General features: G+C 56.6%; 4 protein-coding genes across 11 annotated transcripts in view; 2 read left to right on the forward strand and 2 right to left on the reverse strand.

Moving 5' to 3' along the window:
* The first annotated feature begins 788 nt into the window (after positions 1-788).
* Positions 789-26,969, forward strand: FBXO10 (F-box protein 10). 2 transcript variants are annotated; one of them, XM_075931238.2, is made up of 11 exons: positions 789-952; positions 6,479-7,069; positions 10,052-10,780; positions 12,791-12,940; positions 14,116-14,252; positions 19,156-19,226; positions 20,370-20,522; positions 21,700-21,975; positions 23,091-23,401; positions 23,829-24,010; positions 25,250-26,969. In XM_075931238.2, exons 1-11 carry the CDS (start codon positions 851-853, stop codon positions 25,425-25,427), a joined length of 2,880 nt encoding a protein of 959 aa, XP_075787353.2. In that variant the 5' UTR covers positions 789-850; the 3' UTR covers positions 25,428-26,969. The 2 variants fall into 2 exon arrangements, with proteins under 2 accessions (XP_075787353.2, XP_075787355.2); XM_075931240.2 differs by having other exon boundaries at positions 10,052-10,132.
* Positions 26,970-27,105: 136 nt separating this feature from the next.
* On the reverse strand, positions 27,106-46,078 carry POLR1E (RNA polymerase I subunit E). Of its 2 annotated transcripts, XM_075931241.2 has the most exons (12): positions 45,910-46,078; positions 44,119-44,222; positions 40,001-40,077; positions 36,434-36,519; positions 35,414-35,469; positions 33,101-33,245; positions 32,197-32,304; positions 31,548-31,644; positions 30,534-30,667; positions 30,046-30,127; positions 28,554-28,685; positions 27,106-27,427 (listed from the first exon to the last, which is right to left on the reverse strand). In XM_075931241.2, the coding sequence occupies exons 1-12, from the start codon at positions 45,971-45,973 to the stop codon at positions 27,274-27,276; spliced, it is 1,239 nt and encodes a 412-aa protein (XP_075787356.2). In that variant the 5' UTR covers positions 45,974-46,078; the 3' UTR covers positions 27,106-27,273. The 2 variants fall into 2 exon arrangements, with proteins under 2 accessions (XP_075787356.2, XP_075787357.1); XM_075931242.2 differs by lacking the exon at positions 40,001-40,077 and having other exon boundaries at positions 45,910-46,067.
* Positions 46,079-48,532: 2,454 nt separating this feature from the next.
* ZBTB5 (zinc finger and BTB domain containing 5) lies at positions 48,533-60,220 on the forward strand. 5 transcript variants are annotated; one of them, XM_075931243.2, is made up of 2 exons: positions 48,533-48,665; positions 55,004-60,220. In XM_075931243.2, the coding sequence occupies exon 2, from the start codon at positions 55,008-55,010 to the stop codon at positions 57,033-57,035; it is 2,028 nt and encodes a 675-aa protein (XP_075787358.1). In that variant the 5' UTR covers positions 48,533-48,665; positions 55,004-55,007; the 3' UTR covers positions 57,036-60,220. The 5 variants fall into 5 exon arrangements, with proteins under 5 accessions (XP_075787358.1, XP_006122436.1, XP_006122434.1 ...); XM_006122374.5 differs by lacking the exon at positions 48,533-48,665 and adding an exon at positions 49,203-49,823; XM_006122372.5 differs by lacking the exon at positions 48,533-48,665 and adding an exon at positions 49,835-54,870.
* A 4,461-nt stretch (positions 60,221-64,681) lies between these two features.
* Positions 64,682-67,538, reverse strand: part of GRHPR (glyoxylate and hydroxypyruvate reductase) — a 7,686-nt gene continuing 4,829 nt past the window's right edge. Inside the window, exons 6-9 of one of the 2 annotated variants that reach the window (XM_075931247.2) lie at positions 67,026-67,130; positions 65,895-66,030; positions 65,228-65,358; positions 64,682-64,946 (exon numbers count right to left, since the gene is read on the reverse strand). In XM_075931247.2, coding sequence (XP_075787362.2) covers positions 64,825-64,946; positions 65,228-65,358; positions 65,895-66,030; positions 67,026-67,130 — 494 coding nt within the window. In that variant the 3' untranslated portion in view covers positions 64,682-64,824. The remainder of the gene's footprint in view (positions 64,947-65,227; positions 65,359-65,894; positions 66,031-67,025; positions 67,131-67,538) is intronic. The other variant, XM_075931248.2, reaches the window with a different exon arrangement.

The raw sequence follows: 67,538 nt of genomic DNA on the forward strand, positions 1-67,538 counted from the left end.
GGGGGGTTCCTCACAGCTCTGCTCTGGGACTCCTTTGGGGCAGGGCTCTGCTCTGTGCTATGCAGGGGGTCTGAGATGATCACAACGGGCCCTTCTGGGCAAAATAATCCCGGCAGAGTTCTACCTACCTGTCTTCTTCTGCAACACCCGTCCCCTGGGGCAGCGTGGTGGGGCACAGACCGTGGGGCAGCGTGGTGGGGCACAGACCGTGGGGCAGCGTGGTGGGGCACAGACCGTGGGGCACAGACCGTGGGGCAGCGTGGTGGGGCACAGACCGTGGGGCAGCGTGGTGGGGCACAGACTGTGGGGCACAGACCGTGGGGCAGCGTGGTGGGGCACAGACCGTGGGGCAGCGTGGTGGGGCACAGACCGTGGGGCACAGACCGTGGGGCAGCGTGGTGGGGCACAGACCGTGGGGCAGCGTGGTGGGGCACAGACCGTGGGGCACAGACCGTGGGGCAGCGTGGTGGGGCACAGACCGGCACTGGCCCAGCATGCGGGCGCTGGCGAGACTCCACTGCCCCAGCTGATCAGCAGGGTGCCCACCTCGGTGAGTTTCTGCTGGTGGTGCACATCGGCCCGCCTGGGCGCACAGAACAGGTAGGTATTCCGCACTGGCGGGGAAAGGCCAGAGGGAACACGGCCCCTGTCCGGCCAGGGACCCCAGATCGGCCCGCGCCCTGGCGGCTAGCCCGGCTGAGCCACGGTGCGTGGAGCGGGGCGCTGCGGGGAGAGCCGGGCGCTATGCCTGCGGATGGGCCCGGCGCTGGGCGGCTCTCGCTGCCCGGCGGGGCGGGGCGCGGAGGCCCGGCTCGCTCGGCTCCCGGCGTGCCCTGCCCACACGCATGTGATGCGGCGCCGCCAGCCCCGCGCCCGGCCGGGAGCCTCCCCGCGCCCCGCTCGCCCCCGCGCCCCGCTGCCGGGATGCGGCGGCCCCGCGGCGAGATCTGAGGTAGGGGCCGGGCTGCGAACTTGCGCGGGGCCAGGCGGTGCAAGAGTGGGGAGCTCACGGGGCAGGGGTGCACGGGGCGGGAAGTTCATGGGGCGGGGGTGTGCATGGGGCAGCGGGAGGGTGGGGGGAAGGGGTGCACGGGGCGGGAAGTTCATGGGGCGGGGATGTGCATGGGGCAGCGGGAGGGTGGGGGGAAGGGGTGCACGGGGCGGGAAGTTCATGGGGCGGGGGTGTGCATGGGGCAGCGGGAGGGTGGGGCAGGGGTGCATGGGGCGGGAAGTTCACAGGGCAGGTGTATGTGGGGCAGCGGGAGAGTGGGGGTGCCCGGGGCGGGGATGTGCATGGGGCAGTGGCCGGGTGGGGAGCAGGGGTGCATGGGGCAGGAAGTTCACAGGGCAGGTGCATGTGGGGCAGCGGGAGAGTGGGGGTGCCCGGGGCGGGGATGTGCATGGGGCAGTGGCAGGGTGGGGAGCAGGGGTGCATGGGGCGGGAAGTTCATGGGGCGGGGGTGTGCATGGGGCAGCGGGAGGGTGGGGGGAAGGGGTGCACGGGGTGGGAAGTTCATGGGGCGGGGGTGTGCATGGGGCAGCGGGAGGGTGGGGGGAAGGGGTGCACGGGGCGGGAAGTTCATGGGGCGGGGGTGTGCATGGGGCAGCGGGAGGGTGGGGGGAAGGGGTGCACGGGGCGGGAAGTTCACAGGGCAGGTGTATGTGGGGCAGCGGGAGAGTGGGGGTGCCCGGGGCGGGGATGTGCATGGGGCAGTGGCAGGGTGGGGAGCAGGGGTGCATGGGGCAGGAAGACAGGTGCATGTGGGGCAGCGGCAGGGTGGGGAGCAGGGGTGCATGGGGCGGGAAGTTCATGGGGCGGGGGTGTGCATGGGGCAGCGGGGGGGAAGGGGTGCATGGGGCGGGAAGTTCACAGGGCAGGTGTATGTGGGGCAGCGGGAGAGTGGGGGTGCACGGGGCAGCGGGGTATAGTTAAGTGGTGGGGTGCCATTGGGGTTCGTGTCCTGCGCGAATGCCCCCCTGCTGGCTCATTGCTGGGGGGTGCGGCTGTGCTGCCTGTTTTTTGACCACCACACTTGGCGGGGGAGCAACGACTTGGCGTTTCGGGGGCCAGGGAGGCGGGCAGGCTGCAGCCAGGGACACTGCGCTCCTGGCCGGTGCCGAAGGGAGCTGGGTGCTGCCCCAGCGCGGGGAGCGGTTCGGTTCTGTAAGAGGGGCGGGGTGGCTGGGGCGCCGCAGCCGCCCTCTGAGAAGCCACCGGGGCCTGCACACAGCCACCTTGGGGTGCAGCTCGAAAGGCACCCGGCCCCTCTCCGCCCGCACCTGCGGTTTCAGGGCAGCGTTCGCGCCGGGGGGCGCCAGGGCTTTGCCCAGAGGCAGTAAGACCGACCCTGCTCCCGGCGTCCGGCTGCAGGAACGGGGGGCAGGGTGTGCTGTGGCTCCAGCGCCGGGCGTGTGCCCCTCACCCGGGGTGCGAGCAGTGTTTCCCCTTAGCAGCCAGGCGCTGTTCCTGCGGGGTGACCCAGGGAGGGGCTCCTGCCCGCGCGCCGCTGGCTCGGGTCCCCGGTACGAGTGCGGGACCCCACAAGGGACCAGTCTGCATCTGCGTAGCCAGAGTCTGTCACCCATCCCTTCGTGGCCGGCTGCTCTCCAGAGGGCACCCCCTCCCCGAGAGACCCTCTGCTGAGGCCCCTGCCCCGTCCGGGGACTATACCCGAGGCCTTGGCCGCCCCAGCTCGGCTCGTTCGCAGAACGCCTGCCTTCCGCCCTCCGGCCCTGACCCAGGGGCTGTTCCCAGGAAAGTCGGTGCCCTCCCATAGCTATGGGCGTCCCCACACTGCTGCAGGACGCGCTGCAGACTCATCCAGCCCCCTGCGAGGCTCCGTTTCCATTGGTGCCCTGCTGCTTGGCACTCTGCTGCTGGTCTCTATGGAGCCGCTCCCCTCGGGCGCGCGCTGGCAGGGCTGCCGGGCTGGTCCTGAGAGGCCCCGCTGCTTGGCTGCCTCGCACAGAGCCTGGGAACGGGCGGGGGAGCTGTGCCGAGCCTGGTGCCAGCGCCCCGGGACGCGGCTCGGCTGGGTGAGGGAGGCCGGGCAGGCGCGGTGGGTCTGATCTCTGGGCTGCGGGCGGGAGCGCGTCTCCTCCGCACAGGCCTGCTCAGCGGCGAGTCCAGGGAAGAGGCTTCAGTTGCCCTGGGGGTTGCTTTAGGCTGGAAGCGCCAGGGAGCCGGCCTCCGCTCAGCCCCGCAGCTCTCTGGGCGCCTCGGGGTAGGGGCTGTTCGGAGGCCTGCTCTGCTCCCGGCAGGGCTCAGGGCTGGCTCTCGTGCTGTGCAGGCCAGCGGGGGTTGCCATTCTCCCCTCTGTCTGGCGTGGCCAGGGCTCTGTCGGGGTCTCTCCCTCCCGCCCTGGGCGTCCCACCGGCCGCGGGTTCCCCGGAGGTTTGCTGTGCTTGGGGCAGCAGTGGGGCGCCGAAAAGGCCCTTGCATCACGCCGCGAGTCCCTGCAATGAGACCTCTCGGGCGTCAGGCGACCTCAGTGTGTCCGAAACTCGGGGCCGATTCACTAGCTTTGCTGAGCAGCCCCAGGGCTGAGCGCCTTGGGGATGGGACGGTGCGGGTCTGGACACTGGGCGTTTTTGCTGGCGTGAGTGTGGCGCTGTAGGAGGCGGGGAGTAGAGCGAGACCCTTCCCCGAAACCTTCGCGGTGCTTCTCTAAGTAGGAGCCCTGCTCTGCTCTGCTCTCGGGCCCCGCGGAGCAGTCCTGACCCCTCTAGCCCCGGGCAAGCCTTCCCTCGCCGGCCAGGGGCAGGCCCGCCCCAAGACGCCATCCACGAAAGGCAATGGCAAAGCACCCCGCCAGCGCTCAGCCGAGCCCGCAAGGCCCGGTGAGGTGCGCCCAGCTATCCCGGGCCCGTGGGCAGCTGGCACCCCCGAGCTTGGGCCTGGGTGTGGCCGTGACCAGGAGCAGCGGAGCGGGTCTGTGGCGAGAGCCGGGTGGCCGCCATTGCGCGGTGGGAGGAGACTGGAGCCTTGCGTGGGGGCTGAGGCCTGGTTCCCCCAAACGGCTCCCAGCCCCAGGGCTGGCGGGTGCGGGCCAGTGAGCCTCCTGCCGCGAATCGACAGAGCCGCGAACAGGAAAATGACCTTCAGCAGCCCCCTCCACCTGCATGTGTTGTGAGGAAACCGAGCGGTGAAGCCGCCTCGCGGACCCCTGCCTGGTGCGCGTCTCCTCGGAGAGCTGGGGGCCGGAAGGGACCGCCCGCGGCGGGGAGCTGCGAGAGGCGAGGTCGGCCCTTTGCCAGGCATGCAGCAGGGGCTAGATTCCGTTTGGCTCCCAGGACGCCGGCTGTTTAAAAATCACGTGTCGGTGCGACTGCTCTCCTGTTGATTTGCCTGCCCGGGGTGTCTTGTGCGACGGTCGCATAAAGAGAGCAAAGGGGGGTTGCAAAGTCCTGTGGCTTCCACAGTGTCTCCTCTACAGTCGGTGTCGGCAGATGGGACACTGGGCCCGATGGACCTTTTCTTAGAATTGCTCCGCACCAGGCTGTATCTAACCCCCGATCCAGACAGACAGGGCACAACCCGAGGAGGCAGGAGGTCTGATTTGGCCACTGTCGCTGCATTCTCTGGGCTGTGGGGAAAGGACTGTCACTCTAGTGGGTTGTAGCTGAGGAACGGCGCGCCCAGACGGATACATTTCCCGTGGAAAGCCCTGGGTACAACACCCCGCCTCGCCGGCTGTACCTCTGATAGCTGTCCTAGGACAGCCGTGGTCGAGAGTCGGGGAGACGAGAGGCTGAGCATTCCAGGGCTGCGTTGCCTTCCGTCGTACGGGAGGGCCCCGGAGACGTCTTCCCGGGCAACCCGCTGGGACCAGACTTGAGCAACACCTGCTGCGTGTAAACAAGCGAGTGCTGGCTTCGCCGGGGGTAACTCTTCCGAGGAGACAGCTCCACGCTGTCCGTTGCACGGCGGACGGGTCCAGCACGGTCTGCGAACATTGCAGCCAGTGTCAGCTAGGGAGGGGAATTCGGGGTAACCGTACGCATCGCCCAAACGGGTAGTGCACACTGAGCAGGGGGCTGCCCTGGCCCCTGGGCCCGCCGCAGGTTGCACGCTGGCTCCCTCGGAGCGGAGCCGGCAGCCCCTCCTGGCCAGCCCCCGGGAAGGAGACGTTTCTACGGCAGGGAAGGCTACTGCCTGGGAGGGGAGTCGGCCGGGGCTGGTGGCCCTGCTCCCGGGGAGGCGTGGCGGCAGGCTGTGCCGTGTACAGCGTGCTTACGCCCTCCAGCGCCGAGCTTTCCCGCGGCTCCAGGGTCCCTTGTCCACAGGCGTTTCCCAGCCCCCGGCTCAGCGCCGCTTCGCTTTCCAACACGCCTAGGAGGGCCTGCGGCCCGGGCCTAGCGCAGGAACCAGGAAATAAAAGGCGCCGGGAAGCAGAGCGTGGACAGGGACGGTGCTGGGATTCAGGACGCGGGCAGCCAGTCGAAGGGGAGAGGCCAATGAGGTAGAGCGGAGCACTGCGTACGCGGCGCCGTGGTGTCGGCTCAGAGCCGCCTGGCCGAGGCCCGGGGAGAGCCGAGAGCCCCCTTCTGGGGCTGACGCACGAGCTGGGCTGGAGTTGGGCTCCCGGCCCTGTTCCCGCGTGAGGGCCCTCGGGCCGGCAGGAGCCGGCAAGGCTGTTTCTGCCCCTGCCCGGCGGAAGGTGCCATTTCCCAGCAGGGCGGAGTCATCACAGGGGCAGGCTCAGCCCCCCTGCGTCCCCAAAGGGCTCCCGGGGCCACACCCCCCTTTGCAGGGGCTGCTGTAGAACAGCACGAAACCTGGCGGGTGTGACGGGCTCCCTCTCCCTGGCCCACGCTCCAGGGCCCGTCCGCCGGTCGGTGGCGTTGGGGTGACATCGCCGCGCGGGGCTGTGAGAGGCCGTGGGCCTGGGGTGGCACCGGGTCTCCCCTTGCACTGGTGCACGAGGGGCGGGGCAGGAGGAGGTCCCGCTGCCCACACCAGCCGTGACTCCGCTTCTGCAGGGAGCTAGCGGAGGGAGCCGTCGTGCTGGGCTCCCTGGCTCAGCCGGGCCAGGAGGAAGGCGAGGGCAGCCCAGGCAGGGGGTAGGGACGCGCCATGGCCCGACTGCGGGGCACTGTCCCAGACGGGGGCGCCCTTGCGCTGGGTGGGGCCCTGCACGGGATTGCCCGCCAGCGACCCGCTGGGTTTATTCGAGAAGCTGCACGTCTGCACGTTTCAGTCTGGTGCTGAGTCCTGGGGCTGCGCGCCCCCACGTGTGTGCGGAGACGCGCCATGACGACAGCGATGCACGGTGGCTTTTGCCCGCGAATTCAGGAACTGGCGCCCCAGGCAGGGGCTTGGCACATGCTGCAAGCCGGCGTCTGTGCTCGTAGGCCTGGCCGTCTGGCACGGTGTCACTCGGGCGCTCCTAGACCCCTGCCGGAGGGGTCAGGACAGGGAGAGGCGGGAGGGGGATGCTAAGACCTAAGTCCGCCTGCCTTTGTGTCCCGCCGCCAGGTGACGATGGAGATCAGTGGCCTCCCGGTGGAGCTGTGGCGCCTGATCCTGTCCTACTTGCGTCTGCCCGACCTCGGCCGCTGCAGCCTGGTTTGCAAAGCCTGGTACGAGCTGATCCTGAGCCTGGACAACACCCGCTGGCGCCAGCTGTGCCTGGGCTGCACGGAGTGCAGACACCCCAACTGGCCCAGCCAGCCGGACGTGGAGCCCCGGTCCTGGCGGGAAGCCTTCAAGCAGCACTACGTCGCCTCCCAGACGTGGGCCAAGAGCACCCAGGACTTCGAGGCGGCCCGCTGCCTCCACGCCTTCCGCCGCAGGAAGGACCGCCGCGTGCTCTGCGTGGGGCCGGGCTGCGCGCTCGACACCCTGCGGGCAGCCCTGGCCGCGGCCGGCCCCTACGACCGCATCCTGCTGCTGCCGGGGGTGTACGAGGAGCAGAGCGAGGTCCCCCTCAAGGTGCCGGTGGAGGTGGTGGGCCAGGGGAAGCTGGGGGACGTGGCCCTGCTGGCCAGCATCGATCAGCACTGCCCCACCGCGCGCCTCTGCAACCTGGTCTTCATGCCCGCCTGGTTCAGCCCCGTGGTGTACAAGGTGGGTCCGGGCTCGGGGGGCAGCGGTGAGAATTCTGCCTCTGGCTTGCGGCCCAGGGCCTAACTGGTCGCCAGATGGGGACTCGGGAAAGAATCAGAAAGGTGTGAAAGTCTGATCTCTTACCGCTCCCTGCCTCAGTTTACCTGCCTGTAAACTCCCGCCCTGGAGCTGTGGAACTGTCGTTTCACAAAGAATGTCCTTGCCTAGCGTACGTCATGGCACGGCTTTCAGAGTGCTCCGAGGGAGCGTGCTACAGCAGCGTGAAGAGCAAAAATAGTCAGTGTAAAACATCCCATTTCTACAGCGAGATTTCCTGATCGGTGCTTAGATTTTTGAAACAGGTTAATTTACGTGTCCCCGCTGCCTGCTCCCCGCTGACTTTGTAGCTTTCTCCTGGCTGCTCCATGAAAGTCAGTGCGTTCCCTTGCACCGATCGCTTTACTTTCTGGGTCCTAATCAGCACTCCGCTTGAGCTGCTGGGTAGCAGCCAGCCAGTCCCGTGTCCCCTGGGAGCCATGGAATGGAGCTTAGAGTTTGCAAAAGCTTTTGCAGAATATTTTGCTTCGCCGGAAATTGCCCGGCGAGCGTCCCTCCTGGGCAAGGGGAGCGGCAGCGCGAGGCGTGGGCAGAGCCGACCCCTTGCTGACGTGCGGCAGGGGGTCTCCATTTGTGGCGCTTGGCGCTCTGGTTTGCGAGTGGGCTCCTGTCCCCGGGGCGCGTGCCCGCTGAGGACGTAAACACGGCAGGTGTGCGCTGGCCGGGAGCTCCTCTTCCCAGGCACTGCCGGGGTTTTCTTGAAATCTGTCCCCCCGCGGGGGGTGTTGTGAGGGCCAGGGCAGGACAGCGTGATGCAGTGTCAGTACCTTGCTGGGTGCTGTGCTTGGTGACCAAACCGGTCCTGCCCGTTAAGGAAAGGGATGGGTCAAAGGGAGGGAGTGGTGGGGGAAGGGGCAGTTCCTGGCTGGAGCCATGAAGGAGACAGGCTAAGGAGGGGGCTGGGAGCCCAGGGGCCCAGGCGCCCCATCCCAAGGGGTCGGAGGCATCCTGGCCCTGACTCCTGTAGCCACGTCACGTCTGTGCTGGGCTATATACTGGAGAAGCAATAAACCCCGCCCTGTTTTACCGGCTGGGGGAGCCTGTTCTGGCTGCCCAGGGGGACCCCGACTCGCCGTCAGAGACGGCGCAGCAGCCCGGGTGGGGAGAAGCCAGGCCGCCCCTGCGAGGCGTGTGCAGGTGGCTGCACCCCTGCAGCTCTGCCAGGCTGGTGTGTGCGTCAGCCCCTGAGCCGTGGCCGGGGCAGCTGGAGACACGACAGGCCTCAGCTGAGGCGCAGAGGAAGTTTCCAGCAGGAAAGCAAGTCCCCCGGCCTAACGCTGAGCCGCAGACGTGTGGGAGAGACGGCTGACTTCTTGCCGAGGGCCTGGGACTGGCGTGCGGCAGCGGGCAGGCCCTGGTGTATTCCTAGCTACTCCGGCAGGAGGAGGCTATCGACGCATGCAGCCAGTGGACCCCAGGCTATTGCACTGGCCCCGTTCCCCCCGCCCCGAGCCCACCACCGGCGTCTGCAGGCTGACAGCACGTCAAGCTGCCGCTGGGGCCTCCGGCTCCTGGCACACGGGCGTTGCCCTGTTCACTGCCCACCGCAGCTCGCACGGAGCCCCCCGATTGCTGGGACCTCGCCCGACGTTCATAAATGCCCAGGGTGCTCGACCCTGGCTCTGCCCCGCCCTCACTTCGCCCCTTCCCTAAAGGCCCAGCCCCCCTCCCTGCACCCATCCCCTGCCCTGCTTCTTCCTGCCCAGTTCCGCCCCTGCCCCAGCGCCTCTTACGAAGAGAGGTTAAAGCGACTGGGACTCTTCGGTTCAGAAAAGAGGAGACTGAGGGGGATATGATAGAGGTCTATAAAATCATGAGTGGTGTGGAGAGGGCTGATAAAGAAAAGTTATTTATTAGTTCCCTAAATAGAAGAACTAGAGGACACCAAATGAAATTAATGGGTAGCAGGTTTAAAACTAATAAGCGAAAGTTCTTCTTCACACAGCGTGTAGTCAACCTGTGGAACTCCTTGCCAGAGGAGGCTGTGAAGGCTAGGACTATAATAGAGTTTAAAGAGAAGCTAGATAATTTCATGGAGGTTAGGTCCATAAAAGGGCTATTAGCCAGGGGATAAAATGGAGTCACTGGCCTCTGTTTGTCAGAGGCTGGAGAGGGATGGCAGGAGACAAATCGCTTGATCATTGTCTTCGGTCCACCCTCTCTGGGGCACCTGGTGCTGGCCACTGTGGGCAGACAGGATACTGGGCTGGATGGACCTTTGGTCTGACCCAGTACGGCCGTTCTCGTGTAAACACTGCGCCGCAGCTGCTGAGGGAGGGCGGGAGAGGCGCTGACCGCGGGACCCCTGGCGGGAGAGGGGAGCTGATAGGGGGCTGCTGGTGGGTCCCCAGCACCCATCCTTTCCCCCATGGCTGCTCCAGCCCCAGGGCAGGTGCTCGGGTGCTGGAATACGGCAGCTGGAGTGAGCCGTGCTGCCAGCGTTGGATCGGGGGGGGGGGGGGGGAACGTAAAATGCCTGGACTCCTGGTCTGAAGCCAAGGAGTGTGGGTTCCCACGGGCACCCTGATACACCACGTCCATGTGCTGCTGATGGGGGGTTACGTCCCAGCAGCGTGGGGGCCGGCCCGTCGGGGGGGGGGTTCCCTCCCAGCAGCGTGGGGGGCGGCCCGTCGGGGGGGGGTTCCCTCCCAGCAGCGTGGGGGCGGCCCGTCGGGGGGGGTTCCCTCCCTGCAGCGTGGGGGCGGCCCGTGGGGGGGGGTTCCCTCCCAGCAGCGTGGGGGGCGGCCCGTCGGGGGGGTTCCCTCCCAGCAGCGTGGGGGCGGCCCGTTGGGGGGGGGGGTTCCCTCTCAGCAGGGTGGGGGCCCGGTAGCGCCAGCGCGTCGGTGAGGGCTGTACCTAATTTGTCTCGTGACCGTTCCCCTTCAGACGACCTCCGGCCACGTGCAGTTCGACAACTGCAACTTTGAGAGCGGGCAGCTGCGGATCCACGCGCCGGGCACCTGCCAGGTGAAGTTCTGCACCTTCAGCCAGTCCAGCGTCCACTTGCACAGCGTGGCCCTCGGCCTGCTGGAGAACTGCGAGTTCCTGGGCAGCGAGACCGCCTCGGTCACCGTGGAGGGGCCGCCCACCTCGGAGCGCAACTGGGCCTGCAAGCACCTGGCCGCGCTGGCCCAGGCGTGCCCCCCCGCGCCGAGGACCGGCGGGGACCTGAGCCCGTTGCTCCCTGCCTCCCAGGCTGGGCGGGGGCGGGAGAGCGCAGGCGGCAGCCCTGGCGGCGCTGAGGACGGGGCGGCCGGGGACCTGCAGACGGACTCCAGCGACAGCGAGCCCAGCGCCGGCAGTGAGACCGAGGCAGACGAGCAGGCCGCCTACCGGCTGTCCTACCGGGCCCACGGGCCGAGCCACAGGCGGGCGCAGGCCGAGGGGCTCGCCGCCCTGCAGCGGGAGCTGGCGCTCCGCACGCTGCCGCAGGAGCTGCAGCGGGACAGAGAGGCCCAGGCCCTGGCCAGCTCCCTGCAGGGCTGCCTCATCCGCAAGTGCCTGTTCCGGGACGGGAAGGGCGGGGTCTTTGTCTGCTCGCAGGGCCGCGCCAGGCTGGAAGGGAGCGTCTTCCGGGAGCTGACCTACGCCGTGCGCTGCATCCAGAGCAGCAAGGTGCGCTGCCGGCCGGTAACGCCCCCCGGCCACGCACCGGGCGGGGGCTGACGAAAGCGCTTGGGTCCAGGGTCCAGTCGCTAGAGGCCAAGGGCAGCCGGCTCTGGGCGCGTTCGACTGTGGCTGCAAAGCTCCAGGCTCGCTGGAGACCCCGTAAAGACGTGCGCTCCCAGCCCTGCCGCGGGGTCCGAGGGGCGCCCGTCAGCAGCGCGGGAATGGAGTCTTGCCAGATTGGGTCCTGCTAGTGCAGGCTGACAGGCTGTTCTAGGAGGGGGCTGGGGGGCTGTTCCAGGCGCCCAAGAGCCAACGGGGAGCTGGCTACGGCCGCGCTCGGCTTCGTGGGCGTTCTGGGGGGACGGGCGGCTTCAGTGAATGGAGCCCAGTGGGAGCTGGAGGGCGGGTGCTGCTTGTCTCCAGGCTCTTGCATGCACCAGCCTCGCTAGATCACCTGCTTTTCCCATGATGCACCAGCACTGGCTGCCAAGAGGGGAGACCACGGTGCATCATGGGAGATGTAGTTTAAGTAGGGAGCCCAATCCATAAAGGAGGACGGAAGCATGAGAGCTGTGAACTACAGCTCCCATGCCACAACGCAGCGGCATTTCGGAATTCAGCTATTGTGGCTCTCAGTTCTTTGCCAAAACCGTGAAGCTTTGCGGGGCACGGAGGGGAGGGGCGGGAAGGGGAGGGGCGGGAAGGGGAGGGGGCTGCCAGCCAGCCAGACTCCAAAACGTTTTCCGACTAATCAAAATAGGGTGGTTTCTGTGCACGCATTGTCGTTACTGGGCTCCTGCTGCTGCGTCTGGAACAGGCGCGCGAAGCCCTGGCGTTGCATGCCCTGCAGAAGCATCAGCTGCTCCTTCATGCCGGAGAGTAGCTGGCTGCTTTTTAGGCCAGTATTTGAGGCACACACGGAAACCCGCGCTTTGGACTAATCCAAATCGCTCCCTTGTTGGGTCGGTGCCGGGGAGGAGCAAATCCAAGTGAGACGGGAGGGCTGAGACCTGTACAGAGAGCAGGAAACAAGCCACGAAACGGTGGATTTTGTGGGAGAAGGGGGCCGTCAGCAGCGTTCCGTGTCTGCCGAATTGTGGGCCCTCCCAAACAGCCCTTTGCCCCCCTAGGGAGGGAGGCAGAGCGGAGGCATCTCGCTCCAGCGCTGGTATCGAGTCCGTTCCATTTGCTCTTGTGGGTTGTTTCCGTGGCCTGGCGTCTGAGACCCGTTGGGTCTCTACCGCGCTAGCTTGCTTTGGCTGGGTGGCCTGCTCCCCGTTCGCTGTGCCCCGCCCCGCCAGTGTCTCGGGGAGCCCGTGCGAGGCTGGAATCCGGGGCTGGCGGTTGCGGGAGGGAATCTCTCCGCTTCAGAAGCTGTGCAGTGGAATCCCTGCCCCGCTTGCTGTTAGTGCAGAGCGGCGAGGACGCGAAAAGCGCCTGCCTCTTCTCCCGGCTGTTGGCAGCCGAACGCCGCCTGTCGATGCTGCGTCCGGGCTCGCGCCGCGTACTGCCAGCAGCACCCGCCGGCGGGACCCATGCTGAGTGAGCTCACCGCATTCGTCACCCTCTTACCATCAGCGCTTGGGTGGCCACCAGGAGAGACCCCAGTGCCGCCCAGCTGGCTAGCGGAGCGCCCACTGCCGGCTCTGCTGGGTGGTGCACAGCCACGCATGCCTCGGTGCACGCAGCAAAATTTATTCCACCCATGGACGGGCAAAAGTAGAGGGGCCGTTGGTTCCCATTGCTCTCCTGAGCGGGGGTTGGCGTTCCACTGAGCGCTTGGTCTCCACCCTGGGGCAGCGGGAGTGGGCAGCCTCGCCAGCTCCGCTCCATGTGTAACAGGCTGAGCCCAGCACACGAAGGGGAATTTAATTCCCTCCTGATCCGTTGTTGTTCATGGAAATGGGGCATGTGAAAGCAGCTTGTGGATCGCTTCTCTCTGCTGGTCAGACGGGGTGGCGAGGCAGCCAGGAGGCCGGGCTCCCCTGGCCTGAGCTGCTCCCCCTCCGCCCGCAGGTGGTCATGCTGCAGAATGACATTCACCACTGCAAAGCCTCCGGGGTGTTCCTGCGCCTGGCAGCCGGGGGGCTGATCGCCGCCAACAACATCCACTCCAACGGCGAGGCGGGGGTGGATATCCGCAAGGGAGCCAACCCGCTGATCCTGGTAGGTGCATTCCCTGCCTGGGGCCCGCCGGAGCTGCCCCGAGAGTCGCCTTCAGATCCCAGCCGGGTCGCTTCTCGCCCCCGCTGGCTCTTCGGGGGTGAATCCAGCCCCCCCCGAGCCCGCTCGTTTGGCGCTGGGACGGGGCCGAAGGCAAACGGGCTGTTAAGCTAAATCCCCCAATGCAGGGACAGCTGGTGAAGGCACTCGGGCGGGGGAGAGGGGGACTGGCCACGTGCCCCACCCAGCGCAGGGAAGGGCCAGGAAAACCCCCTTCCACTCCGGGTCCTGTGTCTTCTCGCCCTTGCTCTACCCCCTCCCCTTCCCCACCCAGCCTCGTCCCCCAACCACTGCCACCCAGGGGACGAGTGGGGTCTTGCTGTGAGCTGGGGGCGCCCCTGTCGGGCTCAGTGGGAGCTGTTAGGACGGAGCATTTTTGCATGTCTGTCCCATCCGCCCCTAGTTGTGTGGCTACAGCACGCCAGGGATCAAATGGGCAGGAAGACGCTCCGCCCCAGGCCTATCCAGGATCAGGACCCTTGAGCAGGGTGGGGATAGCTGCAGTGCTGCTATAGCAGCTGGGTACATAGAGGCAGGACTCCAATCATGCCAGGGTTGTAGATCCAGCCTCTGTTAATAGGCAGCAGGTTTAACGTAAATAGGAGCCAGCCCCTTTTCCATCCAATGCACTGTTAACTTGTGGAACTCCTTGCACCAGGGAAGCCAAATGTATAACTGGGCTCAGAAAAGAACAAGAAATGTTCCCAGAGGATCGGTCCATGGAGGGCTGTTAGCCGAAATGGTCAGGGGTGCAACTCCATGCGCTGGGTGTCTGTAGCCTCCCACTGCCAGAAGCAGGGAGAGAGAGATGAGGGTGGATCACTCAGAGATTGCCCTCTGGCGCACCTGGCATTGGCCGCTGTCGACAGAGGATCCTGGCTAGATGGACCTTGGGGCTGACCCAGCCTGGCAGCTGGGAAGTTATTTCAGGGAACACTGAGTCCTTGCAGGGAAATTAGACATGGAGCCAACTTTGGCTGCTGACGGGGGTTCTGCTTTTGGGAGCCCCGCGGCCCATTGGGCACGTCCCGCTGCGTGGCTCCCCCCCCACTGCCACGTCCGAGTGATCTCTCCCGCTTTGCCTCGCCCCTCTCCGCACGTGCCTGGGCGCGACGCAGTGCAATCAGATCCACAGCGGCCTTCGCTCCGGCATCGTCGTCCTGGGCAACGGGAAGGGCGTCATCCGGAGCAACCAGATCTACGGGAACCGAGAAGCCGGCGTTTACATCCTGTACAACGGGAACCCCGTGGTGAGGTAGGTGGGGAGCAGCGACCCTGCTGCCCCGGGTCTGTCTCCCCCGTCGGCTGCCCAGCCCGGCTGCGCCGAGTGTCCCCTCCCGGGGCTGCGCCCGCGTCCCCACAGCCCCGGCAGCTGGCTCATGCTGACCTGGAGGGATCGGGCTGTTCGGAGGCGGCGCCCTGGCCTGGGGCCCCTCACTTCTCTAGCCGGTCGCTTTGTCGTCGGCGCGCCCGGGTCCGGCAGCTTTCCTGTGCATGAGCGCGGTCTGCCTGAGCCCCTTCTGCGGCCGTGGGTCTGACCCCGCCGGCAGGGGGAGCCCACGCTCTTCTCCAGGGTGTCTCCCGGCGGCCTGGTGTGGGGCTGGCTCGTGCTAGGCCCTGCCGGGACCAAACTGGGGCAGAGCCCCCCAAGCGGGTCAGAGCCTCCTGGGCCAGAAAGACCGTCTGTGATCACTAGGTCTGACAGTGTTCGTCTTCAAAAGCCTCTGCCCGTCATCCCCTCTCCTGGCCGGCAGCCAGCCGCGACGCCACAGCTGATGGGCAGTTTCCAATTCCTGCGTCAATGGCTAACGCCTCAGGAGCGCCAGCCTTTCAGACTTGAGGGTGTGAATTGGCCGCTGCCCGAGGCCGGCGCACGGCTCCGCTGGCATGGGGAGCAGCGTGTGCCCCGGGGCAGGGCCCTGCCGCCGGTTCCCTTGGCGTGGGGTGCATAGGGGGCACTGCCCTGGCACGCAGCCCTGCTGAAAGTGACCCGCCTTCCCCAGCACAGCTTCCCTTTCAGCTTGGCCTCGTCCCCCTGTCAGAAGCGTGTCGGTGCTCGGTGCGCGCCCGGGCGGGCGCTGGAGCTGCGCTTTGCAGATGCCATGGGCAGCAGGCGGCAAAGGGCCCTGCCGAGGGGACGTGCCCGCCGCCTCCCCAGGGGACCAGAAATCCCTGAGCTCCCCGAGCCGCCGCCGCCTCTGATCCGAGCACAGAGCTTTGCCCTGCTCCGAACTGGCCCCGCCCAGCTGTGGGGTGCTCGGTTGCTGCCCTCCCCCGGGTGCTTGTGAGCGGTGACCCGAGCTCAGGGCCCTGCTGCGCTAGACCCGGTGCAGAGAAGGGGCCGCCTGGTACCCAGCGTGGGAGGGGTCTGCCCTTTGCAGAGGCCCAGAGAAAGGTAACCTGGCTGGCGTCGCACACGTGGTCGGCAGCTTGCCCTAGTGACCCCTGCGTGCGTTCAGCTCCAGGGGCCGGAGTTTGCAAAGCACGGGGGGCGGGCGGATGGCTGTGTCAGTGTAGCGCTCGGGGGCAGCCCTGTTAGTCTGGGTGTGCAGGAGCAACATGGAGCCCGGTGGCACCTTCGAGACGGACAGATTTATTTGGGCACACGCTTCCGTGGGCCCAAAGCACTTGGGCAGATGCACGTGAGGTTCGAACGCTGCACGTGGCCGAACAGGGGCCCCCTTTCCTGCCTTCGCTCCTTTGTTCGACTTGCACGTCCCTGGGTTTTTGCTGTGTCAGTGGTGGTAACCGTGACTCGCACCCTCCCGCAGCCAACTAAGTCTATTTAAAGCACGTCTGCCCCTGTGGAAATGCAGCTCCCTCTGGGGTGGAATCCAGCTGGAGGGCCCCAAGCACGTGACCGCTCCTGGCGACGCTGCCCAGCGGTGGAGACCAGAATACTCGATGGGATTGTCAGTGCCAGGGCGGTGAGGTAGGCAGCATTGAGCACTCCTGCGAAGGCTCTGTAATGAAGCCCAAATCTGGCACTTCTTATTTCAGTCAAACTCATGCTAACGTCTGTGATGGGCCAGGCCGGGTCTGGGCACAGTTGAGGGCGCCCGCTCAGGGCGAATTGCTCAAACGCAGGGCTCCTTACAGCCCCCAGACTGGAGACCTTCCCAAACTGGCCACAAACCAGCCCCGCAGAGCACTTCAGCTGCCTGCCTGGCCAGCCAGAAGCCTCACGAGCAAAACCCCTCCGACACCCCAGCAATATCTGTGCCCTAAACAGGCCCGGGCCTCGTATGCAGGTGAAGGGTTTTAGAACCCAATCTCACCTACCCTGAACAAGTTGTGTCCAGTTCCAAGAAACCAGCCACAGATCCCTGGTCAATTCACCCTCTGGATCTTACCCACAAACCACGCTGGGCCAATCCTTTAGCATCTAACATCGAAAGGTTTATTACTACCAGAAAGAAAAGCCTGAGAGTGAGGTTGTTAAAGGATAGTACGTTACATGCACCGAATCTCCCAGTTCTCGATGCAGGCTCTAGCAGAGATGTTATAACTGGTGGCTTAAAAGTCCTTGGTGCGCATCCTATGTCCGGATGGGCCCACAGTTCTTCCCGGCTCCTCGATCCCTGCACGGCCGCCTCTGGGATGAAGAGCTGAGCTGAGCACCTAAATGGAATCGGCCACCTGGTCTATTTCTATCCCCTCCTGGCTTCTTCCAAGCTGGAGAGAGTCACATGGCCAGTGGCCAGGGGTGTCTTTGGCCTCCAGAGGCCCATTGTTCCCTGGAGCTTTGCTCATTAGCATGTCCATGGGCAAACATTCGCAGCCCATTGCTCTGCCTCCGACAGAGACTCTTTCAGCATCACCACAGAGTCCATATTTATAACTCCACACAGACATCGTACAGGTATATGAAGCGCAGATACAGGATCCATAGACAATAAGCTTTTGTTTGACACCTCACATGGCCCCCTTTGTACCCACTTCTGGGACAAACACCCCCCCAGGGGCACAGCAGGGACCTGGCTGCTCCCCTAAAATCCAGTAATGTGACAACGTTTCGTTAGCCCCCGTTCTGCGCTGCGCGTGCGTGGAGAGCATTCTCAGGAGCTGCCTGTAAGAAGGCGTAAGCGTGGGACTGAGTCACCGGCCTGTAAAGCACCCGGGCCCAGAGGGGGTCCCGTTTTGCCCAGGGCTACAGCAGGGCGCCACCCGCACAGCAGCAATTTCTGATGCGGCCGGTCTGCGCGGGGATGTGGCTAACGGGTCCAGGGAAGGGCTTGCCGGAGAGCTAGTGACTCACGAAGGAGCTTTCATCTCCCGCGCCACAGCATCGCCGGCGGGTGCCAACGCACGTTCTGCTCAAGAGCTGGCGAGACGGGGGCTGCTGCGAGCGAGGAGGGAAGGGCTACCAGGGCTGGAAGGATTTACACTCGGGTCCCAGCGGGGGGAGAGGTTTTACTGGGCACCCAGGCCTTGCTCTGCGAGCCGTGCTGTTACCCGCACAGATTTCGCTCTCCCTTCCACACTGTAGGGACACCCCTTCACCCAGTTCTGGGGCTCAAGGTGCAGCCCTGTGAATTTACACACCCACCCTCGCCCGATTCCTAGGGCTCAGGGCGGAACTTCCTGCAGGTTTTGCAGGAGCTTTAGCCCCTAAAAGAGCCTCACCCAGTACTATTCTTATTCTCTGTTTGACAGTCCCCAAACAAGCAGAATGCACATGCTAAGCACACAGCGTCATGCTCGCTAGTCCTGGTGCAGGCGACTTCCGCTGGTGGCCAGGCAAGCCCCTGGATCTTAGCTGCTGCATGTCACAGTCATGCAGAGGCAGCTGGGTCTTGGAGGGGAGTTGGGATGATTTGTTCCAATGAGCATTACTTTACATTTCTCAACATTAAATTGCATTTGCCATTTTGTTGCCCAATCACTTAGTTTGGTGAGATCTTTTTGATCTGTCTGCTGTGGTCTTAACTATCTTGAGCAGTTTAGTATCATCTGCAAATTTTGCCACCTCACTGTTTACCCCTTTCTCTAGATCATTTATGAATAAGTTGAATAGGACTGGTCCTAGGACTGGCCATTGGGGGACGCCACTAGTTACCTCTCTCCACTTGGAAAACTGACCATTTATTCCTACCCTTTGTTTCCTGCCTTTTAACCAGTTATCAGTCCACGAAAGTTCCTTCCCTCTTTGTCCCATAACTTACTTTACTTAAGAGCCTTTGGCAAGGGACCTTGTCTAAGGGTTTCTGGAAATCTAAGTGAACTATATCCACTGGATCCCCCTTGTCCACATGTTTATTGACCCCCTCAAAGAACTCTGGCAGCTTAGAGGCATGATTTCCATTTACAGAAACCATGTTGACTTTCCCCCAACAAATTATGTTAAACTTCATGTCTGACAATTTTATTCTTTACTATAGTTTCAACTAATTTGCCTGGTACTGATGTTAGACTTACCGGTCTGTAATTGCCAGGATCACCCCAGAGCCCTTTTAATATATTGGCATCACATTAGCTGTCTTCCAATCATTAGGTATGGAAGCTGATTTAAAGGATAGGTTACAAACCACAGTTAATAGCTCCACAATTTCCCATTTGAGTTCTTTCAGAACTCTTGGGTGAATGCCATCTGGTCCCCGTGACTTGTTACTGTTAGATTTATCAATTTGTTCCAAAACCTCCTCCAATGACACCTCAATCTGGGGCAATTCCTCAGATTTGTCACCTAAAAGGAACAGATCACGTTTGGGAATCTCCCCAACATCTGCAGCCGTGAACACCGAAGCAAAGAATTCATTTAGTTTCTCCGCAAAGACTTTATCATCTTTGAGTGCTCCTTTGGCATCTTGATCATCCAAGGGCCCCACCGGTTGTTTAGCCAGTTTCCTGCTTCTGATGTACGTAAAAACATTTTGCTATTACTTTCTGAGCTGTTCTTCAAACTCCTTTTTGGTTTTTCTTCTTCTATTTTTACACTTAATTTGACAGAGTTTATGCTCCTTTCTATTTTCCTCACTAGGATTTGACTTCCGCTTTTAAAAGATATCTTTTTATCTCTCTCTATTTGTTAGTCTCTAGGGTGCCACAGAACTTCCTGTTGTTCAAAAAGTCTAAATTAGGACAAATTGATGTCTGATTAACATAATACAAAGAGCAACAACTTAGGTCACTAACTGTTTCCTTTCTTTCTACTCTAGTGGGAACCATATATTCCAGGGCCTAGCCGCCGGGGTGGCAGTGAACGAGAATGGAAGAGGCCAGATAATAGGTATATAATTTCCAAGCAGCTTTGGTATATATGACGGGCGGTGTTTTCTAGTGGGCATCTGGCTTCGCAGTCAGACCTAGATGCATCTTCGTTAGATTGTCGGTCCCTATGTCCCTATAAGCGAGGGGACAGGCAAAGCTTTTCTGGACTGTCCCGCAGGAATCTTTGCTCTTTCCTTGGCACTGTTGGTGTGTAGAGGTGGGCGAGGGAATCGGCGTGAGTCATGAACGTTATTCTACTGCAGCAGCATCTGGGAGTGGCTGCTCTCAGCAGTGGTTCTGCAGGTAGATGGGTGAAGGAGGCGGGCTCATTATGTGGAGAGGTGGATCTAGATGGCTGATTCACTGCCGCCCTCCGTTGGCAGAAACAGACGGTAGCCAGGACCTGCAGTTCATGACACGTCATTGAATCTGGTCCGCTCTTGCATGGGGCAGGGTGCCCTGTTTTCCACCATACAAAGTAAATGCAGAGCCGCTAACAGAGATCGCGAAGACTGGATGTCCCTGAAAGAGCTGGCTTGCCCCCGGCAGGGCAGGGGAAATGCTCGTTAGACCGTAGAGGGCGGCAGGAGCGCGGCCCACACCAAAATGAAGGTGTTTGTTTCAAAAGGCAGAAGTCTTTTTCAAGAGCAATCATCGGCGGCTGCTGTAAGCATTGGCCCTGTTTCCAGCCATTGTTCTTGCTGCTCCTTTCCCTGCGCGGCTGCTGTACTGAGCTGGGGTCAGGGCCCCCCGTGAGTGTGCGTAGCGCTTCTCCAGCGCCGTCCTGTGACCCCCCCATACCTTATCCGAGAGCAGATTCAGGCAGGTGTCTGTGGAGCCCTGCGGATCCGCGGCGCTCGCTCATCTCCACGGGCCCCGCGCCCACGGCTCGGTTTTGCGGATACTGAATTTCGTATCCGCACAGGACTCTAGCTAGATGGGTTCATTTGCCAACACAACGAAGCGAAATCGGCTACGTGAGTGGTGGGCGAAATCCTGGCTCTGTTACAGTCATTGTGCTGTGGACGTCCTGGGGCCGGGCTAGAATTCACTGCCCCAGTTACAAACCGGCACTTTGCTTTTCACCTTCTCGGTTGTGCGGCCGAACAGCCTCTCTTCCGCAGTGGGGCGCTCTGGTCATTGCTCTTCTGCTCCGTGCTAGAAAACGTCATTCGTGAAAATCAGTGGGGAGGGGCGGACATCCGGCGCGGGGGGGACCCCGTCCTCAGAAGCAACCTCATCTGCTGCGGCTACTCGGACGGCGTGGTGGTCGGAGAACGAGGCAAGGGGCTGATCGAAGGAAACACCATTTACGGTAAGAAGCCCAAAATACGGACAATCCCGTGGGCGCCTGCCCTCGGCTCTCCGCCGGCTGCTGTGCTGTGCCCCCTTTGCTTAGGGGCGGCTCCTGTGCTGCGCTAGGTCAGATTCCACGCTGAGCAAGGGTGGGCAGGAAGGCCCTTGCGGCTCCCTGATCCTCTGGCCCAACACAGGCTTGTGCCAACCGGCGGTGCGCCTGGGGACCACGCCCTAGCTGGGGCTGGCCGCTCCTCCTCCCTGTGCGGCAGGGAGCCGGCGGTGTGTGCACTGCTCTGCCTAGCCCACGGGACCCGCGCTGGGGGCCTTGCAGCCAGTCCCTGCTGCGTCCCTCGTGCCCACTCCCCGAAGAGTAACACAGTCCCAGGGACCCTGAATTGACCGGAGACACCGCCATGCAGGTCTGCCAAGGACACTGCAGGTCCGCCACAGCCGGCCGTTCTCCTCCCAGCTCCCTTGGCCGCGTGTGTGACTGCGTCTCTCGGCTGCCGCAGCTCTGCTCGAGAGGCTCCTCAGCGTTGGCCAGGGGAGCTGGGGTCTGGCATAAGCCACCTACATACCCGGAGGGGGGATTTATTTTGCAGCCGGAAACAAAGGCAACCAGCCCCTGGAACAAAGCGCCGTGGGAGACAGCTGGGTGTGCGCTGACTTGTGGGGCTGGGCAGAGCAGAGTGGGGGCAAAGCAGGCGAGAGTGAGGGACAGGCACTCGTGGTAGCGATGGACGTGACGCGTCGGCGTAGGCTCCCGGAGCGCACGAAGGGCTGAGTTGTAAACCGCACCCTAGCGATGGCCGAAGGGGTGGCTGTCACTGGTGGCGTGTCACCGCTGCCTCGCAGCCCCGTGAGTCGCAAGGGGGACTGAACAGCCTGTCAGGGCGCAGGCCGCGTTCTGTTCCTGCCACGCGGACGTGGTCTCGTTTCCGGCAGGACCATTGTAACGGGGCTGTTCCGCTCGGTCCCAGTGACAGGAGAGGGAGAGGGGATGCGCCAAGTCGCGTCCTGCGAGAAGCAGGAACGTGTCTCCTCGCGTCTTGCCGGGGGCCGTGTTCTGGTGGAAGCTGCTTGGTGAACCCGGCGCCAGGTTGGGACGCGCTCGGTGGCGTCAAAGCCGCGCTGTGCACGGAGAGCGTGCGCGCAGGGCCACGCCGGCAGGCCTCACTCTCTGCCTGCTGCAGGGAACAAAGGCTGTGGCGTGTGGATAATGGCTTCCAGCCTCCCTCATGTCACCAACAACCGCATCGGCCACAACAGCATCTACGGCGTGGCGGTGTTCTGCCGCAAGGACGAGGCCGACGACTACCCCGCCGGCCAGGGCGGCCACGAGAGCTTCGGCGAGGAGGGAGAGGCGGCCGCCTGGGAGAGCGACTTGGAGAGCGAGGACGAGCGCTTCGCCTCCCGGCGGCCCCTCAGTGTGGCGCTGGTGGAGTCCAACAGCATCAGTCACAATGGCGGTAAGTGCGGCCCCCCCGCGGCTAGGGCCTGCCCACACCCGCTGGCCAGGGCCCTGGGGCCGACCGCAGGGGAGTGGTGCCTAGTGGGGGCAGCGCCGTGCAGAGGGACAAACTCCAGCTCTAGACCAGGGACTGGATTCTGTCCAAAGCTGCAGCCAACTGCTAGTGGCTACAGAACGGGTGGAAACAGCCACTCCAGGATCCCATCCCGACGTACCCCGGGGAACCATGCGGCACCAGGCCCTGGGAGCAGAGGACGGCAGGGCGGGCATGGCTGGAGCGCATTGTCCTCTGGCTGTCGGAGCCCCGCAGTCTCCAGAGGGCCAGGGACAAGGTGGGGCGGCTTGGAGCAGCCTTGGGGTTGCTCTGGGTTGTCACACCAGAGAGGGCGCCGCAAGGGAACGGAAAGCCACTTTCTGGGCCCGGCCCACCAGCAGCAGGTGCTCGGGGAGTTCGGAGGCTGCAGGGCCTCTGCGTTCATCCCTTTGGAAGGGAGACGAAGAACTTTCCCTTGGGGAGCAGCATTACGGCGCTCCAAAGGGGGACGCCCTGGGAAGGGGGTGGGAGAAGAACAGAAGACCAGGAAGAGAAGGGAAGCCGCAGCAGGGGCATGCAAAACCCCTCTCCCTGGGGGCCCGAATGAAAGGGCCCGCCTGAGTCAGGAAGCCGGAGACGCCGCTGACTTAGCGAGCACGTGGGCAGCGTCTGTGTTCCCCTGAGCACTTGGCACCTCCCCGCTACCAGTCCTGTGGCCCGTGTGGTGCAGCGCCCGGCCCCTCCCACCGCCGAGCCCCCTGTGTCGCTGCCGACACCCGGGCGCGTCTCACCGGAGCCTAGAGCTTGTGAATTAGTCTGGCCTTGGGTTGTCACCCCCCGGCCAGGCCCAGAGTCACTCCCAGCCCCCGGTCACTCCCAGCCGGGGCTCGCCGCTGGATGGTGCAGACTCGGGCTGCAGCTCCAGGCCAGGTTCTGTCGGCCTCTGGGGGGCACTGAGATCCAGCGCTGGGGGGGCAGGGTGGCCAAGCGCGGGCGGGCGGCAGGTGGATTTCTCTGGCCACCGGGCAGGTCCCCTCGTCTCCTCCGCCCCGAGTTCCCTGACGGAGCCTCGTCCGCAGCCGCCGGCCTGTACGTCAAGAGCAGCGAGGCCCTGAACGTCATCGGCAACGCCATCCACGCCAACCGCGAGGCCGGGGTGGCCGTGCTGCAGAGCGGCCAGCTCACGCGCATCGCCAACAACAGCATCTCCTGCAACAGCCGGGGCGGGGTGCTGGTGGAGAGCGCGGCCCGGGTGGAGCTGCGGGGCAACGGCATCTACGACAACCGCAGCCACGGCATCGCCTCCAAGGGCGACGGCCTCGTGGTGGAGAACGACATCCTCGGCAACCGCGGGTGCGGCCTGCGCCTGCTACAGGCGGCGGACATGAAGGTGGGTGTCCAGGGTCACGCGGAGCCCGGCGCGCAGCGGGAAGTCCGGGGCTGACTGGCGCTCCTCTGAGCGGCAAACCCTCCACGCCTGCTGGAGCGAATCCAGCCCCCCGGTCCCATGGCTATTGGCTCTCACGGTTACTCACAGCCCCGTCCTTCCAGCCCGACCGGCCTCTCCTGCAGTGTGTAACAGCGAGAGTGAGTAACCATCGGAACAAGCAAACCTCTGGGGGGTCTGGGGGAGGCTGAGCCTCTGGGCCGGGGTCTGCGGGGGGCTGAGCCTCTGGGCCGGGGTCTGCGGGGGGCTGAGCCTCTGGGCCGGGGTCTGGGGGAGGCTGAGCCTCTGGGCCGGGGTCTGCGGGGGGCTGAGCCTCTGGGCCGGGGTCTGCGGGGGGCTGAGCCTCTGTTTCCTGGGACGTCCCCTGCAGGTAACCAAGAACCGGATCCAGTCCTTTGGGGACTATGGGATTGCGATGCTCGACCAAAGCAAAGGCCTGGTGCAGGACAACCTGATTTTCCAGGGGCGGTCCCAGAAGACCATCCTGCAGCAGGTGTCGACTGCAGAAGACTGCGTCGTGCAGAACAACCAGCTCCTCACTGCCAAGAGCAGGTAGGGCCGGCGCTGCCCTTGGTCTGGAGCAGCCCGGCTCCACTGCCCACCCCCTCCCGGGGCCGCCCCTCGGCCTGGAGCAGCCCAGCTCCACTGCCCCCCCCCCCGGGGCCGCCCCTCGGCCTGGAGCAGCCCGGCTCCATTGCCCCCCCCCCTCCCGGGGCCGCCCCTCGGCCTGGAGCAGCCCGGCTCCACTGCCCACCCCCTCCCGGGGCCGCCCCTCGGCCTGGAGCAGCCCGGCTCCACTGCCCACCCCCTCCCGGGGCCGCCCCTCGGCCTGGAGCAGCCCGGCTCCACTGCCCTCCCCCTCCTGGGGGCCGCCCCTCGGCCTGGAGCAGCCCGGCTCCACTGCCCTCCCCCCTCCTGGGGGCCGTTTGCCCGGGCGCTGCCCAGGCTGAGCAGGGAGCCCTGCAATGGGGCCAGCCTATGGCCGGGAGCATCACTCAGGCTGGGGAAACCTGGCCCCCTGAGGGGAGAAGAGAGACTTGCCGCTCCTGTTCTAATGCCAGCCCCCGAATGCTCCCCCTCCCGTGGGGGCTCCTCACCCCTGCACAGGGCCCGTGGTTCCACCTGGCCCTTGGCAGGAGGCTGGCTGAGACAGGCGCAGGCTGGGTACCTGAGCGCACGCGCCCGTGCCGGGCCTCGGAGAGCCGTCTGTTGCTGGCCATTACAGAAAATCAGCAGCGCTATTCGGCAGCAGGGAAGGCAGGCGGCTCGTGTGGGGGTTTGTGGGCGGTTCCAGGCCTGCAGCCTCAGGCCTGTCCTCTCGTGAGCCCTCACTCACCCGGGCGGCTACTGAGCCCCGACGGCTTTTACTGTACCCCACAGGCCTGTGCTTCCATGCGCCCGGCTAGGCAGGGCTGCCTTGTACCGCCCCCGGCGACTTCCCACTTTCTTTCCCTTGCCTGCCCCGTCCCCGAGCCCTGCGCTGACACGGAGAAGGGGCTGAAACACTGGGAACAAAATCCCACCCAGGCCTTTGGATTTTTCCCTTTTTCTCGGCCAAATTTGGCGTTTCATTGACATTCCAGAGTGAAACACACCGTGTCCTGCTGGGGCCGGAACGAAATGTGGGTGGAGGAGGGGCGAGGGCGTTTCCATCGAGGGGCCCCTTTACTTCTGCCTCTTTGCGTGTTCCTTGTCATGCAAAATGTCGACTCCGATTTTTCAAGCCGGGACTGCGGGCCCCTTCCCAGGAGCTAATGGTTGCTTGCGGGGGCGGGTGTTGTGTTTCTCCAGGTGTGACATTGCACGGACTCTGGAGAACCCTCCGGCCCGGCCTCACCTCGAGGGCTCCGCCCCAGGAAGCGCCCTGGCCACAAACGCGCAGAAAGGCCCCACCGTGTCGACCAGGATCGCTGCACGGATGGACAGGGACTGCCACAGTGAGGGCAGCATCTTCTGCACTCTCCTTTGACTCCGGGGAGCTGCTTCACCTCTCCCCTCCGCTCGTGCCACGGGCCACACCTGGCTGGGAAGCGCCTCCTGCAAGACCTTTCAGCCAGGGCACCACGCTCTAATCCCCGTGGCTCCCGAGACGTGGCGCGCACACCAGCAGCGGCGGGGGGACGCTGCCCTCTGCGTCTCGCTGCTGCTTTCGTGAGCCATTCAACCAGCGACGCCTTGGACAGAGCACGAGGGTGCCCGCATCCGGCCGTGGCCCAGCCCGCGCTCTCGGGGGAACTTGGAGTGAATGTGACCTTCCCGCCCAGAGCTGAGGAGGAAAGTCCTGGGGGCAGAACGGAAGGAGCGCGGCCGTGGCAGGAAGCCGCAGACGGGCAGAGCGGGATGCTACCGGACCCCCAAGGACTTGTGCCAGGAGCGGGGCAGGGGAGGGGAACTCAACTGTGCGGGCAGGTGCGAGGTCCCCGCATGCGGCACCATGCGGCGACCTGGCCCAAGGAAGCGGGATCACGCCAGGCCTCTTCCTGCTGCTGAAGGGGAGTGAGAAATACGCAAAGGGCTCTTCTGTGCCAGGCCATGGGCTCCCGGGGCCGGCCTCTGCGATGGCCCAGCCGTGCTCCGGAGGGAACGCCCCAGCAGGGCCTGCCTCCGAGGCTGGGACGGCGACGCTTCTCCTGCCTCTGCAGGGTGTTGGAATTGCAGGGCAAAGGGGAGGCGCCGCCGTTCTCGCTCCGGACAGGGCCTCGGGTGGCTCTGGATCTGTTCGTGTTAAGCAGGTTCTGCGCCGGAGCCGGGTCGTCAGTCGGCGTCACATGCTCCGTGGGCTCCGCCTGGCCCGCGTCCCCGGTGCAGCTCCGGTGCAGGCCCGTGGGCTCCTGGCAAGTGAACGGAGCGATGCTGGTTCCCATCCGTCAGCGTCCGGCCCCGGGCTTTTTATTCTCGCGTTTTTAAAAGAAAAGCAGGTTGTTTTCTGTGGGAACTTTTGTAATTACACCCTTTCCAGTAAAATGCTCTATTTTAAGGTTGGGTAAAAAAAAACAAAACCTGCTTTATTTTGCAAGTAGGAGGCAGCCACCAGAAAGTACAGGCTGTGCCTGGTGCCCCCCAGGCAGGAGCGGATAAAGGCCCAAAATGTGCCTAGTGATTTTGGGTGCCCTGCCAGCCTCTGTTCTGTGACAGTCACATCCCCTGCCCCACGGTGGTACTGTCGCCGCAGCACCAGCCCAAGCAGCATTCTCAGGGTGGCTAATTAACCCCCCCCCCCAATTAGATTTCCCACAGCACAGCCCGTCAGGCCAAACCTCGGCCGGGCTCAGCCCGTCATGCTGTGGGGCCAGTTGCAGGCCTGAGGGGCTGCTGCCAGCGCTCGCCCCATGGCCCAGGAAAAGGCCGCGTGGTATCCTGAGTGCACCTGGCTGCAGCACCCTCACTGCACGAGCCCCCCTGGATTTCTGCCCCCGGAAGTTTTCACTTTCTGGGCTCCTGCCCTCGATCCAGCCGAGGCCTGGCTTGCAGCAGCCCCAGCAGTGACCTGCACCGGGACGGCAGCCCCAGGCAGGGGAACCGGGGCACCAGGCCCCGCCCAGAGCTTGGGAACCGCTGCCATAGGGCACCCCGGCCCATCCCCCTTCTTCCCCAGCCCCCATGGGCGACAAGGGATCACGGCGCAAAGGAAGCGCGAGAGCAGTGGGCCCTGTCTCCCTGGCGGGCGCGGGTTTATTCCCAAAGGGCGGGGACAGAGGAGCAGCAGCCCAGCCCCACCCCGTTCCCAGGGGCTCAGCCGTGGGCGCGGGGCCAGGAACCGGAGCAGCTTGGTTCTGGCAGAGGCGTTCCCCGCGGGGAGATGGGCGCCGTCGGCTTCACTTCATCTTCCGCCGCTTGCCCCCGGGGGGCCTGTACACCGGCAAGGGCAGCGAGAGCGTGGCCAGCTTGTGCTCCTCCTCGGCCAGCAGGTCTGCAGGGCCCTTCCTCTTGGAGACCTTCAGCCGCATGGCCCTGGCGATCCCCAGCACCCTGGCAACAACAACCGCCCATCAGGCCTCCGCAGAGCCCCAGGAGCCCAGCAATGGGGCGTCTCCCCGGGGAGGGGGGCCCACAGGCCTCCGCAGGGCCCCTGGAGCCCAGCAATGGGGCGCCCCCCGGGAAGGAGGGCCCATCAGGCCTCCGCAGGGCCCCTGGAGCCCAGCAATGGGGCGTCTCCCCGGGGAGGGGAACCGGGGCAGGAGCAGGCGTCTGTGGCTATTCTGGAGCAGCGGCTGGCGGTGCACACGGCAGACCCGTCTAGAGACGCCGCTGGGGGAGGCGGGCCGCCATGGGAGAGGGGGCTGCCCAGCTCTGGGGAAGGGGACCAGGCTACCCGCGCCGGTCCGGGGAGAGAGGAAGTCGACGCTCCGTGCCAGCAGCGCCCGGCGGGGGCAGTCGTGTGTCCATCGCCCTGCGGGCGGCCAGGCGGAAGAGCCCAGCTGAGTGCCAGCCCCGCAGGGACAGGCTGCAAGCGCTCGGCCGGCGCGGGGGCTGAGAACACGAGGAGAACAGGAGCTTCTGCGGCGGGGATGCAAAGCCCTTAGCCCAGCCAGTCTCTGTCCCTGCGGCGCGTGGGAGCAGCCAGATGATGGTGCTTGGCATGGTAAGAGCTCCAGGGCAGAGGTGGGCACCCTGTAGCCCACTGGGATGTCACCAGCAGCTCGAGGGTCCCTTGGCTGCCCCACCCCATGCCCTAGGGCCCTGCCCTTCTCCCTTCTGTCCCGCTCCTCTTCCTCCCGGAGCCGGACCCCCACAAGCCAGCTGTTGGCAGCATTCCAGCTCGGGGAGGGCGCAGGTAAGTGATGCGTGGGGGAGGGAGGACAGACGGGGGCACCGGTGTCTCCAGGAACACGGCCGCTCGCGGCGGACTAGAGCAGCAGCTCTTCCCTGCTCCGATTGCTGCTTTTCTGCCTTCCCCGGGCTCACTGGTCCCCCAGGATGGACTGTGGCTCGCGGTGCGCAGCCGGCAGCGGGACCTTTCCAAAGGCCGTTTACTCCCCCTTGAAACATGGGCTCCAATCGGTGCCACGCAAACCCATCCCCCACCGCTGCGCCAAACAGCACGAGCACCCCCGGCCACCCCGTCTCCCAACAGCCCGACAGGAACGTCACTCACTTGTTCTCGTGGAGTTTCATGTCCCGCTGCAGCACAGTCAGGTCTGCCTGGAAGTTGTTCACGTGCAGGGTGAGGGCCAGGACGTAGGCGGTGATCTTAGCCCGCATGGAGGCAGAGATCAGATTCTGGAGCCTGGAGAGAAGAGGGGCGGGGAGAGACCCAGACGTGGCACCACTTAAAGCCCACACACGGCCACTGGGCCTGCGGCTGCCTCCGCCCCACCACAGGACCCGGGATGCTGCTCCCCAGCACGGGAGGGGGCAGCCGCAGCGCTCTCCCCGCCAGCCCTTTGCGAGGCCCCCATCTGCGGGCGCCAGTGTGGCGGGCTGAGAGATTTGAGCCCGCTCCAGTTCCCAACCGGCCCCGCGCTCAGGGACCTGGGGCCCGCGGAGGGCTCTCCAGGCGGACGGGACGCTGCGGAGACGATGCCTGAAAGCGACCCTCTGGCCCTGCCGCAAAGCTCCTCCCGCCGCACGCTGCGTCTCGGAGCGGCTCTGACCAAAGAACCCGCCGCGGCGCGCCCGGGCAGAGGTGATGGCGACGCTCGCCCCGGGCCGAGGGGGGCAGCCTCTCCTCACACTGCGTTTCTAAGGCCATGTCCGCGGGCTGCCACTCCAGGCTGCTCCGGGGCACGCGGCCGAAGAACCTGGCTCCGGGAAAACGCCGCGTCCCAGCACAGTGGAGAGACCACTCCGAGGCAGGCCTGTGTGACAGGGACGGGCAACACCGTCTGGGGCCCACTGCACCACGCGGGCACGGCAGCAGGGCTGGAGGCGCACTGGCACCGGCGGGTCCTGTCCTGGGAGGTACAAAGGCCCCGAGGGCAGGGGAGGCTGCGCAGCTGTAGGGGAGCAGACTCTGCCCTGCCAAGGCAGCAAGGGTGATGCAGGGCCACTACCAGGCTCCCTGCCCTCCGGTCTGTATGATGCTTCCGAGAAAGCAGGCGGCCGGAGGACGTGGGTCGTGCCCGCGCCCACACAGGTGCACTGGTTTCCTTACAGGGGTTATTTCCGCCGGCACCGAGGCCGGGTCTACACTGGCCCAGTGATCCCGGCTAGAACAGCTGAACCCGTGAGCAGGCTTCTTACGAGTTAACCGCCTTCACTGCCCCAGCCAGTGTGCCTCCCCGCCCGAGTGACACCAGCCAGCCGGATCGGCCCCAGCCGGGAGCTGGCCCTTTAATCAATGAATTGTTAAACTGAATTTTTTAATTGTTTAAATGGTTGATTTTTAAAATGGTATTTACACCCCTAACTCCAGCATCGTTATACCGACGAACACCCCTGCCTGGCTCCTCACCTGCACTCGGGAAGAGGAGCCGGTTCCTAGGTCTCTCAGCGTGTGAGCAGCGGCCCCGGCCGTGGGACCCGCAATGCTCAATACAAGTCAGAGCTCGTTACGCGGCCAGGGAGTGGCTCCCTGACCACAGGGCACCGCCACGGCCCCGCGCCCTGCTCGCACACCGACTGCAAACACCGCAAGCCATGCGTACCTGCCGTGGTTGTACGTCTGGGCAGTGAACTGGTTCATGAGTTTTCTGCTGATGACAGGCGGACAGTCAGGGCCCATTGTGTCTGGAAGGGAGAGGGTTTTGCAGTGAAACGATCCACACGCATAAGAGGGCTTCCTTAGAATTCGCACTTACAAACTGTGGTAACACACAGTGCGAGCCGGGAATCCTACTGCCGGCTCTTCCTACGTTTAAAAGGCAGAGCCGCAGCGGGGTTAGCTGCCAGGACTGGGGCTAGCCCTGCTGCAGCTCCCCTGCTTATCGACCAATCGATGGAAAATCCATCGACTAGTCGATTAGCTGATTAAACTAAATTAAACATCCCTAGCGAGCACGGGGCCCAGCCTGCCACCATGCCTGCCAGAGCTCGTCTGTCCCCCCCGTGGATTCCCTCCCCCCCATATTTAAGACTCCATGAATGGCAGCTGAAAGGGGAGCAGGGCTGAGAGCTGCTTCTGCTATCAACTTACGTTTCTTCTTAATCACGGTCTGCAAACTGAACTTGACGAGGGCGTCCAGGAACCAGAGGCAGCGAGCCTTGTGGTCCGCGCTGTCCTCCTTGCGCGGCATGAACTTCAGTGCTTCCAGGACGAAGGAGCAGTGGCTGCAAGGGAACAGGGCTGTGGACACTGCCTGCGAGGGCGACGGACGCCTGCGTGTAAGGGACACGCAGACGAGGCACAGAGCTCTGAACCCCGGGATTTCCCAGCCGGGTCCCGCCTCCGGCCCCAGCGTTTCCACGTTTACCCACCCAACCGCATCTCCTCCCCTTCGCTAGCCAGCCCCCCGGGTGTCTCTTACTGCCCGTTCCCCAGCCGGGAGCCGCGCTGGCTGCATGCGCACACGCAGGCAGACGCCTTCGCCCTGTGGCTGCTTCCTCAGCCCCCCGGTGACACGCTCCGCACACCCCCACGCGCCCCCCACACTGCAGTCCCCCCGGCGGGTTCCTCGCTTTCAGCTCCTCCCGCGGGGGCGAGTCCCCCTCGCGTCACAGCTTGGCACGAGGCGAGCGCAGCAACGCAGGGCCCGCCCCTCTGGAGGCGGGGTTACAGACCATGGTGACATCACAGGACGCGCTGGTTTAAGGAACGAACGAGCCTTTTTGGAACAAAGATGAACCGGCCATGCAGGAAACCGGCGGTAAGAACTCAGAGCGGCCGTGCTGGGCCAGAGCAGCGGCCTGTCGTCTGAGAGGCCGGCCCGGGGCTGCAGAGGGAGCAACGAGACCTGGGCAGTTACCGGAGTGACAGCCGACCCTGGTGGGCCTACCCTCCAGAAAGATACCTACGTCTCCCCTCTACGGCCACGCAGGGTGTGACACACCCCTGGCTACTACACTAAAAATCAGAAGCGCAGCGGGGGGGGTGGACGGCGGATTCCCAGCTCGCGCCAGGCTTCGCCTAGGTCCCACAACCGGGAGCGCCGTACGGTCTCACCTCCCTTCCCGACGAGCACCACAGCGCCCCCTATGCCCCGCACCTCACCTCTTCTCTTCCGCCTTCTGGAGGAGCTCCTCCGGCGAGAGGCTCAGGAGCGCGGCCGCGGGGCTCTGCAGCGCCTCGTATTCGGCCGGGGAGAGGACTGGTGGGGTTTTAAGGAACACGACCGAACGCTGGGGGTCCATTCAGCTGCACAGCCGCCCTGTCCGGTAGGCAGGCCATGTGGATTTACACAGCACAAAGGAATCACTTCCTCCAGCGCGTTACTGCCCCAGCCGGCGCCGCCAGCCTGAGGGACTCTGCGCGTGGACGTGGACTGCAGGCAGGCAGCGCAATCCCAGGGACAGGAAGCAGCCAGGGTCAATGCCCCTGTCACTTCTGATTTCGGGACGGAGCACCTCTCCCGGGCTTGGGTCAGCTGTCCAAACTAGCCTCTGCTCCCCGTAATACCCTCCGTATCCCTCCCGGCTGACACCTACTTCCCATTCGCCCAGGGAAGGCACAAAACCTGGCATCTCTGGAAGACGCTGCCCCGCCCGCAGCCCCAAGGCCTGCTCTCAACCCTCGGCCCTCAGCTCCGTGTCCGTGAACAGAAAAGACCCCTCCCAAAGGACATCCCGCTTCCCCGCTCCCCCGAGTCCGAGCCCTTCTGCCGCTCGGTGTTCCCTGCCGGGGAAAGGGCCGCCAAGGATACTGTCCTCAAACCTGTAGACATCCTCTGCTTTGTCAGCCTCTTCGTGGCAGGGAGGCAGGACGAGGGAGACATCCTGCAAGTCGTCCTGCGCCGCGTCGCTGAGCAAAGCTTTCGGAGCAAGCCGACGAGCGAGGGCGTGAGACGACGCTCATGGGAACGGAGCCCAGACCCGTGGGGACGCCGGTCTAGCCCGCGGCAATTCCGGGGGGACTGGGAATGCTCCTTGGCAGCCCAGACCCGCAGGACCGGCCCGGTGACGCAGCCGGTTGGTTTTAAAGCTTTGTGCCCTGCGGGTCGCTGCGCCAGCCAGATGGGCGATCAGTCTTTCCGGGGGCAGGCCTGACAGGTTCTGGAGGCTAAGCACGTGCGGTGGGGAGGATCACTCTCCAGACCCGCTGCTCTGCTCCCAGACAGCGCCGATGGGCCAGGGGAGGAATTCCCGATTCCCCACTTCATAAGCAGCGTGATCAGAATGAGACGCTTTGATCTCCGGTCTGGCAGGGCCCCACCGTTCCTGGACCAGGGCGCCCAGGGAGTCTAGAGGCACAGTGGTGCGGGGCCCATGCAGCCTGGCTGGGGGCAGCGGAGGCAGGAGGGCCAGCTGGGAAGTAGAGGAGCGGGGAGCATTGAGGGGCAGCGAGCTGGTGGCAGGGGGCCTCCCCTGGTCTGGCAAATTCCCTCCTTCAGGACCGGTCAAGTCCGGAGGGTGCGGGCCAGGGAGGTCCAGCCTGCACTAGAGTTCATCACTCCGCTCCATTTAACACTCGGGGCAAATCCGCTGCTCCCTCCCCAGCCCTTGAGAGCAGGGGCGCTCTGAATACGCACGGAGGAGCAGAGGCGAGGGCCCAGCAAGCCCCCAAGCGGGAGGCGTGGGGGCGCTCTCCTCCATCCCTGCCCGGCTTACCAGCGACCCCTTTGGCCGCGATGATGTTTGCTGCGGCTTTTGTCACGGCCACGTTTAAGGTCTCACTGCCAACTTCGTTCATCCTTCGCGAGCTCAGGGCCCGCTTCTGCTTGCTGGTGCCGAAGGCTGCGATGCACGAATCCACCTGCACGAGAAGCTGGGCCAGTCACTGCGCCGGGCGCGGAGGGAAGCAGCAGGCGACGCACCCGGACCAGGAGGGCTGCCGCCGGAGTCTGCCTGGCACGGGGCGGGGAACGTTCCCCAGGCCTGCGGGGCCAGACCCGCTGACAAGGAACAGCCTCTCCATGGCGGCCCACGCCCGGACCAGAGGCGAGTGAGTCTGCATGCTGAGCTGACCCCTAAGGCCACCGTCCCATGAACGAATCGCACGGGCACAGCTGCGGGAGTGCGCTGATCTCAGGGGGACCTGCTGCAGGGCGGTCACCCCCTCCAGGCAAAAAAAGGGTTAAAATGGCCCTGGGAGTGGGCGGTAGCTAGGGGCCAATCACGAGAGGATTTGAGGCAGCCAATCAGAGCCCGGGAGGGCTGCATAAAAGAGATGGCTGGCAGGGCTGAGCACACTCTCACTCCAGCCCTGGAGGGAGGAGGACGGAGCTGCCTGAGGTACCATGGACAGAGCAGGGCTGGGGAAGGAAAGGTGAGCCAGGGGAGCTGAGGCCCAGCGAGGCAGGCCTGGGGATACTAGGGTGCAGGGAGGCAGCAGGTCCACCCCCCTCGCCTACGAGGAGTGGCCATTCCAGACTGCCATTTGCAGGCAGGGGCTAGATGAAGACTGGCCATGGGTCACTGAGACCAGGTGGGTGTAGAGGGCTGGGGGTTTCCTGAGGGGAGGACCCCAGAGTGGGGGGCAGTACCCGGAGAGAAGGGCAGGGAGGCGGGCCCCAACGCGAGGTGGCGGAGCCGTTGACAGGGAGCAGCAGGCGCCACTCCAGCCAGAAGAGGCGCGCGGGTGTGGAGCTGAGCTTGTTCCCAGAGCGCCCAGCTGGAGGCGCCGTGCTGGGGAGCGGCGCCGATTAACAGCCCCCACGCTGACCATGGGGTCTGCCTGCACGGCTCCGACCACAGGGCCCGGACCAGGCACACCGACGGGGACGCTACTGACCCACAGGAATGAATACAGGCATGTCTGCCCCGCGCTTAATTTCCAGTTACAGCTTCCCACGGAAACCGGCCCCAGAGCTGAACTAGCCTGAGAGGTAGAAAGGTTTCCCTGGAACCTAAGTCTCCTAAACCCCACGACTTCTTGTCCAACCGTCCGTGGGCAAGGAGAACATTCCATCCCAGCCGTCCGGTCCCTCCCCTCCCCTCCCCTTCCCTCGGCGGCTTATCTTGGGGATAAACGGTTTAACCTTTCCTAAAAGTCAGGTTTGCTAAATCTTGTGTTGCACTCTCTGGACGCTCCCCAATGTGTCCACATCTGCCCAGCACTGGCCACTGTGCTCCAGGTGAGGCCTGACCAGCGCTGAACCGAGCGGGACAAATCACGCCCGAGTGTTCCCTATGAAACGCCTGTTAACACAGCCCGGAACACCGGCTATTTCACCGCTTTGCTGACTCAGTCATTTGGGGATCCGCCTTAGCCCCACGCCTTGGGAGCCGCACGACCACCCCCATTCTGTAGCTCTGCCCTTGTTTGCCTTCCTCAGTGAAATCCCTCCTTAGGAGTTCTGACCACTTCTCCCAACTGTCACAGTCCTTTTGTAATCTAACCCAGTCTTCCAGGGTCCCCGCCCCCCCACAGCATGGGACCATCTGAAAACGTTATCCGCACGTTCTCCACTCCATTAGCCAAGTCCACGACTGGAGCCCACTACACACAGCCACTCAGTTTGGCAGCGGACCATGAATAACTTCTCACGGAATAGGATCTTTCAAGTTGTGCGACCTCCCCTTCTAGTCCTCTTCTCCATTCCTCCTTTCTCTTACAGGATTATCCTCCGGGACTCTACCAAAAGCCTTACAAAAAACCAACCAAGAAACATCACGTCGACCGCTTCCCCCCTAGGCAGGTAACCCTGGCACAGAACAACTCCCTTCAAACTTGTCCTTTGTAAACACACTCTAGAGGAACTCCAATCACTAGCTACCGCCCAGCATCTGAGTAACCAGGAACCTGTTCCCAGAACCACCCCCGCTACGCCAGTGATAAAAATACTGCTGGTAATCGGCTCCCACGCAGGCCGAAAACGACAAACTACACCCATTAATGGCAACAGTGCCCAAATCATTTCTAGGCTAACATCGGCCACTGTGGTGAGGCAGGGGATTATCAGAAACTGATGAAACTTTTACCTTCTCTCTGTAGGATTTGGGTTGATTATCCGAGGGGTCCTCCTCTCTTAAATCATCTACAAGAAGAGAGGCGTACACTGAGATGTATGGATAGGTTGTCAGTGACATGCAGGTCTTCGTGCGCATCATGCCAGGGCCTGGCCTACGGCTTCGCAGGCTGATTTCAAGGAGGATGCCCTGACGTGCTCGACAGCATTTCGGGGGAGGCCAGGCACTCCCGTTCCTACACGTGAGTTCATACGTTGGTTTGACACGTCACAGGGGTGTGTCCTGGGTATCCCCAACAGCAGGGTCAGCTAGCACCCGAGGGAGCAATGCACAGAGGGGGCTGAATATTTTCCTCGAGTCTCATGGGAACCAGCGCGGCCCTGCTCAAGAACCCTGCTGTCCAGGGATTATTTCATTTCCTAGAAAGTGCAAACTCAGTCTCCAGGCCCGTTCAGGTCCAGCCTTCTCCCAAGCAGAGATGTGACCTGATCACGACCTGAAACCACTGGTTGGGATTAGCGATGGGAAAGGTTAACGGGGAATGCGTACTGGTTCCAGTTAACCGGTGGGGACTGGAGCAGCCCCTGCCTTCGGCTGGGGGGCTACTCCAGCCCCCTGCTCACTCCCCTTTCATCAGTGAATTGGTTAACCATCACGTTTAACCGCTTAGCCAATTACACAGGATTGTACATCCCTAGTTGGGATTAACTTCAGCGTTTTCCACCTTCCACACTGATTCACTTGAACCTTTCCCCCCTTCTTCTTCAATCTCACCTCTTAGCTACAGCTCTGCCTCTTACTGGCTTCTACACTGAGCACTCTCTCCTAAAGCGCCAGAAAACCCACCGAGCAGCGGCCTGTGCCCTTTCCCTTCCAGACGGGCGCTGGGGGCCAGCAAGCGTCGCCATGACGCTGGGCTAGGGAAGCAAAAGATGCTCGTGGGCTGTAGCCAGACTGTCAGCAGGGGCCGGCGTGAAACGCACACTGAACCGGCGTACTGTGGGGTAGTGCTGGCGGCGGGGCTCCACCTACCGGACAGCAGCGGCTGCATGTTGAATAACTCAGCGTTGTAGACTTCCATTTGCCTGGAGTCCTTGTCCAGCACCCCGACAAAGAACCTGTGGAGAGCGCAGAGGGGGGGGGAACCGGAGATGACTAAGTGAAACACGGTAGCAAGATGCTGTGCATGTCCCTTCTCCTCCCCCCCTACCCAGCACAGACCCCCCCCCCTTTTTTTTCCCTCCATCATAACAATTAGAATTTCACAGTCAAGTGAGTTCCGCAGAATCACGGACATTTCAACCTCTGTCTTGGCCCTCAGGCAACTCCCCGCTTGCTGGGAGCACTCTGCCGAGTGTGGACACCTCTTGGGTAGCTCGCCGGCTCTTTTCAAAGCTCCGCTCCCACGTGGCCGTTAACCCCTTCAATTTACGGTTTGGGCTACACTTAAAACCAGCACCAGCATAGCTACATTGGCCAGAGGCCTGGAAAACGACATGCTTTATGGAGGCAGTGCAACGGGGAGAAAGGCAACCCCATTGCTGGCTCCTTCAGCTAGACAAAAAGATTGAGTCACACAGGCAGCTAAGCTGAACGGGGAGGAAAGGAAACCAAAATGGAGCGGTCTGACGCTTCCAACCAAAGGAAAGCCCAGGAAGTTCAGAAAGAAAGAGAGGTGCCACTCGGATAGGCCGGCTGTCTTCACCTGCCTTTCCACCCCTCCAGCTTCAAGAATTGGCCAGGCACATATTTAGGGCTCTAGAGCAGCTGTTCCAAGAACTGATCACATCATTAAAACGGTCTCTTAATCATGCCCAACGATATGAGCCTTCAGAGATCGAGCGCTAAGTTAGTATGAAATTGCATATCATTGAGAGCCGTAGCACAGATGTTCACTAAGTGGGTCTCAATTTCGTTCTCCAGACATAAGCGTAAAACCGCCCCTCGAGTCTTGTTGCAGTGACGCGGTTGTAAATGAAGTTCTGTCAAAATGAAAGTCACCGTTTCACCCATATGTGGACATCCAGCTCACTAAAATCTTGCCGGACCATGCATGTTGCCGGCCCGGAGAGGTTCAACATGTACATGAGCAGCTTGAAATCACTCTTTCACCTTCTATACTGTTTTAGTCCTGGGTTTCCTGCTACGGCCACTCTTGGACTTCTTAACCCAACGGTGACTAGCAGAAACGGGCTTGCTTGTAACCGACTCCTTTAGAGCCCCAGCACATCCGCCGACTAAAGCTTAGCAGCTCCGTCTGCTGCGACACTCTCACATCAGCCAAAACGGATGCTGAGCCCTTGTGTTCCCTGCCCACCCCCATTCCCCCATCCGTATTTTAATTGCTATGGGGCACAGCCTCGGCAAAAGTACCTCAGTGCAACTCTTGTTACCAGAGCAGATGTAACCAGGACTCAGACTTGACAGACGTTTCCGAAATTCTCCTTTTTCACCCGCCCCCTTATATATATTACATTTAAGAGACCCAGCAAGCCAAAGCTGACCCCAAAATGTAGGCTGTGCAGCCGCTCCCTGAGTTATGAACAAGTTACGGACTAACTTGGTCTGTAACTCGAAGTGTTCGTGACTCGGATCCCATAGAGTTACATGGCGACCGCGCTGTTCGTAAGTGCAGATCGCCGTTCGTAACTCTGATCTGCATTTACGACCACTTTGGTCGTAAGTGCCGATGGTCGTAAGTGGAGGTGGTTGTAACTCGGGGAGCGGCTGTATATTAAAAACAAACTTGTCTTTAAATCCGAGACACAACTAGCTGCTAAGTTTGAGCTGAGAGCACCCCAGGCAAATGTTTTAGCTGCACCTGCCTTTGAGTCAGTGTAGCCAGAAGAAGAGAACTCCCATTCTAGGGCTGCTCCTCATTTCACATCTAAGGCAGGATTTTCACTGCTGCCTAAGGACCCTAGACAGCCAATGACCGGCTGATTTCAACAGGATTCCTCACCGATAAGCATCTGAGTAAGCTTTTGCCTTATGATTTTATTATTCAGTTCCTGTGGAAACAAATCTTTTTGGACTATTAGGGCTACTGCCTGAAGTCAGGTGCAAGACTGGTTTTCTTCTCTCCCCCATTTACATACAGAACAAAACCTAAATTCAGGCTGCTCAAGTTTGACCTGACAGTGTCTCTTAGGGATTCTTCTCCATCCTGGCTCCATGAAACGACTAGTCGACTATTCGATATGCAAATGCTTATCAGCTAGTCGACTTGACTAGTTGCTTTCCCCCTCCCCTCTTGCTGCCTCCGTCAGAGAGAGGTAGCAAGTGGGGGGAGCAAGATCCGGTGCTGGGGGAGAGCTGGCTTGAAAGCCGGTTCCCCCCACACCGTCTCCATGGGGAGGAGGCGCACAGCGGGGAAGTGGCGGTGCTTCCGCCTTTGAAATGCGGCAACAGCCGGGCTCTTGCGTATTTCAAAGTGGAGGCACCCTTATCGACAAATCGAATAGTTGATGCAAATTCCATTGACTATTCGATTAGTTGATTGATCTAAATTTACCACCTTTAGGCTCCATACATGTAAAGCTCCCTTTGATCTGAATGGGAATGTCACTACAGGAAAGGACAAAGACAGTCCCTTAGCAGTTCCACCAGGAGACGATGATTTGCTGTTGACTTTTGCTGGACCCACTAATTCCAAAGGCTGCTATCAAAACCAGAGGTTCCCAAACCTACAGCTCCCAGATCAAGCAAAACTAAGATGTCACACAGACAATGACTTCTTTGTACTGCTCTAAGCACAGAGCCCTGCCCAGATACATTTGTATCTGCATCTTCAAAAATGAGCTGTTGATATCCACAGCCACAGATGCAGAGACCCGTGGATATAAAGCAGATCGCCGCAGATTTCCAGGGCTCCAGATACAAAATATGTATCTGCATCCATATCTGGAAAAAAGAGCCAGGGATATAAAGTAGATATCCGTGGATTTGCAGGGCTCTATCTATGTACGGTACAGCGCAAGGTAAGCACAATATTTATATTCCAGTTGATGTATTGGATAAATACATGGTAAAAATGAGCAAGTCAGCAATGTTCTAGTAACAGTGCACTGGGACACTTTTGTATTTGTATCTCATTTTGTAAGCGACTAGTTTTTAAGGGAGCTGAAACTCAGGGGTACGCCAGAGAAATCAGACTCCTGAAAAGGATCCAGTCGTCTGGAAAGGCTGAAAGCTGCTGCCATATGGAAAAAAGAGACAATCAAGCTGCTGTCCTGCAAGCCCAAGGAACCCTCGGCATGCAGCATATACAGATTCTGCCGACTCTGAAGCGTGAGTATCAGAGTTTCTCCTCGGCGAGTTTATTTACCTTTTTATTTACCCAACTCTTCTTACCCTGAGCAACACGCTCCCTGCATGGGCAGATTTTTCAGAAGCTCTTGGCACCGCTCATTGACAACAATGGGCGCCGTGAGATGCGGAACCCTTGAAAACCGGCCCCTTCCCTTCCCAGCCACAGCACCAGCTGTGCAATTCTGAAAGCCTGCCCCGCACCCCTGCAGACAGCACCTCTGGAAAGGCAGAGAGGGGGAACAAGCACCGAGAATAACAGCTTCCCCACCCCCCGTGCACACCACATACCTGCACAGCGAGTTACATTTCAGGACTCCCGCGCCAAAGTTTTTCCCCACATAAGACAGCCTGTCTGTCTCCGCAGTCTGGAAAACAACGAAAACCCGCGTGAGTGGTGGGAAACTTGTGCCGCACGTTCTTCACCAGCACTGAACTTTCTGACCAGCCACTGTGCCCTTTCCCCTGGGTATCCGATACCAGGTCTCTGATCGAGACATTTTCATCCTGTCTGTTCTTAGGGACACGTTCTCATCGATTCTATTTAAAAAGTCTGTTTCCCAATGAAAGTCTTAGAAGCAAACACATTTCTTGCCTAAGAACAGCCATAAAGGCTCAGATCAAACACTCATCTAGCCTAGGATCTCAGGCCAATGCCAGCTGCCCAGAGGGAGTGAACAGAACAGGGAATCCTCACATGAAACTCCCCTGTGGCCCCTTCCCAGCTTCTGACAGAGGCTACGGACACCATCCTCCCAAGCCTGGCTCACAGCCGTTGATGTCCTGCTAAAGTCCTGGCCTTCACGACATCCTCTGGCGAGGAGTTCCGAACGTTTGTTTTAAACCTGCTGCCTATTCATTTCATTCGGCTCTTGTGTTATAAGGAGGAGTAAATAACTTTTCCTTGTTTGCTTTCTCCACACCAGTCATGATTTTATAGACCTCTGTCCTATCCCCCCATCTTCTTTTTGCCAAGCTGAGAAATCCCAGTCTTATCCATCTCTCCTCAAGCGGCCGCTGTTCCACGCCCCTCATCATTTTTGTTGCTCCCCTTCTGAACATTTTCCAGTGCCACTATATCTTTTTTGAGCTGAGGTGACCACATCTGTACGCAGTATTCCAGATGCGGGCGTGCCCTGGATTTCCACAGAGGCAGTAAGATACTCTCTGTCTTATTCTCTATCCCATCCTTATGACTGAAAGCCCAGCCTGGTGAATAATGCTACCTCTCCATTCACCATCCTCAAAGGAAAGGTAAGAAATGTTTGTGGAAGTCATTGCTTTCACCGTTCCAAAAGTATTTCTGGTTAACTTCTGAGCACGTTCACGGTCGTGAACTTTGGAGTGAAAAACACACCTACCACATCTTGTCCACAATAATCAAACCTGAAAGTGACGGTTTGTAATAAAAATGCTGTAACTAGTTAAAGCTAAAAATGCGTAAAACTAACCATCCTTGCTATTAAATCTAAGGTGTTCTCTCAGATGCTTTAAAGTTACATACAGCTTCCATTATATAAGTTGTTCATAACTTCCTAAAAATTAAATTTTCCGCCAGGACTGAAAATTGCTGGTTTGTCTCAACTCCCAGTTTGCTCCTGGGAGTAAGTGGGAGGTAGCACAAGTAAAATTAATTCAGTGATTTTAATTTAATGCTAATGCACACAAGCATACACGATCACATGCGCGCACACCCCACTTGAAAAACTGGACTTGTTTATGTGCGCTTCCACTCAAGAATGGCTGAACTTCAAAACTTCATTGCACGATCAGTTTCTCATCTCTGATCCTGAACGCCGAGTGTGATTCAGCCACTCTGAACAGTTGATAGGGTTACAGCCTATTGAAATAAAGAACGCGTGTACGTTGCAGTACAAAATTTCTACCTCCTTTGTGGTTGCACATGTGTACGCTATTCAGTAGTGCTAATCGCACAACTCCACAATAACTCAGGGAAGATTTTTCCTTTTCTGCCTTTTAGTTTGTTTGTCTTTCCACTAAAGCCAGCACAAGCAAAACTTTCCAACAAGGGACCTCAAATCATAACAAAAACCAAACAAGGCAAACGTTAAGGTTAGAAATGTTCACATGAGAAATCAGAAAACGCAACCTGGTGTCGGCAGTCATCTCAACCTGCCCAGTCTGCAAAGACTAGGGATGTTAAATGTCAGTTAATCAGCTAATTGAGTAGTGGGTGGAATTTCCATCAATTAGTCGATAAGGGGCGGGATGCTCTCTGCCTTTCCAAGGGGCGGGGCAGGGCGGGATGCTCTCTGCCTTTCCAAGGGGTGGGGCAGGGCGGGATGCTCTCTGCCTTTCCAATGTAGGAAGAGCCGCCCGGGGCTCTTGCTACATTTCAAAGGCAGAGGCCCAGCAACTGGAGCAGCACAAGCAGGGGACGGCTTCAGAGCCCGCTCATGCCATTTCCTGCTGCACCTCTGCCTCCACTGCCACCCATCCCCGCAGAGATGGTGCTAGGGGAAACCAGCTTTTAAGCACCAGCTCCTCCTCCCACTGCCTCTGTATCAGAGGCAGCGGGGAGAGGGAGAGGGGGAGAACTAGTTGACTCAACTACCCGATAAGCCATGTTTATCAGGTATTTGACTAGTTGCTTACATCGCTAGCAAAGACTAGCTCTATTTTGTATTAGGGGTGCTGTTAACCACATGGCCTAATAGAGACAGTGTGTGCAACATGCAACAATCAGTATTACCTTCAGGATCCATGACCGTGTTTAATTTGCTAACCTTAACTAGATCATTGCAATGGTATTTTGCATTTAACCGAGGCAATTCACACTTGCGGTGTACTGCATTACTGAACCCATCAGCCCTTACAGTAAGTGGCATTCAAAATCTTGAAATACATTGTCAGTCAGCTATCTGATGTTAGGTTCTTTGGAGTGCCCTGACAAAACCAAACCTGCCTTTCATACCCCTCAACGCTCGGATACTCAGCCCTGTTCCTAAAGGTTACACTGACATCTGGTGGTATTGCAGACTCCAGACCACAAGCTTTGCAGAGAAGGGAGGTGTTCCAAGTGTCAGCATGCAGACTAGTCCTCCTGGCAGACAGCCGGCTCACTGAAAGCTCTTCTCCCTCCCTCTTGCCCCACTCTTGTAAGCAGCCGTGTAAATGGAAAAGCTGGTGCTCCCACCTTTCCTGGAGCCAATCTGATTTCTACTGCTAAGAACAGCCTCTCCGCCACGCGAGTGGAAATAAAAGTCGAGGCGTGGACAGAGTCTCAGAAAATACCAGAAAGTGGGCAGGATAAAGGTTGGGGGTTGTGTTTTGATTGTAATTCACATGGAGGGGTCATTGGCTACTTTCACCAATTTGGAATCTACTTATTTTTTATGATGGTTAAAAACTGTTTCAGTTACTATGCCCGCTTACATCGTACTTAAATCCCTCTCCTAATTTATGACGCTTAACAATCACATTTTTAATGTTTTCCTCTCCACTGCTGGCGGAGCCCACCAAACACCTGTCCAGCCAAACCCACTGACGGGGCCCAAAACCAACAGTCCAACTAAAGCCCTGTTCCTGCAATCGGTTCCATAGCAGCCTAATCTTAAACAGCCCCACTGGAGAAAATGGGGCTCCATGCCTATCTCCTTACACAAAAGAACCAGTGAATAACTGTCTATGAAAGGGGTATCAAAGGCAAAACCCGAATACAGAGATTTTCCTTCACGCCAGGATCACAGGAATTTACAAACTTGGATGAGACCCAAAATTCATCTAGTCCAATATCTGTCTGCAAATGTGGGCAGTGCCAAATACTTTAGAGGAAGTCTAAAATAGCAGATGAGAGACAAAACTGCCACCACATTCGAGCTCTCTTGATAGCTTAAAACCTGAAGCAAAAGGTTTAACAACTTCTAAAATGTGTTATTCACTGTATCTCGATACATTCTGCACCCATACAGCATCTTTAATTTCTTGTAATCTTAGGTGTTATACTTGTAAACAGTAGCAGCTTATAAAAATATACATAATTTTTTTGCGTCTAGGGTGCATCTACACAGCACTGTACACAAAATAAGATACGCAATTTGCGCTATGCAAACTGTTATCTTATTTTGATTCTATTTCAAAATGGTTTATTTTTAAATTTGGTGCATATAGACAGTGCCAAATTTTGAAATAACGTGCTATTTCGAGACATCCCTTAAACCTCGTGGAACAAGGGTACAGGGATGCCGAAATAGTACGCCTGTTATTTTGAAAAATATTTCAAAATAACAGATGACTTGTTAAGAGGCAGGGTAGCAAATAGTGCCCCTTTACATATATTTCAATACTTCTTGGCAAAAATATCCTGGTTCACCAAAACAAATAGCTAGCAATAACCAGGAACCTGATATATCACTGTAGAACTCGGGTACAATGACAGACAAACTTACCAAGATTCTTTGATGTTTCTTTCTGGGATTAGTAGCGTCATTGTTTTTGTACAAAGTAAAATCCATGTTTTCAGAATTCTGCAGTTTCCCGTTAGAGAACTGAACTGTAATACATTTGTAAGGAAAAGCATTTGAAGCAGTGCAGATAATTATATGTTCAAAACAAAAATGTTGGCAACAGTGCCGAGAGAAGCTACTTGTAACAGGCATGTAAAATGCTGTTTAAAAGGTTAACCGGTTGAAATACACATTTAACTGGTTAAAAGGATCACCACAGGCAGGGGGCTACTCAGGCCGGGTGCCACTTAACCAGCTACCAGTAAGCATAAGGGTTGTGCTTACCAGGTATCCTGTTACCCTTTTACAGCTCTAGCTCTTAATGAGAATTTCAGGGAGCCTGAATGAGCTCAGAGTTAATTTCAGAATACAAATGATTTTATTCTGGAATAATTACTCCCCATTGGAAACCAGCTAATGATTCTGGAGTAAAACGACTGTTCTTATGGCCCCAGGAAGTTATTCTGGAGTATCTACTGTGGAATAATTGACCCTGAAATGGTTATTCCAGTCAATGTCCAACCATCGACAGAGCTTATTGTACCAAGACTGTAGACCAAACAGAGGGCCGCTACCATCCTACATCTGAGACGTCAGCGAGTTGCCCCCTAAGATGGCAAGGCTTGATGCTAAAGAAGGATGTTTTGACCCATGATTTGAAAGTCTACTATTTGCCCCAGCCCAGAGAAGGGCTCGCTTAGAGCTGTGCAAACACAGTCAGAAACAGACCCTGAAAAGGAGACAATTTCTCCATCCCTGACCATTTTGAAATCCAGCTAGAATTATTTCTACCCAAAAGCTCTGCTCTAGGAGTTAGTTTGGGGAAGGTCTCTGGCCTCTACTATACAAGGGGTGAGACTATGATCAGAGTGGTCCCTTCTAGCCTCCGGATCGATGAATGTAAATATGTTGCCAGTTCCCTGAACAGGACCTCAGCACTGGGAGACAATTCATACACTGTTCCATGCACCCCGGGGCTGCAGACTGCAAAGGGATCACTCACTCACATGCTCCTTTGCTTTCTAGCGGCACGGTCTAAACGCACAACCCACCCTGTGCTAGGTGGCAAAGGCAGGCCAGCGGCCGCCCCGCAGAACACTGACCTCCAGCTGCAGTCCTCTGTGGCGGGCTTTCATTGGGGGCTATTTTGTCATTTTTAAGCAGCTAAAATGCTGGTTTTTTTCTTGGACTCCCCGCAGGTTAAAATGTTGTCAGGCCTGCGCAACCGGAGCCCAGCGGCCCTTGCCAGGCCAGTGCAGTACCAGCCATCCCGTGCGCACAAGGCCCCCGCTACCGGCTGGGCCAGGCCACCTCCACGGGGCAGGCTTCCCCCTCGCAAGGGCGGCTCTGCAGCCTGCCCGGGGAGAGACCCCCAGGACTCGCTCTGCAAGCTCAGGGCGGGGAGGGGGCTAGCAAGGATGAAACTCGCCCGCCGAAGTGGCGCGCTGCTGGCGAGGCACAGCCGGGACGCGCTGCTGGGGACGCGCCGCCCTGCAGCGGGGGGCCCGCGGCACATCCCGGGGCCTGGGCTGCAGCAGCGGGCGAGAGCCCCGGGCAGGCAGCGCCCGGTACATCCCCCCCCCCGGTACCCGGCTCACATCCCCCCGCTAGCGGCACCCGGCGGAGCGCACGGGGCGCGGCGCAGCCCGGAGCGCACGGGGCGAGGCGCAGCCTGGAGCGCACGGGGAGCCGCCCCGCGGGGAGGCTGGCTGGGGGCCGGGGCGCGGCTCTTACCGAGCGGGGCGCTCTGCGCCTCCAGGGGGTCCCCCCGGTAGCTCCAGCTGGCGGCAGCGGCCATGGCGCAGCTCCTCGTGGCCGGCTGGAGACGCAGCCGCGACCGCCGCCTAGAGCCGGGCGCTGAGCGGAGGTGGCGCCGCCCCCGCCAGCTGCGCGGGGAAACCTGGGCCGGGCCCGCGTGTGCACGCACCTTCCTGCAGAGCGGGCGGGGTCTGGCATCCACTGGGGGGGGGGGGGGGGCAGGCTTGTAAATAGCGACGTAAAGGGGTGAGCTGAGCAGCCCCCCCCCTCGGTAACTGGGGGTCACCAAATGAAATTAATAGGCAGCAGGTTTAAAACAAACCAAAGGAAGTTTTTCTTCAGGCAGAGCACAGTTAACTTGTGGAACTCCTTGCCAGAGGATGTGCTGGAAGACCAGGACTTTAACAGGTTCCAGAATAGAACTAGATAAATGTATGGTGGCTAGGGCCGTCATGACTATTAGGCGGGATGGGTAGGGACAGTGTCCCTAACCTCTGTCAGAAACAGGAATGGGTGACAGAGGAGGGATCACTTGATGATTCCCTGTTCTGTTCCCTCCCTCTGGGGGCATCTGGCATTGGCCACTGTGGGCAGACGGGGTACTGGGCTGGATGGACCTTTGGTCTGACCCAGTATGGCCATTCTTATTCTTACGGTAAGCACTACCTGACCAGCACGCTTACCGGGTTAACTGTGCCCAGCTGTGCTGAAGAAACCTGGCTTTTAACCTTAAATGTATAGTTTAGCTAATTAACATTTTAAATGGGCTTTTACAGCTCTACTTCTGAAGACCTTCCTAGGACTGCCCGCTTACCACCTCATGGCAAGAATGACAGAACAGGTACAACTTAAAAAACAACAAATAGACTAGTGACACCTTAAAAACTAACAAAACATGTAGAATAGGAACAGCAAGGAGTTCCAGGGCATACAGACTACCAAATTTACTAGCGCTGCAGCTCACTTTGTCAGATGCATGAAGCGAAAGAATCAGATGGCGGAGATATCTACATACAGGGATGGGAGTGTGACAAGTAATTCAATAGGGTGAATGTAGCCCCCTTCCAACAGTGATAAGAAGGTGAGAATACCTAAAGGGGAAAATTACTTTTTGTACTGAGCTAAGCCATTCCCAGTCCCTATTCAGACCCATTCTGATGGTGTCAAGTTTGCATGTGAGTCCCAGCTCAGCAGTTTCATGTTGCAGTCTGATTTTGAAGTTTTTTTTTGCTTAAGAGTGGCAGCTTTTAAGTCTGTAACTGTGTGCCCAGAGAAGGAAAAGTGCTTTCCTACTGGTTTTTGTATGTTACCATTCTTGGTGTCTCATTTGTGTCCATGTATTCTTTTGTGTAAAAATTTCAGAGGGGTAGCCATGTTGGTCTGTAATAGAAACATCTGAAGAAGTGGGTTGTGCCCACTTTGTAGACACCATCTACATTTTTTGTTAGTGCCTAAGATGCTGCAGGACCATTGCTTTTTTTCTTTTGTGTAGAGACAGTCTGGTTTGTCCAATACATATGGCAGAGCGGCTGGTGCTGATAGCAATTATTTTTTTCTTGTTCTCATAGCCTGTGTTCAATCTGTCACTTTGTACCCCATGGCTGAAGGAAAATTGATAGTACAGAGAAAATAAGACACTGTATTATTTCTGTTTAAAATAAGCTGCACTATACAGGTACTTGAATTGGAGACTGCAAAATCCTTTAGGAGCTACCACTGTTCCTCCTTGGCCTATATTGCACGATGCCATTTGGGATATTACTGGCATCCATTGGAAGACCTTGGTACTGCACATTGCAAGGATAAATAGAAAGAAGAAACTCATGCGCTTACTAGAATGTGAACCTATTTTCCTCTCCACTGGCTAGTTCGTGCAAGAGGATGGAGCCTGCTGCCACCAGCCAATGGAATTATTCCTTTTTTTCAGTTCAAATAATAAAAGCCTGGGATTTTATTAATAAAAGGTCTGGGATTCAAACCCTGCTGAAGACCCAAAGGGAGGGGAGACAAAGAACTGTTACAAATTGGCATGCAGCATGGCATGTCGTTTTTGAAAGGAGCGATCTAGAGTAGCCATGCATTGCAGACAGCGTGTCTGTGCCTTAGTGGTTGGCCATGGGGGGGTTCTAGCCCTCTGGCTTGTTCTCCCAGGGGTGACTGGGCTCCATGCAGCCTTTGCTCCAATGCATTTGCAGGTGTGTGCGCCCCTGTCCTGGAAAGCAGCCCCCCCGCCCCGCCCCAAGGCTCCAGGCAGCGGGTCCCTTGCGGGCGCTCTGCGGCTGCCCCAGGCCTGCCAGGCCAATGAACGCGCGGGAGGGGGCGCTGGGGCTCTTGGGAGCTGCTTGGGCGGCAGAGGGCGCTCGAGAGCCTGGGCCTGGATTGAAAACACATTCTGATTGGTTCTTGGAGGGCCTGTCCAATCAGCAAAGGGCTTGTTGATAGACGTGCTCAGCAAACGGGTGGCCGATTGGCTAAGCCGACACCTCAAAGCGGGAAGGGCAACGAACGGAGCCCTATGATTGGCTAGGAGTTTCGCATCCCAGGAAGCCCCCCCCCGCCTCCTCCGCTGATTGGCCGCGGAGTGATGGCGTCATTTCCTGCTGCCGGCGAGGCCGTCGCAGTGTCCGGAGCGGCGGGGGGAGGAGAGCGCAGCGCGCTGGCGAGGGAGCGGCCGGGGCCGACGAGGACGGGCCGGCCCGCCCGGAGCCGCGGGAGGCGGGGGCGCGGCGCGGGTGAGGCGGGCCCGGGCGGCGCGCGGCGGGGAGGGCGGCGGTTTGTTCTCGGGGCGGGGGGGGGGCCGTGCGCATGCGCCGGGGCCTGGGAGGCGGCGAGAGGCGAGTCTCGAGCGCTAGACAGGCGGGGCGGGGCCTCGGCCGGCGGGTGAGTGACAGCTGGGGGGGGCTCGCGCTGGCACCTGCCCCCCCTCCGCGGGGACCGCCCTGCCCGCAGCCCCCCCCCCATCGCATGCGGACTCTTGGTGACCTGGCGCCCGGAGACCGCACCGCGGCGGGGGAGGGGCGCTGCAGCGAGACCCCCCTTGGCTGGGGACCCCGAGCAATGAGTGCGGGGGGGGGGTGACAATCACCCCGGCTAGGACCTGCCCTGTGCCTGGCAGCCGCCCCCCCTCTGCGCTGTGCCGCCCCCGCGCAGAATGACTCTTGCTGGAGGGGCGCAGCACGTCCCCCCCCCCCATTAGTGTGCGTACAGCAGCCGTGTGCTGGGGAGGGGGCCGAGAGTGGCAGGGCTCGGGGCTGGGGCAGAGCTTTGAGGTGCAGGGCTCGGGGCTGGGGCAGAAGGTGGGATGCAGAAGTCTGAGGAGGAGTCTGGGGCCAGGGGAGAGGTGCCAGGTTCAGGCTGTCCCTGGGCTACTGCAACCACCAACCCTGTCTTAGCTCTCCCTCCCTCCCTCCCTCCTCCGCCTTTCCCTCACAACCTCCTAGGAAACTCCCACAGACCTAATACAGTAATAAGGCTGCCAGTTTGATTGTGTAGATATTGCTCCTCCTCATCTGGTGGAGCATTATGTTGATAGTGTTTTTGGCAGGGTAAAGGTGACACAATACAGGAGGTGGGGTTCCCTTACTTTATTTCCATGCTTTTAAGGTGTTCAGATGGGTGGAGTATGTCGAAAGGCAGCCTTAGCTGTCACTAAACTAAGATTTTTGTTTAACCAGGATATAGCTTTAGGACTAGTGACCTATTTAGCTCTTTGCTTAAAGAGTTAATTCACTGAACACCAGCTTCCTGGAAAACTTTTCTCCCTGGCTTATTTTAATAAAATAAAACAAAGATTGAGGGATGAAAGAGAGAAAACAGCATTCTTGATTTTTACAGAACTATAGGTCCTGTTTGTAATCTTTGTTTGGATCAGTACTTTTAGTAGTGATCAGGTATGTCCAAAAGGATAACTGGTATAATAATGTTGATTTTTTTTTTTAATTCTCACATTGCTACTTTTATTGCTATGCCCAGAGCCAAATTGTGATTAAAACCTATTTGTTAGCTCTCGGCTTTTGCAAACAGCCATTCTTTTAAGTTGACTTCTGTCATTCTTAAAAAACCAGATCTTACACTTGATCTTAGCCTGCAAGAGGCATTAAAATAAAAACATTACTTTTTTCATGTATGTATTTTAAGTTGATCCTGAAACAAGTATTCATCCATTGGGAATCTTTCAGATTAGCTTTGTGGTTTTTTGAAACTTCAGGCTTGCCTGGTGAGGTCAAATTCCTTTTACCCGTCTTTGGTTTAGAAGTGACGTCTGTAAAGCTCAATACCTGATATTTATTGCCTATATCAAAATAAATTGTTTCCTCATTTATAATGGAATGCATGTATCCGGAATTTTGTACACACACAATGAGTGTGCATAGCGCATGACTCTGTATGCATTTGAGACTATTCAAGTGTGTGATTTGAGTAAACTAAATTAGAAACTTGTCTCAAATTGTATTCCTTTTCCAAGATGCATGTTTCCGTGATTTGCCAGTCCTCTTAGCTCAGGGGTGGGCAATAATTTTTGACTGGGGGCCACTTCAGAAATGTTTGAAGTGGCGGGGCCGGGAGACTCCTGTGCTTCCTCACCTACAAATCCTGATTGATCTGGGGATGGAGGAGCACGCAAAGTCTTTGACCCCTCAGAGAGAACTCCTAGCTGTTCTGAACAGATGGCCAGTCCCTCTAGGCACCCATGCCCCTGGCAGTGGGAGGAGATTTCATGTGGTGCCCCCAGGTCAATCAGGGCCTGTGGAGGGGGAGCATATGAAGTCTCTCGTGCCCTGCCCTGCAAGGGAGCTCTGCACTTAAGAGTCAGCAACCAGCTGAGCAGTAGCTGGTGGTTAACTTTAAGTGTGGAGCCCCTTGCAGGGCAGAAGGAGACTTCCCCGGACTTTCCCCCTGACCACAGGCCCTAATTGGCCTGGGAGTGAGGGATGTGGCAGGGCCTCCGCAGGCCAGATTAACTTGTTTGGCAGGCTGTATCCCGCCCACAGAGGCCCTTTTGCCCACCCCTGTCTTAGCTGGTACTATAGGCTCTGGTAACCTGCAATAATATTACTATTGATTTGATTGTTTAAGAAACCTCCCCTGTTATCATCTTAATCAGAAAGGTACAAATAGTGGAAAAATTACATTTTTTTTTTAGGCAAGGGTCAGACTATGGCATGCTGAATAATTGTTTAACTTTACAATTGTATTAATGGAATTTAAATCCCAAATCTTAACTCTACTTGTCTTGTTGAGCAACGTTCCAGTTGCTCAAACGTGCAACGCTGTTTGTGTCCTGAGCTAGAAGGACCAGAAAGGTCAGTGGAAAAAGTATTTGCAGAGAAAATAGAGCCTTGCTATTAAGGTTAGTTAAGTGTTTTTCTCCTGAATCTTACTACCATTCTCCCCTTGTTTGCATATGAGTTGGGAGAATTCCAGGGTTAATACTGTAGTGAAAAGCTCACTGACCAACACCACTGCTGAGATGGCTGAGGATACTGGGATTTCTGTCCCTAGGTTCTGTTTCATAGAGTTCAGTGCCAGAAGGGACCATTGTGATCATCTAGTCTGTGGCCTGTGCTATATGGGGGTGAGAAATTCCTCAAAATAATTCATAGAGCATGTGCTTTAGAAAATAAGTTTGAGGCTCTCTGGATAGTTGATTGTAGAGATGTCTTGGTCTCCAGGTTCTGTAAGCTTGGAACCTTCTTTTCCATCAAGTGTTTGGTGCTCTACTTTTTCCTTCCATCTCCTTTTTGGTGAGGTCAACTCATCTCCTCCTTAAGACAATTCCAGTATCTGCCTCCTCTGCTTGGGAGAACTGCAGCAGTAGCAAAAAGATTTAGATGATTTCACTTCTACCTACAAAGTTCTGAATAGCAACTGCGAAGCTCACGAGTCTTAACTTTGAGCTGCTGCTGCTTGGGAAAGCAATATACATCTATCTGCTTTCAAGATTAAACTAGATGGGTTTATGAAGGGGATGGTTTGATGAGATAACATGATCTTGGTATCTAATTGACCATTCATTATCAGTGGGAAATAGGTCAATGGAGGGATGATAGGAGTTGCTATAGGGAACTTTCTGGGTGTCTGGTTGGTGAGTCTTGCCCACATGCTCAGGGTTTAGCTGATCGCCATATTTGGGGTCGGAAAGGAATTTTCCTCCAGGGTAGATTGGCAGAGGCCCTGGAGGTTTTTCGCCTTCCTCTGTAGCATGGGGCACAGATCACAGCTGGAGGATTTTCTGCATCTGGGGCCTTCAAAGTATTTGAAGGCTTCAATATCTGAGATATAGGGGAGAGGATTATTCTAGGGGGGGTGGGTGAGATTCCGTGGCCTGTACTGTGCAGGGGGTCAGACTAGATGATCATAATGGTTCCTCATAGACTTTAAGGTCAGAAGGGACATCAGCCTTGAACAGTAGAGCAGTCTATAGATGAACAAAGACAGCGGTACGTTTGTTTGGAGGGCTAGATGTTGAAATGAAAGCTTACATTCTGAAGAAAGTAGTGGCTTAGAATCCATGTTTGAGACTTCCTGATGCTAGAAGGCTTCTTTAATCTGTTAGTGCCCAGAGGTCCCAAATGAGATCCAAGCTCTTGGTGTATGTATGTACATAGCAGGCAAGACATGAATTGAATAGTTTGCAGTCTAAATAAGCATGGATGGAAATGGTGGCAAAAGGAAATATTATGCCCATTTTACTGATGGAAAACTTGGGCATGAAGTTAAGTGGGTTGACAAGGTCACACAAGAAATCTGTGGCAGAGTGGAGTGTTGACCCTTCCCACACATCTAAGTCATGATTGGTTCCTTAACCACACAGCCATGCTTACTCTTCCTCTATTTTTGCCTTTGGCATTGTACATGAAATTCCTTGTTCAGTTTAATTATAGATACTTGTAAGAAGGTTAAGGGTGCAAAGACGAGCATACAAAAGCTAGGAAATGCCAGGATAGGGTTGTCTGTGTAATCTTTCTTTGGTCCCCTTATGTATATGCATTGATAATCTTTGATTATATATGTACTTCCCCTTTCCCACACAGCGTCCCTACCCTTTTCACTAGTTGGGTAGTTATTCAGTATTTCGTCTTATCTTCCTGATTCAGTATATTATGAGTGTGACTTAATTAACACCAATGAACATGGCATTAATGATATCACAGGCGAAATAGATCTTGTCAAAGTAACTTGTTTTTTTTTTTTAAAAAAAAAGACAAGCTTGGTTGTTTTTGTATTCTAGTATGTAGGAGCCCTAGTCAGAAGTGGGTCTGGCCCACGAAAGCTCATCACCTAATAAACCATCTTGTTAGTCTTTAAAGTGCTACGAGACTGCTTTTTTTTGTTTGTTTTCCCATTGTGATAGGCATCGTATAAACACATGTAATAGATTTCGGTAAGGTATTGGACTTGGTGCCTTGTGAACTTTTGATTGGGAAACTAGACCTAGAACAATATAAAATGGACATGGTACATATTAAATAGCTAATAGGTTAGGATTGGTTCTCAGCCCTATGGAAGTAAAACCATGACTCCTAAAGTTTGAAGATGACCCAAAGATTGAGACCATTAAATAATGGAGAGGTGATTGAAACAGAACAATATAGATCACTTAGTCAGCTGGGAGTAAGCAAATAATGTTTCATTGTGACCAGATGTTCAGACCACACATCTTGGAGCAAAGAGTGCTTAAGGATGAGGAATTCTATCTTGTGAAGTTCTTATTATGGAGACACGCAAAGGAGCTGAATTGTGTAACCTTAATTTTAGCATTTCCTAATTTGAGTGCTTGATTGCAGCTTTTATATTTTTCTAATGTGAATCTTATGTGACTTCCTATATTTTTTTTTTTAAAATTTGGGTCCACACGATACCATTTAAATACATGCACTGATCCTCCAATTGGATGAGGATTGGGATTTGGACTTTTATATCCAGCACAGTCCTCTACCACTTGAGTTAGTGGAGTAATGGCAGTGGTTGTAAATAAACCATTATCTTTGGTGATAGATAGCAGAGGAATGCAGACACAAAAAACTCTTGGGTTAAATTCCAGGTTTGGTAAGGTAGTGTTACATAGTGGTTGTAGATCCTTCTGTCTATTCCCCGTCTCCCATCTGCCCCTTTGTCTCTTCTGTCCAATCCACCTGGTTCTTATTTCCACATCTCCTGACTTTCTTCCTGTCCTCTGACTCAGGCAACACCTCTACTTATTCCTCACCTCTCTGCATTTTGGATGGCAGCTTCCTCCACCTTGCTTCCTGGGTGCCAGCATTGAGGCCATTGAGAACCCAGGCAAAACAGGTTCCCTAATCTCAGATTTGTTGGCTGCCCGCAGGGGCAATTTCAGGGAAAGAGCTAGCCTGGAGTATACTCAGTAAAGGTGGGATCCTCAGAGAATTGAACTGCCACATTCAGTCTTTGTCCATGTGCTGACCGAGATTTTGTAGAGCATGGCCATGCTTGGGTGAATTTTTACTGGCACTTCAAGAAGCACATCTCTAACCTTCTCGCTCTGTTTTCCCCAACAATGTCACACCCTTTCTTCTAAGTATATGGAGGCGCTAAAGCTTTTCAGTGAAATGGTTGCAATAACTTCCTTAGTATTGGGAAACAACATATTTTCTCCTAATCTCGTTCTCAAACTGCTGACCTGTTTCGGCAAACGCTTTCCAACAAAATTTAGCCCAAGGGAGACACTTGGCATGGAAATCTCCATCTGAAAGATCAAAATGTTGTGAAGTTCTAAGCAACCAAAAGTGGGGTTTTTATAATGTAAGGTATTAGACACTTTAACTATAGTTTGCGTTAATTACTCCAATATGCACAATACTTAGCTGGGAGCTACATTAGAGTAAATCCTGAAAAAGTAAGGGAGTCTAGCAGAAGCTGCAGTTATCCTATGCTCCTTCACAACATTGCCAACATAAATAATACAGTAATGTGGTGGTAAGTAAAAGATCAGTTATTGATAGTTTGCTTCTGAACCACTTGTCTTCAAATTGTATACCTTGGCTCACTGTGATATAAATATAACTTCAGCCATTTTTGTCTTACATCATTTTCCTCTTTTATTTTGTAGGATCATGGATTTTCCAGGACACTTTGAGCAAATCTTTCAACAGCTAAACTACCAGCGTCTTCATGGTCAACTTTGTGACTGTGTCATTGTGGTGGGGAACAGGCACTTCAAAGCCCATCGCTCTGTTTTGGCAGCATGCAGCACACATTTTCGAGCTCTGTTTACTGTAGCAGAGGGAGACCAAACCATGAACATGATCCAGCTGGACAGTGAGGTAGTGACAGCAGAGGCCTTTGCTGCTCTGATTGACATGATGTACACCTCCACACTCATGCTTGGAGAGAGCAATGTTATGGATGTCTTGCTGGCAGCTTCTCACTTACATTTGAACTCTGTTGTTAAAGCTTGTAAGCACTACCTTACGACGAGGACTCTGCCGATGTCACCACCTAGCGACAGAGTTCAAGAACAAAATGCACGCATGCAAAGATCTTTCATGCTTCAGCAGCTTGGACTGAGTATTGTGAGCTCTGCATTGAATTCCACCCAGAACACAGAGGAGCAGCAAAATACGATGAGCTCATCCATGAGAAGTAACATAGAGCAGCGCACGACTTTTCCCATGCGGCGCCTCCACAAGCGTAAACAGTCTTCTGAAGACCGGGCCAGGCAGCGAATCAGGCCTGCCATCGACGAGTCCATCATTTCAGATGTTGCCCCAGAGAGCGGCCAGTCAGTAGTCCATTCCCGGGAAGAATTTTTTTCACCAGATTCTCTGAAGATTGTGGACAATTCCAAAGCTGATGTTGTTGCTGATACCCAAGAGGATAATACCATTATGTTTGATCAGTCTTTTGGTGCCCAAGAAGATGCCCAAGTACCCAGCCAGTCTGACAACAGTGGAGGAAACATTTCACAAATGTCCATGGCATCTCAAGCAACACAAGTGGAGACAAGCTTTGACCAGGAAGCGGTGTCTGAGAAAAATAACTTTCAGTGTGAAAACGCAGAGATCAGCCTCAATGAAAAAGAACACATGCGGGTGGTGGTTAAATCTGAGCCCTTGAGTTCCCCAGAGCCTCAAGATGAAGTGAGCGATGTCACTTCCCAAGCAGAAGGCAGCGAGTCTGTTGAAGTAGAAGGAGGAGTAGTGAGTGCAGAAAAGATAGAACTGAGTCCTGAAAGTAGCGATCGCAGCTTTTCTGACCCCCAATCTAGTACCGATAGGGTTGGTGACATCCATATTTTGGAGGTGTCAAATAACCTGGAACACAAGTCTACTTTCAGTATCTCAAATTTCCTAAATAAGAGCCGAGGTGGCAATTTTGGTGCTAATCAAAATGACGACAACATTCCAAACACAACCAGTGATTGCCGAATGGATGGAGATGCCTCTTATTTAATGAGCCCCGAGTCTGGGCCTAATAACGGTCATTCCTCTGCTACTATCTCTCATGTGGAGAATCCATTCAATGAACCTGCAGACTCTCACTTTGTCAGGCCTATGCAGGATGTAATGGGGATTCCTTGTGTACAGACTTCTGGGTACCGGGCAGCGGAACAGTTTGGGATGGACTTTCCAAGGTCCGGCTTGGGACTACACTCTTTGTCTAGGGCAATGATGGGCTCTCCAAGGGGCGGAGCTAGTAGTTTTCCTGGCTACCGTCGCATAGCCCCCAAAATGCCTGTTGTGACCTCTGTTAGGAGCTCCCAAATGCAAGATAGTCCATCTAATTCCCAGCTGATAATGAATGGGAGCACGTCCTCTTTTGAAAATGGACATCCTTCCCAGCCTGGGCCACCGCAGTTGACTAGGGCATCTGCTGATGTTCTTTCAAAATGTAAGAAGGCCTTATCTGAGCACAATGTCTTGGTTGTAGAAGGTGCTCGCAAATATGCCTGTAAAATCTGCTGCAAGACTTTCTTGACCTTAACAGACTGTAAGAAGCACATCCGTGTGCACACAGGAGAAAAGCCTTATGCCTGTTTAAAGTGTGGCAAACGGTTTAGCCAGTCCAGCCATTTGTATAAACATTCCAAAACTACCTGTCTGCGGTGGCAGAGCAGCAACCTACCCAGCACTTTGCTTTAATCCTCCCCCCCAAGCCCATATAAATCATGCCAATACAAATTGTAAGAACATGGACTAGCTTGTGTCTGGAATATTAACACTATCGCAGGATAAGAAGCTGCCCTTGTAGTAAACACTTACGTGTGATTGTGCCACACATATAGAAAGTCTTGGTCCTGTAAAATGGGGATCATACCATACCTACCTCACAGGGGTGTTGTGAGGCCTAAACAACTGTCTGGAAGCGCTTTGGGATTCTCTGAAGGAGGCACTGTAGAAGTATTAAATATTATGTAAATGCAGGTCTTGGGCTCATAGGGCTACAGTCCCTAAAACCAAGTAGCTCCTTTGCCGGGGGGGGGGGGGGGGGGGGGGGGGGGGGGAGCGGGAGGGGAGGAAGAGCTAGGATGGAAAGGGTGAAAATGTAGCCAGCTCCTAATCATGTTACAGTAGCATGTTTCAAGGATGAGAAACTGAAGTACAAACTTTTTTTTAGGCATTTTTGTAAAATTGTGAAAGTGTTTAAATAACTTGTAAAGTAAGTTGATCCATGATGTGTGTGAACAGAAATGCAAAGAGCTCTCTACTGTTACTAATGCAGATTGCATATCCTTAAAGAACAATAATCTTGGATGTACCCGTCTACCCAAAATGCTTTAAAACGTTAATTATGAAATTAGTTGTAGAGCGGCGATGGGCATCCTAGGCCAGTGAGTGGGCCTCGAGTAGCCCGCCATCATCTCAGTGGGCTCCAAGGTTGTCCTGACCAAGAGGGTCTCCCGGCAGAGAGCAGCTTGTCCACCTAGAATGAGCAGGGTGCGCCGATTGAACTGTAGCAGCACTTCGGATGCGGAGGGAGCACCCGGCTCTCAGTAACTGTGCAGTCAGCACTCACCTCGCTTCATGTGCCCATGCGTGCCACTTTAGTAATAGCAGTAGAAAAAACCTATACGGTCAGAACCCAGCAGAATCTGGCAATGCCATGCTCGGGCAATGGTAAAGAAAGGCCACACACGGAGCCCTAGTAGGCTGCACTCAGCCCTGGGGGAGCACCCTGCGGCCCATTGTTGTAGAAGGTTCTGAATGTATTTTTGGCTGTTTTCCTGTGATGGACACTGTAACAAAGGTGCTTACCTGGAGTCCAAGACAAGTAACGTTTGGACTGTTAGATATATGTGTGTATATAGTTTGAATACAGCGAGCTCTCCTAGGTGTTCCACCATTTTTTCTGTAAAGACTTGTAATGAGTGGTAAGTGACGTACTGGTCCTGTATGTGCTATCTTAGCAGTATTTTAACCAACTTGTATTTCATATGTTAAAATTCCATATACATAGATGTCTGAAAAGAGCTTGTTATTGTCTACTTTATTTTAAATGGGAGATATGATTTGTGGTGGCTTCTCTTATTGTGTAAGATAGTCTCTTACCCTTTCCAGATGCTGACAGTCAATCTGATCCAAGTTATTGTGTAAGCAGACTATCCTTTTCTGATGCTCTTATCTTCAGGCATTTTAATTTCCTTCTCCATACACTTATTGTCCTCTCAACCATGGATTACTTTGATCTGAGGAAGAGTGAGGAATGAGAGAGCCTGTCTTGCCATATTCATATGCCTCTCGGTATAAAATGTTGCAGTTGACTCTAATTTTTCAATTTAGAGAAGTATATGTGTATTTTCCCACAAGTAAAAATCCACCACAAATTTAATTTAAAAAAAGCACTGTACACCTTGTAAAAACAAGTTCAGTAATCTGTTTCCAGTGAATCACAGAATCTTATTTTAATTTCCTCCTCTTTGATATCATTGTAACAAATACTCTTTGCAGTTGAGGGTGTTGATTTTTTTTTTTCTTTAATGTATACGAACTAACTCTTGGAGTTCAGCAAACTAGGTTTCTATTAACATTTTGGAGCACTTCTCCTGACCATTGTTGTTCTGTTTTGCAGAATTTTGGTCAGTGTGTCTGTCATAATCAGAAGAGAGATCATGAGCATCTAATATTGCTGCTGCTGTGGATTAGCTAACTTTACAACTTCCACATTGTCAGTGTATGTAGCCAACGCATTCTGTGTACTTTTACTGTTGGAGTTGAATCAAATGTATGCTGTTTTTTAACACAGATGTTGAACTCCTGAAAAAACTTGGATTTATCTGAATGAAAGCTGAAAATTAAACCCTTATTCCTCAGTTCTGTAGCTAGTCTAGTATTTAGTGACTGAGACAGTTGGAGAGGGGGAACTAACAATCATGGTCAGTTCCAAAGGAGCCAGGGCGCTATGTATGAAACAGTATCTGCCTGAGAGAGAGAAAATGCCTATGGTCTGTTAACATTTGATTTGCAGTTTAAGCTCCTAAGGTAAGCAGAAACATGAACTGTTATGAATGACATTCAGTTCTTTAAAACCCTCATAGGCCCTTGACTGTTGGGTTTTTTTTAAAGGCACCAAGGCCCTGTGCCAAGTTTATGAAGAGCATTAGAAAATGTTGCATTTTATGATAATCATCTTGACGTAAAGAGACTAATAGCATTGAACTAATCAGTCTCACTGCAGCTTCATTAAAACTGGATCACCAATACAATACACTATTTTCTAATTTAATCTCGTGTTGCTGTGCTGCCTTTGTGCTAATCTCTCACCTTTCCAGTTTTGTTCCAAAACTATTTTTTATTTTCCAGCCGTTTATCTAGCCTCTGTCTCTAAAACCCTCCCATGCACAGGAAGAAAGTGAAGATGTGGAGGGGATGATTAATGCACTTAATTTTAAGAATGAATAGGAACATGTAAATGAACCCTATATTGAATTGTACTTCTGGATCCGTTTTTACAACAAGGCCATAGGTAATAAGGGAGGGCTGCTCTCTTCAGAAACAACAATAAAGGAAGAAAAAAATAGATGTGACAAACAATTTTCAGTTTATCAAATTGTAGTGTATAGCAGGATATATGTTATCTTCAGTAACCCATGTCTGCTTTCTTGGTCTTCCTATATGAAGCAATATCTCAGAATAACAATTACTGCTGAGCTAACCCACCCTGTACAATGAGCAATAGCTAATCACCAAACCTCATAACTGCAAAAATAGCCTCACCCCACCTCTGTTCAGACTTACTAGCCAAGCACTATCGTGCCATCTCATGTGAAGCTATCAGTATGTTTAGAGTTGAGATGCATCTGAAAATAAACACAACATTTTTGTGCTGATGTGCCTGATTTGATTTAATTAACCCTGACTGGCATGCTGGGAGTTTGCAGTGGGTCTACCAGTCAGTGTGTTGGCCTGGGTGGAGTTGAAGGCATTGGGTATGACTGACAACATGATCAGGAACCGGCCCCACTGAAGGCTCTGTGTGTCTGTACCTTACTGCCACAGTTGGGGGTTGTAGGTGTGCCTGAACACAAGCCCTCCAGTAATAAAGTGGGAGCGGGGTTGGCAGAGCACTCTGTGGGAAGGCCTGAGGACTCTAAATTAGGACAGTTTTGGAACAATTTCAGTGACTTTCCTGCTGTGCTGCAAAACCCAGCTGGGGGCTCTCGGAGAAGGTGGCTGGTCTGAGTCCTAGAAAAGGAAGTGTCTGCAAGGTGGGTGTTCTCACGGAAGCGATTGCTTGTATTGCTAATGCCGTGCTAGGCTATGGCGACACTCGCAGCTTCTTGTGCAAGAAATATGCAAATGAGGCTAAGCATGGAATAGCGCTGAGCCTCATGCCTAATGAGCCGCCATTTTTGCAGAAGAGGCTCGCGCCAAAGGAGCTGTCTGTACAACTGCACATAATCAGTGTAGCGGCATTGCAAGAGGGGGCAGCGTAGACAGCTCCTTCTGGCGTAAAAGCCTCTTCTGCAAAAATGGTGGGGTGGGACCCTTAGCTCATCACTAACTAAAAAGTAAATACAGCTCTGTACATGCATAACTGCACTCGGCGGCGGCGTGGGACACGATGCCCCTTGTTACCACCTCTCCTACGGCAGAGAATGCTGCCGAAAGTAAATACCTGCACATGCGGCGCGAAGAGCCTTTCGGGCGCAGAAACAATTCCCCAGTGCCCCGTCTGAATTGCTGCTCTCCAGCTGAGGCTTGGCCCTTGCACTGCCTCACTGTTAGAAGAGTAACCCTTCCGGGCTCGCGCGCGCTCAGCCACCAGCATGGAAAGCCAGCCCTAGGCACCTACACGAGTGCTATACACAGCTGTCCATGGACAGACAGGGCAACACCTACTTACCCTCCCAGCCCTGCCACTCCACCCTCCCTCCAAAAGGGGCTTGGACTTTCAGGGGCCTGCTGGAATCATAGAATCATAGAATAATAGGACTGGAAGGGACCTCGAGAGGTCATCGAGTCCAGCCCCCCGCCCTCAAGGCAGGATCAAGCTCCGTCTACACCATCCCTGACAGATGTCTATCTAACCTGTTCTTAAATATCTCCAGAGAGGGAGATTCCACCACCTCCCTTGGCAATTTATTCCAATATTTGACCACCCTGACAGTTAGGAATTTTTTCCTAATGTCCAATCTAAACCTCCCCTGCTGCACTTTAAGCCCATTACTCCTTGTCCTGTCCTCAGAAACCAAGAGGAACAAATTTTCGCCTTCCTCCTTGTGACACCCTTTTAGATATTTGAAAACCGCTATCATGTCCCCCCTTAATCTTCTTTTTTCCAAACTAAACAAGCCCAGTTCATGAAGCCTGGCTTCATAGGTCATGTTCTCTAGACCTTTAATCATTCTTGTCGCTCTTCTCTGTACCCTTTCCAATTTCTCCACATCTTTCTTGAAATGTGGCGCCCAGAACTGGACACAGTACTCCAGCTGAGGCCTAACTAGTGCAGAGTAGAGCGGCAGAATGACTTCACGAGTTTTGCTTACAACACACCTGTTGATACAACCTAGAATCATATTTGCTTTTTTTGCAACAGCATCACACTGTTGACTCATATTCAACTTGTGGTCCACTATGACCCCTAGATCCCTTTCCGCCATGCTCCTTCCTAGACAGTCGCTTCCCATCTTGTATGTATGGAACTGATTGTTCCTTCCTAAGTGGAGCACTTTGCATTTCTCTTTATTAAACCTCATCCTGTTTACCTCTGACCATTTCTCTAACTTGCTACGGTCATTTTGAATTATGTCCCTATCCTCCAAAGAAGTCGCAACCCCACCCAGTTTGGTATCATCTGCAAACTTAATAAGAGTACTCTCTATCCCAATATCTACATCATTGATGAAGATATTGAATAGTACGGGTCCCAAAACAGACCCTTGAGGAACTCCACTTGTTATCCCTTTCCAGCAGGATTTAGAACCGTTAACAACAACTCTCTGACTACGGTTATCCAGCCAATTATGCACCCACCTTATCGTGGCCCTATCTAAGTTATATTTGCCTAGTTTATCAATAAGAATATCATGCGAGACCGTATCAAATGCCTTACTAAAGTCTAGGTATATGACATCCACCGCTTCTCCCTTATCCACAAGGCTCGTTATCTTATCAAAGAAAGCTATCAGATTAGTTTGGCATGACTTGTTCTTCACAAACCCATGCTGGCTATTCCCTATCACTTTATTACTTTCCAAGTGTTTGCATACGATTTCCTTAATTACCTGCTCCATTATCTTCCCTGGGACAGACGTTAAACTGACCGGTCTATAATTTCCTGGGTTGTTCTTATTCCCCTTTTTATAGATGGGCACAATATTTGCCCTTTTCCAGTCTTCTGGAATCTCCCCTGTCTGCCATGATTTTTCAAAGATCATAGCTAAAGGCTCAGATACCTCCTCTATCAGCTCCTTGAGTATCCTGGGATGCATTTCATCAGGACCTGGTGACTTGCTGACATCTAACTTTCCTAAGTGATTTTTAACTTGTTCTTTATGTATCCTATCTTCTAAACTTACCCTCTCTCTGCTTGTATTCACTACGTTAGGCACACCTCCAGACTTCTCGGTGAAGACCGAAACAAAGAAGTCATTGAGCATCTCCGCCATTTCCAAGTTCCCTGTTACTGCTTCTCCCTCCTCGCTAAGCAGTGGGCCTACCCTGTCCTTGGTCTTCCTCTTGCTTTTAATGTATTTATAAAAGGTCTTCTTGTTTCCCTTTATGCCTGTAGCTAGTTTGATCTCATTTTGTGCCTTTGCCTTTCTAATCTTGCCCCTGCATTCCCGTGTTGCTTGCCTATATTCATCCTTTGTTAGTTGTCCTAGTTTCCATTTTTTATATGACTCCTTTTTTATTTTGAGATCGTGCAAGATCTCCTTGTTAAGCCAAGCTGGTCTTTTGCCATATTTTCTATCTTTCCTACACAGCGGAATTGTTTGCTTTTGGGCCCTTAACAACGTCCCTTTGAAATACTTCCAACTCTCCTCAGTTGTTTTTCCCTTCAGTCTTGCTTCCCATGGGACCTTACCTACAAGTTCTCTGAGCTTATCAAAATCTGCCTTCCTGAAATCCATAACCTCAATTGTGCTGGTCTCCCTTCTACCTTTCCTTAAGATCATGAACTCTATTATTTCGTGATCACTGTCCCCTATACTGTCTTCCACTTTCAAGTTCTCAACTAGTTCCTCCCTATTTGTTAAAACCAAATCCAGAACAGCTTCTCCTCTGGTAGCTTTTTCAACCTTCTGAAACAGAAAGTTGTCTCCAATGCAGTCCAGAAACTTATTGGATAGCCTGTGCCTCGCTGTGTTAGTTTCCCAACATATGTCTGGATAGTTGAAGTCTCCCATCACCACCAAATCTTGGGCTTTGGATAGTTTTGTTAATTGTTTAAAAAAGGCCTCATCCACCTCTTCCACCTGGCTAGGTGGCCTGTAATAGACTCCTAGCATGATATCACCTTCGTTTTTTACCCCTTTTAGCTTAACCCAGAGACTCTCTACACGGCTATCTCCTACGTTCATCTCCACTTCAGTCCAAGTGTGTACATTTTTAATATACAAGGCAACCCCTCCTCCCTTTTTTCCCTGTCTGTCCTTCCTGAGCAAGCCGTACCCTTCCATACCAATATTCCAATCATGCGTCCCATCCCACCAGGTTTCTGTAATACCAATGATATCATAGTTGTATTTATTGGTTAGCAATTCCAGTTCTTCCTGCTTATTACCCATACTTCTCGCATTTGTATATAGGCATCTAAGATACTGATTTGATCTTGCCTCCCTGTTGTGCCCTGGCCCTCCTTTCTCCTTGCCATTATAGGCCGTAATCCCCCCCATTTCCAACCCATCTCCCAGTCCCGCACATGGACTAGCTCATCATTCCCACAGTGGAGAATCGACATGTACCAGCCTGGGTGTCTCCCGGCCCCACTGGTGCTGAGCAAGCAAACCAGGTTTGACCTGGCCAGACCCCTACCCCCTGCCCGCTCCTGCACCCTCCCCTCCCAGGCTGGACACCTATCCCCGAGCCTGCTCTCCTCCTCCCTACCCCTGGCCAGACACCTACTCCCAGCCACTCCTACAGCCTCCCCTGTGGCCAGACAATTACCCCCTGCAGCAGGCAGGGGTCTTGCTGGGTGAGGATGAAGGAGCGGTCAGGGAGTAGATGTCTAGCCGGAGGGGGGGGTGGAGGGGTGCTGCTCTGTCCCCCCCACCCCCCCAATCCGGGGTGTTCTCTCGCAGTAGCACAGTGCGCAGACTGCCCCCCAATCACCACAAGGCAGCGTGTTACACCAGCCTGCTTTAATCAGTTCTACATGCTGCGAGGCACCAGCAGCAGCTTTGCCACAGGCTGCGTCGTCCTGCTGCTCTGGGCGCTGCGGCCGCTCCAAGGCCGGGCCCTGCCGAGCCAGCGCTGTCCCGGGCTCTCGTCACAGCTGGAGCTCACTGGGCAGGCGTTCCCCCCTCAGGCCAGCCAGGAGGTTGTGCGCGGCCTGCACGGCCATGGCGCTCCGGGTGGCAAAGGTGGCGCTTCCAATGTGAGGCAGAATCACTGGCCGGGGAGAGAAGACGGATGTCAGAGCGTGCCTCGAGCCCACGCACAGGGCTCCCCCTCTGCCTGGCTGGGAGCACCCCACACAGGAACCAGTGCTTTCCCCTGCCCTGCCTGGGACTGTTAGCCCCTCGCCTCAACCCCGTGCCAGGCCCGGAGCACGCCGCGCTCCCCCACCCTGAACCCCCTCGACACGAGCCCCCTGCGCGAGCCTCTGCAAGGCCGGGCAGGGAGAGAGGGGAGCACGGGGTGGGGGGGCAGGGGCAGAGATGGCGGCTCACCGCAGTTCTTCAGGGACAGCAGCGGGTGGTCTGTAGGCAGCGGCTCCGGGCTTGTGACATCCAGACCAGCCGCGGCAATCTGGCCACTCGCCAACGCCTGGTGCAGGTCTTCCTGGTTCACCACGGCTCCCCTAGGACACAGTGAAGGGCTGGAGGAACTGGGTGCTGCGCCGCGCAAGCCAGACACGCGGGGACACAGACACTGCCCCCGCGCCACCTGACCCACTCGCGTGCTCTCCGGAGCAGCTCACCCTGCAGGGCCCCAGGCTGGACAGGCCACGCCAGAGGCCACGCCACATACGGGGGCGCTCTGCCACGCGCCATCGCAGCACTCCCTGCGCCCAGCTACCAGCCGGCGCAGCTCGGCCCGCTGCAGCCCAACCCCCAGAGACTGAGTTGTGGTAAGCATGGGTCTGACCTGGCCAATCCCTGGGGGCCCGTCAGTGATGGGGCCACCCCATTCCCAGCCCAGAGAACGGCCCCTGGAGGCGCCCGCCACACAGCGAAAGCCCTCCCACCCGTGGGAACAGCCCCAGCCGCTGCCTAAGGGAGGGCCCAAGATGGCGCCCATGGGGCTTTGCAAGCGCCAATGATCCCAGCAGTATCTCGCGTACCCGTTTCCCCTCACCAGCCAGTCCGGCTACAGCGGGCGGGGCAGGGCTCTCACCGGCTCGTGTTGATAAACACGGACGTCTTCTTCATGCGGCCGAAGAAGTCCTTGTTGCACATTCCTTCGGTGCCCGGAGTTAAGGAACAGGTGACCACAACGAAGTCCGACTCCTCCGCCAGCTTGGCCAGTGGGACTGAGGGAAAAACCCAAAGCCCAAACACACATCATGCCTTTCCTTGGCCGGCCTAGTTTGTGTTCACTAGTTGGGGAACTATCCCATGGCTATTAAACAGCCGTTAGTCAGTGCCTAGTGCTTCTGGGAGACCTTGCTAGCCCCCCACCCCACGACCGGGACAGACCACAGGGACTAAACCAAAAACCAACCTAGGGACAAGGTGCCATACTTTAAAGGACTTGAAACAAATAAATACTAGACAAGGTTTCATCAGCCAACAGAAGAAACGTACACGTGCCTAGCAAGTCAGTCTTTCACTCCAGAGCCGGGTGCATTGCACATGCGTGGGGGGCGGTACATGTTAGATGGCAAAATAGTACCCTCCTAATCAAAGCGCTGGGAATTCTGCCAGGCCTGGAAGGCAGGACTCTTTCCGCTTTCCTCCAAAGAAGGGAGGAGCGGAATCTGGAGAATTCACCGGAATTTGCAAAGAAAAAAAACTGACCCAACAGAAACCGATTTTTGTGGAGCCATTTACGTTGTCGAGTGACAGCTGGACAAGAGCGCAGGACTTGGAGGACAAAGTGCACGCAGGGGCGTGATCGTGCGCAAGGCACCGTGCAGAGAGGGGCCTTTAGTACAGGCAGGGAAACAGTCACGTGAGCTCAGAGGTGAATATGTCTGCCGAGAGATTCACTTGGGAGTTGACAGTTATTTCTAAGAGATCTGGGATGAAATCTTGCCCCCCCCTTCCCCCCCCCAGTCAACGGAGCCCAGACTACACCCAGGGCAGTGTCTCCCCTTGCAATCAGTAATCTACGAAACGTGTTTGTGCTCGACGTTCCAGCACCGGCCCTGCTCTCCAGCCAGCACTGCTAGCTTGGCCGTGAGGAATCCTAGTATCCCTGGACAAAAGCTTCCCTGCCCAACTCTTTGTTCCGTTTGTTATTCGACAGGCCAGAGGAAAGTTTTGCTTCCAGAGGGGCCTTTCCAGTGTCACGTAGGTCTCTTACCAAACTGGGCTTGAAACTCCACGGCGCGCTCTGGTTTGGGGCGGGTTCCCGTATACAGAAATGTCTTGACCCCAAACGGCTTTAGACGGCGTGCCACTGCCTGCCCTAGAAAGGAGAGGCCAGGTCTCTGTACACGGAGCTTGCGGGGCTACACCACGAACCCTGCAGCCCGACAGCCCAAAGCAAGGTCCTTGCTCCTGCGTCTCGCAAGCAGGCACAGCCACGGTGCACTCAGCTGCCACGAGACCTGCCCCGGCAGAAGAGATCGCTCCCAGGCCCCCAGCTAGAACTCTCCCTGAGGTTTGGGAGGCAACGTGCCCTCGTCCGCTCTGTCGGAACGCAACGCATTTTTGACTGGCAAGGCAGCCGCAGCAAGGGGAATGCTGGGACGTTACATCTGAAGCAAAGTTCAGGCGAGAAAATCCGAGGGAGGAAGAAAAATCCACTGGACTTTGTTTGGGGTATTTGTTTAACTGAGATGCAGCAAGAGAAAGTCCAGTTTGCTTTAGGAGC

Source organism: Pelodiscus sinensis, chromosome 6, assembly GCF_052426305.1.
Source record: "Pelodiscus sinensis isolate ZL-2025 chromosome 6, ASM5242630v1, whole genome shotgun sequence".
NCBI lineage: Eukaryota > Metazoa > Chordata > Testudines > Trionychidae > Pelodiscus > Pelodiscus sinensis.

What these genes read in the sequence shown, in the direction of transcription:
- FBXO10 (XM_075931238.2), top strand. Translation starts at nt 851, where the DNA reads ATGCGGCGCCGCCAGCCCCGCGCCCGGCCGGGAGCCTCCCCGCGCCCC. An exon ending in CGAAGGAAACACCATTTACG is followed by an intron (nt 20,523 to 21,699) that starts GTAAGAAGCCCA and finishes TGCCTGCTGCAG; the next exon opens with GGAACAAAGGCTGTGGCGTG. An exon ending in CTCCTCACTGCCAAGAGCAG is followed by an intron (nt 24,011 to 25,249) that starts GTAGGGCCGGCG and finishes GTGTTTCTCCAG; the next exon opens with GTGTGACATTGCACGGACTC.
- POLR1E (XM_075931241.2), bottom strand. Translation starts at nt 45,973, where the DNA reads ATGGCCGCTGCCGCCAGCTGGAGCTACCGGGGGGACCCCCTGGAGGCG. An exon ending in GGCGCAGAGCGCCCCGCTCG is followed by an intron (nt 44,223 to 45,909) that starts GTAAGAGCCGCG and finishes AATGTATTACAG; the next exon opens with TTCAGTTCTCTAACGGGAAA. An exon ending in CATGCAGCCGCTGCTGTCCG is followed by an intron (nt 35,470 to 36,433) that starts GTAGGTGGAGCC and finishes CTCTTCTTGTAG; the next exon opens with ATGATTTAAGAGAGGAGGAC.
- ZBTB5 (XM_006122372.5), top strand. Translation starts at nt 54,824, where the DNA reads ATGCTCCTTCACAACATTGCCAACATAAATAATACAGTAATGTGGTG. An exon ending in AATAATACAGTAATGTGGTG is followed by an intron (nt 54,871 to 55,003) that starts GTAAGTAAAAGA and finishes TTTATTTTGTAG; the next exon opens with GATCATGGATTTTCCAGGAC.